The following is a 72,089-nucleotide window of genomic DNA, read 5'->3' as shown; positions in this document are numbered from 1 at the left end:
TCCTCATAGGGATTCTGGCCAGACAGTGAGGACTGATAGTCACAAGCAAAATATACTGAGATCAGTGTGCCTTCATGGACACATACTGCAGTTGTTCCACCCAGTGCTTTTACAAGGTCAGAATTTACTGAGACAAGGCAAATCTAGGCCCAAGTACCATTGCTGGAAAGGAAAACAATTCCAGGTGGGGGTGGAATTTCTAGAAGGTCTCTAGACATGATTATTCTGCACCTGTGCAAAGGGGACAGAGAAAGGGATAGGAAGAAAAAGACAATTCCAAGGTGCCCTGTAAGGAGTTCATTTGAGCCATTGATGTCTTCAAGCAGGGAGCATACACTCCCTAACCCAGAGAAAGCTATTGCTCTTAAGAAGGTTTGGGGTGGTGGCTACCAGAAAACCTGGATTTCTTATTCCCCATAGGACAGTGTTCAGGGGGAACGTTTTAAGATGACAGATAGTCTTGTCCCATTGACATTGGGACACAGACTTAAGCATTATTAAGCCATGAACACAACCTTCTCCAAAGCTATCTAGTGTCCTTTGTCAGATATACTTTGTCTCCTGAAGGCAGTGTGAGAGCTTTAGGGCCTGCTCCCTTCAGAGCTTCTGTTCATGTTAGCCTTGATTAGCAAAGTGCTGGAAAAAGCTTCTAGATCTTTCCATATAGTATACCAAATGCATTGTAAGTAGGAAGAGGTCTTTGTTATCCCCTGAGTGTATAGCAACGAGAACCCTCTCACTTGGATAAGGCTGCAGACTACCATGATAAGGATTAAAGGGATTCCTCAAAAGGATTCTGGGAGTTCCCAGGGATCCTTCAGGATCTCAGAGTAACAAGCAGATATTTGTAATTGGGACAGATTTGTGTCTTTTACATGGAGGTCAGAAGAAGAGGCGGGATTGACAGAATGGGTGTCAAGGCTAACATAGTATGAGGGGAAGTGGGAATTAAATTTACAACTGAAAGTCACTTAGCTCAAAGTTTGGAAAACTACTGAAACTGTGTATTGATCATTTGAACACACAACAGAGCTGCAAGTGGCGTATGCCAGAGTGCCAGGAGAAGGACAGACACATGGTTGTGGGTGCCACTAGGTCTATAGACAGGATATGGCACACAACTGCTATGATTTAGAAATGTGTCTCTTTCTGTATAAAACTATCATACATATGAAACATGACATCAATAGTCCACGCCATATAATGTGATTACCTACCACTGGTAGATCTGCCTTTGTATCCACCACACTCGTGTGGTACTTTTCTTTAATAAGGAAAGGCAGGTTTGCTCTCACCATCTCACAGAATGCCCAGATAAAACACACTTTGCCTGAGGAGGGCCAATCTAATGATATTAATGGCAGCTGTGACCGGTGTTTCCTGCCTGACCCCATTAACCCACTGTGGGACATTCTGCTACCCATTTTATGCTAAGAAACTATTTGGGAATGATACCTTTTGCCAGACAGGCAAAAGAATAAAAGGGTCCTGGAACTTTTTTTTTTTTAGGAAAGAAGATTGTTCACTTTTATATCATTATTTTTAGGGTTGGTCTGCTTCAGCTGAGAGAAATGCAAGGCCTGAGGGCCACTCACACCCATGAACAACTGGGACGTGACCACTGTCTGTCTTGCAAGAAAAGGCTCACTGAGCAAATCAGGAGAAGAATGGAGAGCTTGAGTCTTCAGTCTGTCCTCTGAGGCTTTTAATGAAGTAGATAGGAAACCTACATTCTGCCAGATGGACATGAGTCTTGGGTGTTAAAATTGTCCTCCGAATCCCAAGCCTACAAAGGAAAAAATTACTGGCTACGTTCCATTACTGTTGTCTTTAGCTTTGTGGTCAGTTAAAGTCTGTCCTGTGCTGAATGAAAGTCAAGATGGGTTCTTAAGATAGGAGATGGCAACCTCACTTGGGCCCAGTTGGAATGGCTAACTTTATTTACTGGAATCAGGTGGCCCATTAGCTTTGGGTAAGCTTAAGCCCCTGCAGGCTGGTCACTGGTAGTCATTGGTAGTCATTGCTAGTCATTGGTAGTCATTGCTAGTCATTACTAATCTCACAGCCACAGGCTGCTCTTCTGATTCTCTTTTTTCTTTCCCTTCTTTTCATTCTTCAAGACAGGGTTTCTCTGTGCAGCCTTGGCTGTCTTGGAACTCACACTGTAGACCAGGCTGGCCTCTTAACTCAGAGGTCCAACTGCCTCTGTCTCTCTGGGCTTAAAGGTCCCTGCCACAATCGCCCAGCTTCTGATTCACTTTTAACTAACCAGCAACGAGCAGCTGGTGAATTGTTTGCTAAAAGGTTAGCGTTTGAATGTTCCCAGCAGCCTTTTTGTCAGACTGCCTCCCTTTCATGGCAGTAGTTTGGGCCATGGGGAAAAGATGGCCATAGGAACAGAACAATGAAGAAGACATATATATTCCAGACACATTGCCAGATATGAGAAGGGACACAGGCTTGGTTTCCCCTTCCTCTGTCTTCTATCCCTTCAGTCCCCACCTAGGAGCCATATATTAGACGAGCTGACGATGGAAGTAGTGTAGTCATATGACATTCCTCTTCTGTGTCATGTCCCTTCCTCTGTACCACCCATGATATAAGCAAAGCAGGGGTAAGGCAGGCAGTGGGAAGCAGGTTGCAGTCTGGAAGCAACCTGGCCCAAGATGGCATCAGCTTCGCTCCCATACCCCCTTCATCTGCTGTACCTGTGAAAATAGAATGAAGAGGCCATTTAGGAGATGCATGTCTGTCCCACAGTGACCCCTAGGTCCTGTGTGAGCTGGTGTGTCCTGGTTCTATAAGGCAGACAAAGCCAGTGACCGAGTGGTCATTGGTCATATGAGCCATCTGCACTGAACCCCGATTACCTGAAAACAGGTTCAGGACCGCAGTAGGGAACAGGTTTGCTGGAGTGGGGTCTTTACTCCACTATGGGAACCTCAAAGGCAGTGTGGGGAGGTTCTGAGGCTGCCCCAGGGAACGGTTACTCGGAGTCCATGATAAGTAACACTTTCTAAATGATGTCCTGTATACTCTTCTGAAAGACTCCAAGCAAACAAACGTATCTGGAGCTCTGAAAAGTCTAACAATATTTCTAAAAACTTCCCTTTTAAGTGTACAACCCCATTCTTCATCACTACAAAGAGTTGCTACTTCAAGGAAAAAAAGATGTTGGCACGATGGTTAAGAAGGCTCAGCTAAAGACTTTGCAAGTAGGAAAGTTGAAGTCTCCGGGCGAACATATTTATGGCATTTCTAGTTGGGTGTTGATCTAATAAAAGTATGGCAAGGCACAAATTGCAGTTAGAGATACCGGTGGGCTGGAGCCAGCTCACACTGGCTTATAAGAGCCTGTGTTAATTGTACAAGAATATTACCAACAGGCTATTAAAAACATCATCATTATTAAAGTCAGACCATATGAAGTTATGATTAAACATATCTTGTTAAGGACGAGGCGAACAACTATTCAGAGCTCATCAGTGTGTCCCTCTTCTTCTTGCTGTCCATGCCCTTCGGCTCACTAGTGTGTGCCACTCTTGAGCTGTGCAGATGTTACTAGAGGGACCTTACTTCCCACTCTACATTCACCCATCCTGTGCTGGAAACGGAAATTAGCAAATACTGAACCCCAGGCTTAATTGGCTGTCTAGATGTAAGTAAGGTCATGATACACAAAATGACCACAGTGAATATCAGACTTAAAGCCTGTCACTCTGTAGCCATTACTCTGTGAATAGCATGCATACATCTCCATACACGGATTCACAGGCACACCTGTACACACACACACACACACACACACCCTGAGATAACATTTTTCTATAATTAAGAACTATACTTTAATTTCACAGAGAAATTGCTTACAGCCTTGACAAATAGCCTGATTTCAGGTTATTATTTCACATGGTTAAGAAATAACTTACTAGGATAATATAATAGATTACATATTAAAGCAAAGATAATAAATTTATTGGGAAAGAGGATTGACATACTGCTCGATTTAACTCATGCTCCGATTGCAACCCTAGCCTAGATTGGCTGCAGAGAAAGTGAAAGGCAACGAAAGCATTGTTCAAGAATCAATGGGCGATATGAAATTTACAGTAAAGAGTATTAAATATTTATTTCTACTTGGGGATTGTGAAATGCATTGTTTATATCAGTAAACTTGAGAATAAAGATATGTGCATGTACACTGCATTGTTTCCCTGAGCTGATGTGAAGCCTGGCCTAGCATATGGACATCAGATGCATTTGTTCAACGGTGGCTCTGTCTTATGGTTATGCTGTTTCAGGGCCCTGCAGATGCCATATGCTCCTATCTCCATGTGTATCTATCGAAGGATTACAATGATTGTTTCTTTTAATTTGGTTCACCACGTGGAACATTTACTGTGTGCTAAGAAGGATTCGTTACATCATTGTCTTAAAATTCTAAGAAATGTTTAAAACCTTTACATTTAACCTCATTCTTTTGAATTCATTATATTACATTTACATAATTTAAAATCCACCATCTTAACCATTTCAAAGGGGTCTGAGTCTGTGGTTTTTAGTTTTCTTTAGTATTGTACAGCCATCTCTACCATCTAGTTTCCCTGAAAGAGACCTTGGACCATTAACAATCACTCCCTTTCCCTCTTGCATCCCTGACCTCTGTCAAGTTTATCTTCTGTCTCTATGGGTTGATCTGTTAGGCATTTCATAGCAACAGTGTCCTCTAAGGTATGAATATTTGTGTACGATTTCTTCTGTTTTATTTCTCTAGGTTTTCGAGCTCCACCGTGTCAGAGTAAACTACATTGTTTCTTTTCTACTGCTAAACAGTGTCCCACAGGGTGATCACAACACACTCTTTATCCAGTTGGTGCACATCACTGTACTGTGCACACAGCTAAGAAGCATGAGTGGGTTTCACTCGTGGACAAGCTTCTGTCTTCACGTGGTTTGGGTTCTATTGGGTTTGGAATACCTGGGCGGTCTGTAAATGACTACACAGTTTCTACAGTGGCTGCCTGACTGCATCCCACTGTGCCCCACACTGTAACCCACTGTGTCCCACTGCACCCCACTGTGACCCCACTGTGTCCCATTGCACACCACCGTATCCCACTGTGTCCCCACTGCACCCTGCTGTACCCTACTATACCCCACTGTGTCCCACTGCACACCACTGTGTCCCACTGTGTCCCACTGTACCCCACTGTATCCCACTGCACCCCACTGTGCCCCACAGTGCACGCCCATCAACTGTGCATTAGGAAGATGTCTCTCTTTCAGATTGGTGTCTAAGATCTAAAAATGACTCTCAAGATGTCATTGTAGAACATGTTAGAAAACTCACCCTCTCCACCAACGTGGTGTGCCTTACATCCACCCAAACGTAAGCCTAATGAGCTTTTTCTGTCTTCCAACAGGGAAGTAGTCGTTGTAAAAACAAAACAAAGCAAAAGCAGTTTCATATTGTTAAAAGGACATGTCTTCAGAAACTCTGAATTAATCAGAAAATTCAAGTGATCAGAACCTACCTTCTTACGCATCCCCTAGCCAGCACCCCTTCCACCCAGTGAGCCAGTTTCACAGATTTCTGCTCTGTTGAAGCTAATTCCACCAGCAGCGAGTAGCCTGACACTTGGAACAATATGAACACTGGGCAAGTGCATTTTAAGGAACCTTCTGGGCTGTGAGCCTTGACGCCTCCAACCTGCTGACTACCTACCCTCCCCCCCCCCAGCTCCTCTTCCCCTGATTCTGCTTCATCTACTGCAAATTCTTTTTTTTTCTTTTTTTTTTCTTTTTTCTGGTTTTTCAAGATCTACTGCAATTTCTAACTTTTTCTGAGTGTAGTTTCTCTTGTCTGTTTCCTACATTCCATTGCTTTTCCAGGATTTCCTTGTAACTATCAACTATCCACTTGAAGTCTTACCACACCACTTCCCTATTGTGAACAACGCTGGTGATTTCCCAGAGTTCAACTCCTTAGCAACACACGTGACCTTCCCGGCTTAAGCTCCACTAACCTTTGGGTTTAAGTACATACCACCTCACTTTCAGCCAGACCCAAAAGATGACAGCGCTATCGTCATGCCCTGCACACCCATACTTTCAAGAGTTTTAACCTGAAGTACAATACTGAAGCCAGGCATGGTGGTGCACACCTTTAATCTCAGCACTCAGGAGGCAGAGGCAGACGGATCTCTGTGAGTTCGAGGCCAGCCTGGTCTACAGAGTGAGTTCCAAAACAACCAAGGCTACATAAAGAAACCCTGTCTTAAGGAAAGAAAGAAAGAGAGAGAGAGAGAGAGAGAGAGAGAGAGGGAGGGAGGGAGGGAGGGAGGGAGGGAGAGAGAGAGAGAGAGAGAGAGAGAGAGAGAGAGAGAGAGAAAGAAAGAAAGAAAGCAAGCAAGCAAGCAAGCAAGCAAGCTACAACACCAAAAGCTTTGAATGTGCAGTCTGGAGATCCAGATGAATACACTACCTTCTTGCAAAAACAGAAAGTCCCAATTACCAAGTTCAGCGACAACTCCATTGTAGACGGACTTCTCATTAAGAAACTTACAACAGTGGAATCTGCAATGTAAAATGGAATCGGACTGAATCTGATATATTTAGAAGTGCAGAAAGAGTCCACAAAAGGCTTCAGAGGATGGGCTCCCAGAGCAGGGCTTTGGAAGATGAATAGGAGTTCACCAAGAGAACATAACGGTAAAGCAGAAGGACCAGCTTCTGAGAAAGCAGATGGTATAAACCAAAGGCTTATGAAGGAATTCCCAGACGCCTTCTAGAGTTCTGAGTGAAAAAAAGACAGGCTGGAGGATGGCAGGAGATAACCTAGAAAGATCTGTGTGTGGGAAAAAAAAAAAAAAAAAAAAAAAGGCTGGGCCAGTCACCTAGTCTGCACTTTACCCCATAAGCGGCAGGAAGTTTTCAGCAAAGGAGGGACTGGCGTATGTTTACCTAGATCAGGAGGCAGCGAAGGAAGTGGATTTTTGAAGGTCCCCAAAGAGTAGCGGCCAGGAGCCTCTCACCTCAGAGGAAGAGGGCTGTGGGATGCTGGGATGGAGTGCAGAAACCCACTTATCTTTCTCTCCTGGAAAACCACCATCTCTCAGAGCTCCCGGTGTGGGTTATGGTGGGGGTGGGGATCCGCATGGCCCCTTCTGTTGTCTAGCGTTCAGGACGGACTTCATCGCTGCTCTGTGTAATGAGTGCACTTGTAATTTGTGTGTCTTTGCCTGCCCTCTATGGGAATGCTGATCATATGCTCACAGCATTCAGACTGTGCCTTTCAAACTTTGAGAAGATGTAGGCTTTGGTCAGTGGGTCTGGGTAGATCGAGAGTCTGAACTCCTTAGGGTGGGAGCTGGAGAAGTTTGGGGGACCAGGGATAGAACCCAGGAAAGTATTCATGCTAGGTGAACACTCCACCACTCAGCCACATCCTCACCACTGCAGTGTGCTTCTAACCAGCTCCCAGGAATGACACAAAGGACACTTGTTGCCTGGACAAGAACTAACTGCTCCCAGAGTGGAGGCTCCCAGCGCACGCCCAACTTCTGCTTCCTAGTACTTACAAAGGGACTCCACATCCTGTAGCCCTGGGTTCCCAGTCAAGAAGAGAGCTTTGGTGAAAGTCCTCTTCTCTAAACTGCTCATTTTCCATGGAAAGGCGCACCACTGTGCAGTCCGAATGGAGGGCAAATCCACATCCTTCCGATGGACGCTGAATAATCAGAAAGAGCCAATCAGGCTTCGACATGCTAATGAGTGTCCTTGGTAGCCTTTGAATAATTGATCAACAGAACTCTTCAGTGTTTGCTGCTCTCGCCAGCTCTGCTCATTACGGAAGATGATTCATTCAGTTTTAGGGAACAGATTGTTCCAGGGTCTAACTCCACTTCCCTTGCTAGCTTTTTTTTTTTTTTTTTTTAAATAAAAACCGTGCACCTGTGGGACTCATAGGCATGGAAGTGCGTGTGGACTAGAAATGAGGGAATTCATCTGTGTTCCACAGCCCACAATGGCAGTAAACCTCTCAGGGCCCTGCCAAGCTTTGGGAATAATTCCTTTCCTCCGAGAGGACAGAAGATATAGATGTGTCAAGTCTCTGCTGGCTGGGGAGACAGCAAAGAGCAGGCTGAATTGAAATGAGACCATCTTCCCTAATAAAGCTCGATATTCACCAGGCTAGGCAAACTAGCAGTATCAAATTGGATGCCGCATTTCAGGGTGTGCATTTGGGAGCTAATTTGGTGTGACCAGTTTCTTTTAGTCATGTGTCCCTGAATGCTTAAGGAGACCCTGAGAATTGGAACCGAGAGCGATTTCATTTTGCTCTCAATGTCTGAGGGTTGAACAAGCTACTGCGGCTTGCCTAGAACCCTTTCCATCTCCCAACTCTGGCAACTTCTCTGTTTCTTCTTCCTACCTCTTCTTTTCAGTGAAAGGATGTATGTGTGTGTGTGTGTGTTTTCTGTAAAATCTAATAAAATCTAAGCCTGTTGCTGTATGTCCTGAAGCAATTGGCATAGTTGGCACCTGTGCAGATCTAGCCTGGATGAACTCTTAGTGACAGGAGATGGTCACAATCCAAGGTATGAGAACCTCTACTTTGTCCTTTAAGAATGAAAGAGACAAGTTGCCCAGCAAGCCTAATTATGCCAAGTCCCAAGAACAAACCCTGGAAAATGTCATCCATCCTTAGTCCTGAATCCTGTTCCAGTTCCCAGACACAAATGCAAGAACAGCCCAGTCCCAAAGGACAATCTGAATTGGGCGGGTGTGGAGCTGGACCCAACAGGTTCTCTCTGGCGTGTCTCCAGCAAGGCAGTAGATGAAACTGAGCTCTGGGTGGGTCATCCTAAGAAGACTAAAATTCTCCACCAGAGTGCAATATACTAGCCCCTAGGGAATCCTGGGATTCATGATGGTCATCTCTGGTAGGGCTGAACTGACTGATGAGAACACTGTCATTGTTACTCACACGGATTCTTAGGGGTTGGATGAGTCAATATCCCCAGAGAGGAGGCAGCCTCAAGAATGTGTTTCAATACATTGCGGCGAGCTTGTCAATCACAGGTGAAATGAAGAAGCTAGAAGACGGAGATGAAAAGCCCTCCTCCTTTCCCTGGCTCTTCCAGCACGTGCTGCCTGCCGTGGAAGTTTGGCCTAGCTGGGCGCTTTCTCATGGCACTCTGTGTTTTGCATTTGGAAGACACAGTATCTCTTTGTATTCTGGTTGACTCTGGATATCTGAGTGACTGAGGATATTGGTAGAGACTCTTCCATTCCCAGCTCCATCGATGCTTTGAAACCCCATGTTCCCTTGAATGCAGAGAGGTGTCCTGTGCACAGATGTGGGACGGCCAAGGGTGAGAAGATAGCACAGTCTGGGTAGGGAGAACATGCCATGCAATGCAAGGGGTCACTCCCCCACAGCTCACTCGGTGCTGGGGTAAAGCCAGACCTGCCTTGGCCACACAGAGAGAAGGCATTGCCCAGAACTTAGACTCCAGATGCCAGGGTTGGAAAAGGGCTTCCCTTGGAAGAGCAGGTACCACCCACCTGTGATCCAAGTCCCAGCCGCTGTGCCCCCTACCTCCATCTTTCCTTCAGAGTGTTGCCTGGTGTGCTTGAAAAACTTGCATTCATCTGGGCCTTCTGAGAACTGATGTCAGGGCAGGACAGGATGAGCAAAGGCTTCTGACTGGAGCTACCTGAAGGAACAAAGTATGAAAGGAGCCTAGAAGGTTGGGAAGCACATCTCCAAGATGCAAGGATGGCCCTGGGTGAAGAACAGATAGAGAAGATGGGAGCTTCCTAGACTGACACACATCACAGGGGTCAGAGAAGGTTCAAGAAAGCCCTTGACAAAGATATCCTTCATTACCAGAAATGGGCCTGCCAAGGCTCACCACATGAAGCAGAAAACCACCTAGGGGGAGGGCACACTTATGCCCTCAGTCAGAGTCAGTGATGCTGTGTGTCTTGGTTAAGGTTTCTATTGCTGTGAAGAGACACCATGACAAAGGCAACTCTTAAAAAGAAACTGAAACTGGCTTACTATTCAGAGGTTTACTCCATTATCGTCATGGCGGGAAGCATGGCTGCATGCAGGCATGCAGGTGCTGGAGAAGGAGCTGAGAGATCCACATCCGAATCGGCAGGCAGCAGGAAGAGACAGTGAACCACTGGGCCTGGCTTGAGTTTATGAGACCTCAAAGCCCACCCCTAGTGACACACCTCCTCCAACAAAGCCACAACTACTTCAACAAGGCCACACCCTATGGACCTCCAGAAACCATTTTCATTCAAACCACCACAGGGTGCCTGGCCCTCCCTACCTGAGTCTCTGCATTGCAACAATGAAAGGTGGCCTGTCTCAGGCTCCAGAGCAAGGAGAAAAGACTACAGGCAAGCAGCATGGGACAGAGCAGAGAGGCCAAGGCTCATGCTCTCTGTAGTACGGCGGGGGAGGGGGGGCAGCCTTTAGCAGTTCTCCAACCCAGGAATTGCAAACTGCAGCCTGGCCCTGCAGGAGAAGCATGTGCTGGATCTGCAGTGTGGTTCGTTTTAACCCCAAACTTAGCTATGCTCAAATTAACAACCAACTTCCAGAGCACGGTGTTGCATACCTGTAATCCCAGGCATACCGGAAGTAAAGCACATCGGTTGAGAGCCGAAGGCCGAGCTGGGCTACATAGCAAGACCCTGTCTCAACAACAAAAACAACAACAATAATAGCAACAAATTAAAAAAATATCTAACCAACCAACTTAAATGCTCAGTAGTTCTTTCCCGAAGTCTATTTCCATTTTGTACCTAGTCCCTAAAGACACTTAAATATCAGAAAAGAGGAGGAAGACCTGATAGGAACAGGTAATTAGAGATGCTCGCTGGTTCCACATACCACTGCTGCCCTTCCACCCCACCCCACCCCCAAAAAACAATAGCAGTTCTAAGGCAGTTGGAAATAACTATTTTGGAGAACCTGGAGGAAATACCTAAAAATACCATAAAATGTCAAGTGTTGGAGAGGTCTGCGGAGGCTGTCAGCAATAGTGAATAGCACCTCGGGGATGTGGCCTTGGGTTTATCTGGAGCTCCTGCAGTCAGCCTGCGGCCCTGCTGGATTATCACAAGTCTGCGTCCCTGCTCTCTGCTGTCTAATGCTACCCTTAAGAGGAAGCCATGTGTCGCCATGAAAAGAGCTTAGTGCTGGCGATCCAGAGCCAGGCTGCTTTCAGTTTGAGACTAGCAGATGCAAACTCTATCTTGTGGCCAGGCTTTAATGTAACTATATTCAGGGATTTCCAATATCCATGCAAAATGCGCACGCACGCACGCACCATGAGAACAGCCACCCAAGCGCAGCTTCTGATGGTAGATTTATTTCACACTCAATTCTCATCTTGATAACCTGAGATCTGAACCTGGGAAGTACTGAGGACAATAGAATCTGCCTCCTACATCCCACGCACAGTATGGCAATGTCATACGCTGATCGACAAGCAGAAACGGACAGAAGGCATGCTTTAAAGTGCATCTTCTGTTCTAATAACAGACCAAGGGTCAACCTAAAGACACAGAAAATTTATTTTAGGAAAACAATGCTTTGTACATGTTTATCTGGGTGCATGTATATGAGAGGTACATACACTTATAAGGCCAGAGGTCAATAAACCACGTGTGTGACCCCTAAGGAGCCACATTGTCTTTTGAGGCAGAATCTCTTAGTGTACTAGAGATGTCTGAGAAGTTAGATTCACTGGCCAGAACATCTCAAGGACCTGCTGGTCTCCATCTCCCCCAGGGATGACAATTATGTGACAGTCACATCCAGCTTTTTCACTTGGGTTCCGGGGATCGAACTCTGGTATTTATGCTTGTCACTCAAGCACTTGATCCACCCAGCTCCAAAATGATATTTTTGTTTGTTTGTTTGTTTGTTTTGGGTTTTGGGATTTGTTTGTTGTTTGTTTGTTTGTGGGGGGGAGACAGGTGTTTTCATGATATCTTTTGCAACCAAGCTGAACAAATTTCAGAAATACCAAGTTGAAGAAAAGCTACAACCAAATGAGTATCTCCACTTTGGTTTCATTGAGCTCAAGTTCAAAGACCAATTAATAGTAAATGTCAAGAGTTGTGGGTGTCTAGGACAGGGAAAGGCTGAATTCACTGGAAGGATCCATACTAGGAATTCTGTGGAGTGATGAAATGTATGTCTTGATGTGGATGGCAGAGACCTGGTTCAACAGACTCAGCACTGTGCCGAGTGCACCCCACCCACTCTAGATGCCGCTCTCACATAATCAGGACATTATCCTCAAAACATTGCTAATCTGAAATTGACCGAGATAGAAGGAGCTTAAATTAACATTTTAAACTGATACAATCAGATGTGGGTTCTGTTGTTCAATCTTTGTTTTGTCTTTAGTGCTGGGGTTTGATCCCAGTGCCTCACACATGCTAGGCAAGCACTTTATCCATGAGCCGTCTCCCCAGCCACCAACCCCGTGTGTTTTTCTCAAGCCTTCATGGGTTCTTCTCTGAATTGATTAGTACCATGATCTTAGTAAGTAGCTGGCATGATATACTGCCTTTGATTCCTCTATGGCAGTAGCTCCCAACCTGTGAGTCACTACCCCTTTGACAAAGCTCTATCTCCAGAAATGTTTACAATTCATCAAAGCAGCAAAATTACAGTTATTTATGTAGCAGTGAAATAATTTTATGGTTTGGGGTCACCACAACATGAGGAACCGTATTAAAGGGTCGCAGCACTAGGAAGGTTGAGAACTGCTAACGAGCAGCTGATTCCCACTCAAGGTTTATGTTAATTTTTACCACCACATTAGTACTGGCTAATTTTTTTTTTTGCCAACTTGATACAAGTTATTGTCATCTAAGAGAAGAGACCTCAGGTGAGAAATAAGCACCTAGCTCAGGGTCTTTTCTTAAGTAGTAATTGAGGGTGTGGGCCCGGTCCTTTATGCCTGGGCTGGTGGTCCTAGGTTCTACAGAAAGCCGGCTGAGCAAGCCAGAAGGAACAAGCCAGTAAGCAACACTCTCCACTGCCTCCTGCTTCCAGGTTCCTGCCCTGCTTGAGTTCCTGTCCTGACTTCCTTAATGATGAGCAGGGGTATGGAATCTTAAGCTGAACAAACCCTTTCCTCCCCAAGTTGCTTTTGGTCCTGGTGTTTCATCATAGGAATAGTAACCCTGGCTAGGACACCACACCAAGCCTAAGTGAATTCTACTTTATAAAACCGTGTTCCAAATGTTAAAGCTTGGTATGCAAAAATAAATAAATAAATAAATAAATAAATAAATAAATAAAAATGCAGCTGTTAACAATTGTTGAATATTTAGTTCACAAAGTACTCATTGTATGATTTATGCATTTATTTATTTTCAGGATTTACACGTGCTAGATAATTCTCTACCACTGAGCCTCAACCCCGAACCTTAAGTATTCTTTTTAATAGGATAGGTTTCCCAGTGCTTCTGGGCTATGTTATCATAGTCTTTGGAGTGGGTGCTTCATGTCAAATTCCAACACAGAAAGCTAACCAAAATCCCTCTCCTAGAGCTGACCCAGACAGAGCGCCTGCCCAAAAAGGAAGACGTGATTAAACGTTTGAATATAGTCTTCCTGACTTTTCCTATACTCACCTTCTATACGGAACAAAAATAGCATTTATACCCTGCTGCACAATGTGATCTGTTTATTTGATCACCACCTCATGTTTCTTTATTTTTAAGGTAGCATCTTGCTCTGTAGTCAAAGCTGACCACAAACTCATGGCAATCCTCCTGCTTCAGACTCCCAAGTGCTGATTCATAGACTGACCCAACCCAATGCCTGACATGGTCATCACACAGAAATTGTGCACTGGCTGTACATCAGGCTTTTTAAGCTGTCTGCCCTACACACCTGTGTTTATTTAATCAGCCTCCTCTGGCTGCGCAGTTAGGCACTCCCAAACATCTTCAACCAAAATGGCACAATTAACAGCTTTGCATTTGGTTGAATTATTTGAAATGACCATATTTTTATGCATCAAATGTGGTCAAATAGAAATGAATATGTGGGCTTCGTGGTATATACTTACCACTGTGATGTGCACTTCCTGACGTAGGGTTACTGCTCCAAGGATAGATGCTCTAAAATAATAATAAATAAATAAATAAATAATCTTGAGGGTTATTAGTATCTCACTCTCCTGAAGAATACAGGTTTACCCTGTACTCGCTTGAGAATGCCCTACGCAGGAACAAAAGCTTTCATTCTTCTGAATCTATGAGAAAATCATCCCTCAGAGGTTAGCCTTTTATCCCATTCATTGTTAGTGGAGTTGCTAAACATCTTTCTGCATGCATACTGCATTCACCCAAGACACTCCTCACAACCCTCCAAGTTCTACTTGTACAATAGATGGATAGATGGATGGGTGGATGGATAGATAGATAGATAGATAGATAGATAGATAGATAGATAGATAGATAGATAAAAATAAAATCTGGTTTTGAAAGATCTGTATTGAAAGCTCTCTTTACAGTCTGCACATATCAGCTATTTTCCTGCCTTCAGATTTCTGATACTGAACACACAGACATGTGCTGTGTTTGCTCACAGTGAGCTTCTGTTGACTTCTGTCTTCTGTTTTCTGAATTTTAGTTGGCTGGGAAATCCGCTGGGCTCAGCAAGGAAGGGCAATCTCTCACCTACAGGTCACCAACCATCAACCAGGCTGCCTCTGTGCCACTGTGTCGCCTGGCTACCAGCAGGGGGCCCCGGCAGCTCTGTAGGCTTCCTGACTGCCTCCATTTTCTCTCGTCCTAAACAAGCCTGTCTCTCCCCAACACAAAGAGGCAATTGCTGGCTTCTGCTTATGCAGACTAACTCACTGAATTAAAGTCGGCTGGCTTCCACCACAGCAATTAGTATGCAAATTACCGGTATATTACCTGCCTAGTCATAAATTACATTGACAAACTTAATATTCACAGATGCAACGTACCAGTGTGGATAATTTTTCTGCTTTCCAGTCGTAGCAGACCAGAGCTATTCATCACCTTATTGAACCGTAACACATTAAATCAACAGTTTAGAAATTAAGCATTTTTCAAACCGTTTTGTTATGCACTTACTTCTCTCCACACACAATAAAGCAGAGCATTAAATATATGGGGTGTCTCCGTAGACTAAATGGCCAGCGGATAAATTTAAGCCTAAAATAGTTCTTTTATAACAACAACAACAACAAAAAAGTATCCACAGCAAAGGAAAATCTATAAAGTAATGAAGTTTATTGAGTCCTCTTCAATGTCATTAGAACCAAATACTCTCTTTTCTAGTTCAGTTCCCAGAACTGTGAAAAACCATGAATCCCAATATATAGTTGATGCAAACACTGTTCACTAATGGGAAAGGTCTGCGCCCAAGGATTTGAACTGCATAGGCTGACAGGAAGTTTTTATGGTAAAGTGTTGCAGGTTGGTCATTAGCTCACTAAATTAATTGTACCTAACTTTGTGGGGTTTCCCAGTTTTACGTAAATAAACTATTGAGCCATTTTACTGAACAAGGGGTGGGGTGAGTTCAAATCGAGAGACACAAGTTCCAGTCTGTTCAAGAATACACTATCCACCTTCCATTCATCCAAAGGTAAACAGCATTCTTTGTCAGGTCAGGGACATGACCCCTGACCCCGGAAAGACTCAAAGGTGGTTAAAGATACAGCCCCTTAACTGGCGAGCTGGATCCAGGCAGAGATTGTCTGTCAGCGTGCCAGGCACTCTCCAAGTGTTTTGTCTACAAAGGCCTCCAAGGAGCTTGGGAGAGTCCAAAAGTCTTCCCTCCCAGTCCTGCCTGTTCATTCCCACAAAATACAACGGCCTTTGCTTTCAGATTCTGACACTGCTATGCAAGTGATCAAAGGACATATTTGTTAATCATTTAAGCAAAGAAATCTGAGAACGTTCACTAGGGCCGGCTCACAAGAATACCCTGAGAGAGACTCGACTTCAGAGGTGCAGAAAGAGCTAACTACAAATCAACCAACCACACGGCTCATGCCTTATGCTGGCTATTTGACTTTGAAAAGTATTTGAGTTACATACACAATACTATCTTTTGAACCAAACCGCAATATTCTCTGTAGAGATGAGACAGAACAGCACTCTCCTAAAATAGCCTGGGCCTGTGGGATCTCCTGTGTCCCACCCCACCCCACCCACCCCACCCCCATCACCACATCTAAAAATGTGTATTATCACTCCAAAATCTGAGAAGAGCCTGTGGGGCCTGCCTTTCCCCTCGAGCTATCTCCCAACTCCCTCAAGGAAGGTCACATCTTGAGAGGTAATATTATTTTCAAGAGTCTCCCCACAGAGAGGCAAAGGGGGAAAAGAGGGGTCATTGCAGTCCCTCTGTGGCCCCAATAAAGGAGGTAACATTCAACTTCCTCCCAGGGGAGGAGGCTCCATGTCACCCAACACAGGAACAGGAAGAGCAGAGCAGAACCTGGAGCCGGTTGCAGGTGTTCCTCACCTGGGCAGACAGACAGACAGTCAGACAGACAGTCACATGATTCTGGGGCAGCTGACTCTGGCATGGGGTTCTCACTGAGCCCACAACTTTGCTGTGGCCAAGTCACTCAGAGGAAGGTTTATTTACATGTCAAGATAAGAGTCTCCATCTTTATTTTAAAATGCCAACTTTAAGAACTTATTTGTAAAAAGAAGAAAGAAGAAGGAGAAGAAGCCAGGTGTGGTGGTATAGACCTTTAATCCCTGAATTCTGGAGGCAAAGGCAAGGGGATCTGAGTTCTAGGCTAGACTGATCTACACAGCAAGTTCCAGGACAGTTGGGGCTATTACACAGAGAAACCCTGTCGAAAGAAAGAAAGAAAGAAAGAAAGAAAGAAAGAAAGAAAGAAAGAAAGAAAGAAAGAGAAAGAGAGAAAGAGAGAAAGAGAGAAAGAGAGAAAGAGAGAAAGAGAGAGAAAGGAAGGAAGAAGAAAAGAGGGAGGGAGGAAAAAAAATTTTTAAATTCTTTTTTAATGATTTATTTATTTTATATATATATATGAGTATACCATTACTCTCTTCAGACACACCAGAAGAGGGCATCAGACACCATTGCAGATGGTTGTGATCCACCATGTGGTTGCTGGGAATTGAACTCAGGACCTCTGGAAGAGCAGTCAGTGCTCTTAACCACTGAGCCATCTCTCCAGCCCAGGAAAAAATTTTTAAGAAGGAAAAATGGATATAAAAAGAATTTATTTGTATTACTTTAATTGTGTGTGTGTGTGTGTATGTGTGTCTGTGTGTGTGTGTGTGTGTGTGTGTGTGTGTGTGTGTGTGTGTGTATGTATGTGCGTGCACGCACGTGGGTTCATGTGCCTGCAGGTGCCTGCAGAGGCATCGGCTTTCCTTGAGCTAGAGTTACCCATGGTTGTGAGCTACCTGACATGAGTGTTTGGCACTGAACTCAGATCCTCAGAAGAGCAGTGACTGTTTTTAATCAGTGAGCTATCTCTCCAGCTCCTAAAATAGCTTCTTTATAACAATGCGATTATTAGTATGGACTTTTAAGTCTGAGCACAAAGCCTTTACTTATCACGAATTGCACTTTTTGCCCGGTGGTGGTGGCGCACGCCTTTAATCCCAGCACTTAGGAGGCAGAGGCAGGCGGATTTCTGAGTTCGAGGCCAGCCTGGTCTACAGAGTGAGTTCCAGGACAGCCAGGACTACACAGAAAAACCCTGTCTCAAAAAAAAAAAAAAAAAAAAAAAAAGAATTGCACTTTTTAATAAATTAATTAGTGTAAATGGACAAGTAAAAATATATTTTACAGATGTGTACATTTATCATGTATAATGTGATATTTCAAAGTATGTCTACACTGCAGAACGGCTACATGGAGCTGGTAAGGCACGAATTACCCACAAAGACTTAGCAACCTGGAGGGCATTCAAAGGCCTTCCTCAGTGATTTTCAAGACTACAACGCATTGTTATTAACGCTGTTACCACATGGGGCAATAGATCTGTCTCAATGACATCTGCATCTATCGGTGGCCATCTTCTCCTCAAACAGCCCCTAGTAACAGGTAATCGCCAGTCTACCCGCTGTTCTAAGAATTCAGCCTTTACTGGATCCCGCATGTAAGTGAGATCCGGTGGCTTCTGGCTTTCATTGCCAGGCCTATTTCACTTTCTGTAATGTTCTCGGAGCGTGTTCATGTGCACACAAAGGATAAGGTCCCCTTATTTTTAAAGGGTGAGTAGCATTGTATTGTGTCTGTGTACTATGTCTCCTTATTCATACTTACTTCATTGCCATTTGAAACACACCCGGTCGTGAGATTGCTGGATCATAAGATAGGTCTATTTTGGTTTGTTAAGAAAAATCCCCATACTGACCTCCATAGCAGCTGTGCTAATTCCCACTCCCACCAACAGTGTCCACGTGTTTTCCTCTCTCCCTGTCATCCATCATCTGGTAACTACCATTCCCACAGGGATGAAGAGCCATCTCATTATGGTTAATCTTAACTTCCGTGAAGATCAGAGATGTTGCTCTTTTTCATATACCCGACGTCCATTTGCACGTCTTTTTTGGAAAATGTTTGTGTTTGTGACGAGTGATTCTGATTGTCAGTCTGATAGGATCTAGAAACACCTAGAAGGCAAACCTCTGAGCAAGTGTGGGATTGAGTTTCTAGATTGGATTAATTGAGGCGGGAAGGCAGGGTTCTCTAACAGGAAGAAAACTGACAGAATGAATATATAGTATATATTCCTGGCGGGCTGTTGGTCTCCAGTCTACATTGGAATCCTGAAGCAGTAGATTGTAAGACCAGTGAAGGAACACCCCAGCAACAGGGCAAGGGGGGAGGTAAACAGGCAAAAAGAAAAGCTCTCCTTCCTCCATGCCCTTAAATGTGGCCACCAGCAGAAGGTGGGGCCCAGGTTTGAGGTGTGTCTTCCCAAACGATCCAATCAAGAAAGCCCTTACAGCTTTCTTCTGCTTGGGACTTAGCGGATTCCAGACGTAGTCAAGTTGACAACCAAGATTAGCCGTCTTCTCGCGTGCTGTGGGCTAGAGTTCCGGACTTCATAAAAAAGGGGAAAGCGCTGAACAGCCCTCTCGGCTTCCTGACTGAGGATGCAGTGTGACCAAAGGCCTCCAGTCTCTCCTCCATGATTGGCTGACCTCTCCATGGTGACTGGCTGTCCTCTCCATGGTGATTGGCTGTCCTCTCAAACTTGAGCCAATCTGAACCCCACCTTCTTTGCGCTGCTTTGGGCAGGCATTTATTTTTGTCACAGCTCAGAGAAAGTAACTAATACAAGATCATTTACCCATTTTTAAGCCAGTCTATTTGTTTTCTTGCTGTTGAGTTGCTGAATTTCCTTTTATACTCTATTAACTTCCTATCGTGTGTATGAATTGCAAATATTTTCTCTCATTTACGAGGTTTTCTGTCCACTGTGATCCTTGGTTGCTCACTGTATGCAGCTTTTTCTTTTACTGTAATCTTCTTTACCCCCTTTCCCTTTTGCTGCCTACGTTTTGGAGATCACATCTTTAAAAACACGGTCGAGTCAATGTCCTGGTGTGTGTCCCCCCAACCCCCATGTTTTCTAATATTAGAGCTACAGTCTCAAGTGCACGATTTCTTTATTACTCATTGTAGGAGGCTATCTATCTATCTAAGGCGCTGAGGGTAGCAATGCTTGGAATGAGGTCTTAGATTTCAGAGCAAGACCTAAAGAGATCTTGAGACGGTCCGCAGCACAAAAGCGCGAGACAGTTCACAGCGTGAGCTCTCCAGGGCTGGGATCAAGTCTTGAGTAAGTCCTCTTTGTGAGTGACCCTAGAGAAATGGATCCGTTGTTCTTTGTGATTTAGGCCTGAGATTGTAGTAGTGTGTTCTATCTGCCTTGCCATTAATATATATATATATATATATATATATATATATATATATATATATATATATAATTTATTATATTAATTTATTATATTAATTATATTTATATAATATAATAATATAATTAATATATTATAATATATAAATATATAAATATAAATATATATAAATATATATAAATAAAAAATATATTTTAATAATTAATAATATAGTAAATTAATAAATAAATATTATAATAATATATCTAATATAATAATATTATATATTATTATATAAATATAATAATGTATTATAATAATATAATAAATAATATGATAAATATATTAAATTAATAAATATATTTTAATAATTAATAATATAAATATATATAAATAAAATATGTATAATAAATATATTTATATAATATAATTTATTATATTAATTTATTATATTAATTATATTTATATAATATAATAATATAATTAATATATTATATATATATATATATATATATATATATATATATATATATATATTTCACCAGAGCCAATTAAAAAAAAATTAAGGGAGCAGAGACACTCTCCAAGCTTTGCCAAGGGCCTGTTATGCTATACCCATGCTCTAGGATTACCAGTTGCTAGCTGTTGCCTCATTGGTCCAATGTGTCCATGAGCTCCAATGTGGATCCAAGAAACTATGGATTCAAACTGTTTCAAAAAAAAAAAGATGTGTACTGAATACATTTGATATTTTTCTTGCCATTACTTCCTATCACTTCCCAGCATAATATTTGCATCTTACGTGCTATATTGTGTCGGGGACTATAAACAACCTAGAAGCTTTTAAGGTATCAGGAGGGTGTGCACAAGTTATCTGCCTACACCACACCACTCCATACGGGGGAGTTGAGTCATTTATGTAGAATGCCGAAATCAATCTCCCACAGGTACTGAGGAAAAACTGTATTACCCTTAAGTAATAGTGGAGTCCAAGGAAATGACAGTGGCCCAAGGCTGCCTACGATGCTGTCTGTAGAGGAACCATGTCTACAACATCATTTCTGATTATCCATTTCAATAGACACCACTCACTCTGTCTCACGTGACATTTCCACATCAGAACACACTACTACCACCTCAGGCCTAAATCACAATCATTTCTACATTTTCCTTATACCAGTCATGCAAACTCCATCTTTAGTACCATCTGGATTTGTGTGTGTGTGTGTGTGTGTGTGTGTGTGTGTGTGTGTGTGTGTGTGTGTGAGTGTGTGTGTGAGTGTGTGTGTGTGTGAGTGTGTGTGTGTGAGTGTGTGTGTGAGTGTGTGTGTGTGTGAGTGTGTGTGTAACCTTATCTCTCATGAACTGCTTAATGTCTTAGTACCTGTCCTTTCTAGTTTTTATCTCACTTGACACAAGCTAGAGTCATCTGAAAGGAGGAAGCCTCAATTGAGAGAATGCCTCCATAAGATCAGGCTGTAGACAAGCCTGTAGAGCATTTTTAAAACCGGGGATTGATGTGGGAAGGTTCAGCCCATTGTAGGCAATACCACCCTTGGTCTGGTGGTCCTGGGTTCTATAAGAAAGCAGACTGAGCAAGCCATAATGATCAAGCCCTTAAGCAGCATCCCTCCATGGCTTCTGCATCACCTTCTGCCTCCAGGTTCCTGCCTTCAGTTCCTGCCCTGACTTCCCTTAGTGAAAGACTATTAGCTTGAAGTCTAAGTGGAATAAACCCTTTCCTCCCCAGGTTGCCTTTGGGTATAGTGTTTCATCACAACAATAGAAAGCCTAACCAAGAGCACCCCACTCATCGCTGCAGCTGTTTGACACGAAGTTGCTCCCTCCTGTAATAAACTACGTGTCTTCAGATAAGACACAAATTTGTATGAGTTCCTTTTATAGTTCAGGTGGAGATAGAACACTGGCTCCTGGAGTGGTAGAAAGAAAAACCAAGTTTTTACAAAAGAATAGAAGAGAAAAGAAGTAAAACAAACAAACAAACAAAAACCCCGATCCTTACACAAATCAGACTTTCCTATGGGGCTACAGAGAAGTAGTTGAAACAGAAAGTGTGGCTAAGTGCAAGCCTGAAGAGTTATTAATGGCTGAGAAGAGAGTCGGGTCAGATTCCACCCGCAGAAGTCTCCGGAAGAGTGTGAACAGCTGCAGAAACGGATCTGCCAAGGACGGAGAGATGTTGCTGGGTCAGGAAAATATTTGAAAAAACAATGACAAAAAAGTATTTAAAATCAGATTAAGTAACTGGTCTACAGGTCAGTTTCCAAAAGGGAGCAGGGTCTAGATTAGGGGACAAGTTAAGGAAGAAGGGAAGGAGAGAGAAAAGCCTAAAGATATGTGTGTGTGTGTGTGTGTGTGTCTGTGTGTCTGTGTGTCTGTGTGTGTGTGTCTGTGTCTGTGTGTGTGCATGAATGGGCACGTACACATATATGTGTGTATGTATGTGTTCATCCCACAAAAAATTATACACAAAATAAGAGACTTGGGTCAGCATTTTACAAACAGCATACACAGAGGCTAATAATTTCCAACTTTAAAAAAGTGGAAGGCATATGAACACATTATCTCAATATCATCAGCTAGGAGATTCTCTCCCCCATCTTGGCCTTGCTCATCCACTGTGTCAATGACAGGGGGACAGTATGGTGGAAAGAATATTTTCACTTTCTTTGCTTGATCCCAGAGTTGGATTACAGTCACAAGCTTCTGGAACACTGGCTAAGACTTGATATTTTTAGAGGCACCTGGCAGAGTATGGATGCAAAAGAGGTCAAAAGTAATAGAAACAAGGCGTGGTTACTTCCTTTCCCGGTGTCTGCTTGCTTTGCTAGTGTAAGCGTCGGAAGCAGCCCCTTTCTCCTGTCAGAGGCAGGCAGTGGCTAAACAGCTGGCACGAGCTGATCCTGCAAGTTTCTGCAAAAGGTTGGGAATTCAACCTAACTTCATGACCATTCACCCGCCTTATTCCGCAGCTGTTTCCTCTCTAATCTAACGCTCTTCATTAGCACTGGCAGAAGCAAACCTTCAGAATCCAAGTGGATTTCCCAAGAGTCATTCATCAGAAATGTTATAAGAGCAAAGTACGTGTTTTATTATCCCAAGAAGAGTACATGCCGGGACTGGGGATATAACTGTGCAATAGAGTCCCTGCTTGGTGTGCACAAGTCCCTGGGTTCAGGCTCCAGGAAAGAAAGGGGATGGAGGAACAGAATTTTCTGTTTCTCTGTCTAACAGTAATTCTGCCTGTCTTCCCCAAGTGAATGAAGGTAAGTTTCCAAAAATGGAGAAGAATATAAGTGTCCCACTGCATATTAGGTGTTTCATTAGAGGGCAGATAGAATCACAATGAGAAAGTAAAAATTATACATTATATATGATATATTATGATATATATGATCCTTTCTTCTTGTGGCTATATATACATATATATGATATATACACACACATCCTTTCTTCTTGTGACCGTATCTCTCTATACCACTACATTTGTGTAAACCTATATACACATTACAACAATAAGCAACAGAGGGATAAACATAAAAGCCAGGCCATTCATTGCCTTAACACAAAATTATTCAGATTTTTCTGTCTTCCCCTAAGTTTGTTAGCATGGAAAGTCTGTGGGCTTGGTTCAAAGGGCACAAAGGACTTTATATAGAGTAAATATCGCTGAAGCTACTGAGGAATGAGCCATGATGTCAGGAAAGCCAAGGGAATGTTTGCTTTTTGCTACCCTGAACAGCTCAACAAGGACACCAATGGAAGTGAGACGAGGCAGAGAGGCTCATGGGAAGGCTCACTCCTGCCTTTTGCTCCTGGCTTGCGAGAGTGGGGATGTCAGACATACTGAAGGCAGGTCATTAAACCTTAGCTCCTGCCTTCGTCTGTTTTCTATTACTTTGACTGAGCACCAGAAACCGAGTAACTTAAGGAAAGGTTTAGTCAGTTCACGGTTTTGAAGGCTAGGATATTCAAGACTGAGGCGCCACTTCCGGTGGGGTGTTTATTGCTGATGGGAAGTCTACGGGGTCCCAGGGTGATTCAGAGTATCACATAGGAAGAGAGACTGAGCACAGTCTCTCGGGGTCTTCTCTTTGAATGAAGCCATAAGACCGGAGCCACACTTAAGGTCTTATTTACCTTTAACTGCTTCACAAAAATCCCAAATGGCATGGCTGAATTGAGTTTCCACCCTCTTAATACATCACAGAGTACATTTTTATAGGAAGATTCCCACCTTGGCAGTTCTATACTGGACTCTTGGAGTAGAGGTTGAAATGCAGTCACTCAGAGAGGTTTGATTGGCACCTTTACTGAATGAACATTGGATCGAGAGCCGGCCATGAAACCTGCTGTAGTGGGACAAAGTGACCTTAAAGCAAGGTTGGAAAGAACCACCAGTCCAGGGTATAGAATGGAGAATCCCCCAAAACACAAGAGTCTCTATCTTATCCTATGGGAGCTGAGCCATTGCAGAGGAGGTGGCTTGATAGTCCTGGCATATTATATAAGGTCAAAAGAGCAGACCATAAATCCTGGTCATAAGTAGCAACTATGATGTCCAACAGATCACAGACAACATTCCAAAGCCATTGCTTTAGCGGTAAATCAAGAACAATGTGAGACAAAAGGAAAGCCATCAAGCGGCCAGGCACCCTAGCTCTGTGCAATGTTCAGATGATGTATAAGTCTCCCTCCCACCAGGTAACCTCTTGGGAAAAGAAAGAAATAAAACCACTTTCAAATATGGGTTGCTTTTATTTGAATAATACTATTTTCCTTGCAGTTTCTACTATTGCCTCAAATTCAAGTTGTAAGATACAATGTAAAAAAAAAAAAAAAGTAGAAAAATCAGTGGAACTATTATGTGCTAAGAATTTGTCATAGGAAAAAAAAAATGGAAGCAACTCTTTTATTCTCTCCGTTCAACTGAGTTGTGTGGTATGGTAACACTATTGTACGATATCTACCTCCTAATCTATTGTTTCCAGAGAACGCTAGTCATACATCTCATATTACCATATCATGTCTTAAAAATAAAAATTATATCGCTGCAATGGGTTTGTAGCTAGTGGTAAAGTGAGTGCCTAGCATTTACGAGACTGTGGGCTGAATCCTCAACACTGCAAAACAAACAAAAAAATAAATAAATACGCTCCCTGTCATAGGTGTGCTTGCATACCACAGAGAACTAGTTTTCAGGGCAATCATAACTGAGAAGGCCGATGACCAATGACGTAGTTATACAGCCAGCTTACAGACCAAAGATGATTTCAATTCCCTTGACGACTTCAATTTAAAAAGCAAATAGAATAACATACAAATCATCGAATGGAATATTACAGATCCACTTGACTATCAGTCTCTCAATCTTTTTGTTATGTTATCCAGACAAGTTTCAACAAATATGGTAATATATGTCCAATACATTCAAACCTTCTTGCCAAGGAAGGAAAAAGTCAAACTTCCAAAATACAAAGATAACCTGTCCGTGGAAGCCTCCAGCCACCATGCCTGGTTCTTCATGAGTTCTGAAAAGTAGAAAAGCTACAGGAAAAAAAAAAACTAAGCAGGTCACGGGTTTTCACAAAGGAACAGTCAATGCCACGAGCTAACCCTTGGAGACTTTGATGAGTCCCGAATCAGTATCTGAATAGAAAGCTATGGCTGGCCCTTGTCACCTTAACCTAGGAAATTATCGTCTAAAACCAACACACATTCTATGAACAAGTCCTGCCAATCTGGCCAAAATGGCTCTCTGTCAATAATGGCGGACTCATGAGAATCATGCGTTAGACACTCACATGATCTTTAGTAAGATACTTGCTATGATGCATGGGGGCAGTGGGGAATGAAAGCTGAGTTCCAGTAGTTTGAAACTACCAGAATGGTGAGCAGTGGTGACTGATGACACTGCTATAGACTCTCTGGTGTGGATTAGGGGCTCTGCTCTAGGCCTGCTCCTATTGTGAGGAGATAAGGACGGTGATAGAAGAAATCCTTTGTGGATGAAATGAGGATTCCCAAAAGAGCCTAGCAGGCTACAAGGATGAGCATGACCCAGTTTACAGTCAATAGTTCTGCTTGTTGATAGTGGGTCCTCTGCATGCCTTTTTCAGGATAAGCCAGCAACAAAAGGACAGCATCAACACATAAACACAATTCCCTGATGTTCAAAAGCACCTACTTTGGAGTCATACGTCTTTGCTCAAGTCCCTACACCTTGGGTTCTTCCCCAGCATGCCGGCGACACTGCTAAGGACACCGCCTGCCTCACTGGGTTGACTTGAGAACTAAGTGAGATGCAAAAGATGCGAAGTATTTAGCACATTGCCTTGCCCATAAAAAGCTCTCAACAGATAATAACTATATATAGATGTACACACACGGCGGCTTAGCAGGAGCGTGTGTGAAAAAGACTTGTGGTTTTGATAGATTCCAAGTTCCAGATGAGCCAATGATCTGATGTGGTCTCCCAAAATAACAGATAAGGACTTCAGCTGTCCTTAAACAGCATGGTAGGCTGAATACATGAAGTGACAAATTTTGCCAGACTCCCCCCCCCCCCCATGTCAGATGCCACTATCTCCCACTAACTCCCACTATCTCCCATTAGAATGCATCTTCCACACGGACCTAAGAGCTCCTCCAGCCATACCGATGAAGGATTGCGCTTGTCCAGCCTGGAGAGAAATACTTATGGGCATCATAGCAGCTGTTTCAGATATTTTTAGGACAGCCACATGGGAGAGAAATTAGCGCTCAATGTATAGTCAAACTGATTTTTTTAGAGTCTTTGTCTATAGAAAATATCTGAGGCTTGGAAGAGGACCTGATCGAAACAAAAAGTCAACAATGAAAGAGCACCTTTCACTCTACTCCAAGCAGTCTAGATCAGCCCTGAGCCATTTTTGTTTTTAACTGTTTGGTAATTTTTATGGGTGGGAGTCTATCGCTCTGAAAACAAACAAGACCTTTCCAGAGAGTTCGATCATCTTTTAAGATTCGGTCCACACCATCATCAGCCCATTTTCCGGAGAATAAATAAAGGAGGAGACTTTAGTAAGTGACTCTCTCAGCTCTGAGGGAGACTGGTGCTCTGCTCATTTTCCTCACTGTTCTGCCTCACTCATGGATGGGCTGTGAGGCCTCTTGTCTCAGTTAGCAATCTCCTAGAAGCCAGGAACACACTGCTGGCATTGCACATTCTTCTTCCCCTCCCTGACTCTGTTTAAGCAGATTGAAAACTTAGTTTCTCAGGTGAGTGTAAAGGATGCACTGGATGGAGCACTAAGGGATGCACTGGATGGAGCACCAAAGGATGCACTGGATGGAGCACTAAGGGATGCACTGGATGGAGCACTAAGGGATGCACTGGATGGAGCACCAAAGGATGCACTGGATGGAGCACTAAGGGATGCACTGGATGGAGCACCAAAGGATGCACTGGATGGAGCACTAAGGGATGCACTGGATGGAGCACCAAAGGATGCACTGGATGGAGCACTAAGGGATGCACTGGATGGAGCACCAAAGGATGCACTGGATGGAGCACCAAAGGATGCACTGGATGGAACACTAAGGATGCACTGGATGGAGCACCAAAGGATGCACTGGATGGAGCACTAAGGATGCACTGGATGGAGCACCAAAGGATGCACTGGATGGAGCACTAAGGATGCACTGGATGGAGCACTGTGGAGCCAGCTGCTACATGAGGGGCAGCGACAGTCACTCCACCTTCTATGTACATAGTGTCCTGACTCCATCTCAAGTTCTCATCTGTGGGCTATCTCAGACTGTGTTTTTAAGTAGAGAGAGAGAGAGAGAGAGAGAGAGAGAGAGAGAGAGAGAGAGAGAGAGAGAGAATACATATATACATGTATACATACTCACATATATATGTGTATATACACACACACATATGTATGTATTTATGTACATGTATACACACACATTTTTTCAAATAAAACATTTGTATTCTGCTCACAGTGTAGGTAGCAGGGCTTTGATGGAACAGGATCCAGTTTCTCTTACCTAATGACTGCATTTAAGTGAGAGAGAGAGAAAAAAAACCAGAATCCCATTCATAATGCAAACAATAGAGAAAAGCAGAAATCATTCTGCCTCCTAATCCAAACCAGAAAGCTGTCCTAGCTCTGCACCATTTCCAGAGACTATTAGCCCACAGGCAGACGTCTGCCCTGGAATGAAAATCTGTGCGGTGCAGGGCTGCTTCTGCTAAAACCCTCTGTCCTGAAGTCTCAAAAGTCAGGAGTGAAGTGGACCAGTGGGGACTGACGAATTGGAGTACTTTAATCTGGTCACATATTAATTAAAGAATAAAAAAGTAGCTTCAGTCGGTTCCTCTCCGATACTGAGCAGTTTCGACAATGGCTGCTCAGTGGACGGTGATGAGGGGTGGGAATTAGAGCTGGTAATTATGTTTTATAAACACTAGGAACTTCTTGCGGTAACCCTAAATGCATAACTGATGGGTTCTTAAAGCATTGTTTGAAAAGTACCCCAGGGGCTACCCCGCTCTCCCATTCTTCCACAAGCCGTTATTTACCAGTTACTTCAAAGGGTCCCACAGCAATTCTCAATTATATTTATTATTAACTCCATAATCAGCAAGCTGATTATATAAAGCAAAGGCAGTTAACTTGGGTGGCTCAGGGACCAGCATCAAGTTTCAAAGTGACACGTAGCTCTTGCAGAAGGTCACAGACTTTGGGAAGAAAGCCGTCCCTCTTCTGTTTTCTTTTGGGTTGTTTCAACTCTATCGACAGATTCTCCAGTTCCAGACACTACTGTCTTCATCCAAAGGTTAAAAAATTTTTCAAACAAAAGCATTTTAGGTGTTTTTATTTTAATAACATTTCAAGAGATGACTGAAGAGATGGCTCAGAGCAGATAGTGCTCCTGCAGGGGTTTCAGTTTGTTTCCCAGCAACCAAATGTCAACTCAGAACCTTCTGTCCCTTCAACTCCAGGGGACCTGACACTGTCTTCTTGTTCTCTCACACCAGGCGTGGTACACATACATACGTGCAGGCAAACAATCATACACATAAAATAAAAACCTTTTAAGGCAAAATAAAATGTCTTACGAGCTCATTTATCCTGACAGTACTCTTGGCTATTTCTCTTGGATTTTTCTTCTTTGATTTTTTTTAGGATTTACTTTAATATACTGGTAGATTAGCTCTGGTGTTGTATAAAGTTACACTGTCATGAATTTCAGTGAGGCTAGTTAACACTGGTATAGTAAGACCCACAAAAAAGATCTGGTAATTATAGGTCAAGAGTATCATCCTGCCCAGATGGTGATGTGGTACCTTTAAGCCTAGCACTTGGTTGGCAGAGGCAGGCAGGTCCCTGTAAATTGGAGACTAGCCTGGTTTTATATATATATATATATATATATATATATATATATATATATATTCACCTGAACTCTATCCTGAGAAAGTCAGATTAGTGAATTCGTAGGTAACACTTATTCCAAGATTCCAAATGATGACTTCTAAGTGGCATCTGTAAATTTCTCTGAAGCCCATTTCTTCATCCCCAGGCCTCACACTGAAGCATCACAGCACTAAGAAGGGCAGGAGATTTGTTCCAAGAAAAGGATGCTCCTTACGTCCATCAAGGACTCTGGAACGCAAATCAATCATGACCTTATTCATGACCGAGTATTATGGGAGTTGTTGTCTCGGCTGCTTTTAAAACCAAGATGTGCTGAGAAAATGAGGGAATTGAGGACACACCAGGAAAAGCCCCAGGGAGAAGATCAGGCTTGAGACACAGAACAATGGAGGTCTATGCTGGTGCCCTGCTTAGAACAGGACTCCTCCTCGGCTATTGACAGCTGCTTCTTTGCAGTTACGAAGAATAAAAGAGAAGAGCAGCCAGCCTCTTGCAGAACCTCTTCACAGTCTCCCAGGGATTTATAGTCATGGCCAACATTTTTGTTACAGGACAAAATCCAGCAACCACTAGCAAACTTAGCCACAGAGCAGTAGCCAAATTTTACAGGCTAGTTACAAATATCAAGTTGTGGGGTGATTATTCATGGGCTTGGAGTGAGTTGGGCATATTTAAGTTACAAATGACATCTTTATTTCCCCTTGTCCCCAAACAAATGTTAACAACAACTCCAAGGTCAAGAGCCCTTCTCTCTAAGGTAGCCGCCACCAACCATAGCTTTCTAGACAACTTGAGTCATTAATCCTACAGATGTGCTGGGTCTTTGTACTAAAGATGGTTTGTGGGGGCCCAGTTTTTCCTTTGGCCTCTTTATAACACCGGAATGAGGATTCAGCTCCCCTGATTTAGGTCTCAGAACTGACTGATGAAATAGAATATTGTAAACATTCTCAGTTAGGAGACAGTAGGAGCAAGGTCTCAGCATGCAAAAATAGAGGGCAAACCTGAGACAGGAAAATGAGGTGGCAGACAATTTATGACACTTCACAAAACAGGTAACATAGGCAAAATGTGTGTCACCCCTTTACTGCGTTGTTACAATGACTTCATCTGCCACAGGAATCTGCAGGTTGAGTGAAGAGAACAATGTTTGCTTACAAATAAAGATACCGAGACTCGGGCCAGGCAAAAGCCCATGTTTTCCCATCACCAGTGGAGCCCCAGCAGAACCACACAGAGAAACTGATCTCTCTCGCTCTTTGCGCTCCTCTTTCACTGACGTTGCTAGTGAAGGGCAAGGGCTGCAGTTACCATGAAAGCAAGAACAAGGGACACGGTCAGGTGAAGCTTTCGCTAGCTCAAGTAATGTCTGACTGAATAGAAATGTGCTTTGGAAAAAGCCCATCAAGAGTTTACCCAGAGGCTTCCAGCCTTTGCTTTCACATACAAAAGCCAACGCCACCATGAGCTTCAAAAGCCAAAGCCCTTGAGTGTAAGTTCTATCCAGTAGGCCAATGGCAACAAAGTATCCCCTGCATCTCTGCTATGGAGTGAATGTTTATGTCTCTCAAAGGCTCATCTATTAAAAGGCTTGGTCTCTGGGTGACACTGGGAGGTGACAGTAAGATGAACACCAAGGGGAAGGACTTTAGGTCATTGGGCAAGACTTTGAAGGGAATTGTGAAACCCCTGTGTGGTGGCTTGAATAGTAATGGCCCCCATAGACTAATGTGTTTGAATGCTTGACCTTAGGGGCTGGCACTATTAGGAGTGGCCTTGTTAGAGGAAGTGTGTCATTGTGGGATCCAGCTTTGAGGTCTCATGCTCAAGCTATACCCAGTGTGGCTCACACTCCCCTTCTGCTGCCTGTGAATCAAGATGTAGAACTTTCAGCTCCGTCTCTAGCACCATGTCTGCCTGGATGATACCATGCTTTCCTTCCTGATGATAATGGACTAAACCATTGAAAGTATAAGCCAGTCCCAATGTAATGTGTTCCTTTCAAAGTGTTGCTGTGGTCCAAAAAAGCATATGGTGTAACACACCATGATACAGTGCAGCTTCCATGGTGATCCTGTCTGTCTGTCTGTCTGTTTTCTTTGGTGGTGTGATGGTTTTTATATGCTCAGCTCAGGGAGTGGCACTTTTAGAAGGTATGGCCCTATTGGAGTAGGTATAGGCTTTAAGACCTTCATCCTAACTGCCTGGAAGTCAGTATTCTGCTAGCAGCCTTCAGATGAAGATGTAGAACTCTCAGCTCCTCCTGTACCATGCCTGCCTGGATGCTGTCATGTTCCCGCCTTGATGATAATGAACTGAACCTCTGAACCTGTGAGCCAGCCCCAATTAAGGGTTGCCAAGGTCATGGTGTCTGTTCATAGCAGTAAAACCCTAAGACAAGTGGGGAGGTTGCATGGGTGGAGGGTGGATATGGAGAGACGGGAAGGAAAGTGTGATTGGGGTTCATAATGTGAAATTTACACAGAATCAATAAAAAGAGTTGTCATGGTTGTGGTGTCTCTTCACAGCAATAGAAACCTAATTGAGACACTCAACCTCTTTCTCTTGCATTTTGCTTTCTGGCCATGAGATGAAGAGTACTGATCTATTACACACCTATACTACATCTCTACAATGGATCAAAGCAATGAACCAGCTAAATATGGACCAGAGCCTCCAAAACTGTGAGCCGAAAATAAGCATTTTTCTTTATAAGTCAGTTATCTCCAAATGTTTCATAAAAGTAACCAAAAGCTAAAACAACAACAACAAGCCAGTCTGCTGCTATATAGTCCAAAATCTGATAGAAAACTACATAAGGTCAGAATGAAGAGAGTGAAAACATTAACAAGGGTTAGTATTGGTGGTTCACTGAGCTCTCGGAATAAGAGATGAACCGTCAAAATGTAAAGACACATCTATTACGAGTTGCAACACCGATTCTGTCTCCTGTGCTTTCCTGGGAAAGAGATGCTTCTTGGGAAACAATTCTAAGCCCTCGCTGCTCTCAAACTTGAATAGAGAACTTGAAGGCACTTTTCTTATGGAAACACACACCATACATTGTTTTTATATTGTTTTGATTTCATCTGTTTTAGCTTCCAAAGTTGAGCAACACACTTGCAGGCAGAGCCAGTGTAGGAGCTGCTCCATGTTGTACTTGACTGTGGCCTGGAAGCTTTGCTGGGGAATGTAGCCTAATTTACCACTAACGTGGATACAACAGTTTCCTTGACGTGAAATGCATTCTCGTCCCTGCGTATTTCTCCAAAGCCAAGAAATCCCTCATCCTCTCCAAGTTCAAGTTAGCTCTGCCTCACGTGGGTCGCCAACTTCATTTTCTCCCTCCAAGAGGAAAAGGGAAGAATTCTGAAGGATTATAAAGTGCTTAAAAAAAAAAAAAAAAAGAGAGTCTCCTACCCTCCTAATGGAAACAAATGCCAAGCCAGCTCCAGTGTGCTGATACATGCTATACACCCCAAATTAGACATTGTGGGGTCATTTACTACGTGTAGAACCACATGACTCTTCCATACCAGGGGAATTTTCAGCCTTGAAAGAATATACAGAGCCACCCCTGAAAGAATTCAGCTGATCTGAGAGAGGATATATGGCTAGTCATGCTATGTTGGACCTAAGAGCAGTAAGCCCTTGCACTAACCTCAGAGGGTCTGCTCACTGAGAACTGGTTCCCTAAAGTCTTTCTTCCCTTCAACAGAAAGAAGAATATGGGGAGCCACAGGCCTCTTCTCCATCACTATCTGTTCCTTGATGCAATAGCTAATTCTGCTAGTGGTACTCTATGGTCTCCTCCACGGCATCAAACAGAGGGTGGCCATCCTTCGGACGTCTCTCACGCTAAGTTTTTCAAGCTGATATTCCTAAGGGAAGATGAAAAATTAAAAAGCTTTCTTACGTGCAAATGGAAATGGGAAGGCATGGAGACAAATGCGACACCAGCTGGTAAGTGAGTCTTGCTGGGGGAGTCTTTTGACCTGGTTAGCATCATCACCAGGGTGCCCGATTCCAATTTCAGTAGCTTGAGAGCGTCCATGAGTCTGTCAGGTTTATCCCTCACATGATTTTCTTCTTAGTGAAGAAAGCAAGCTAGAAATGCCATGATGCTGTGTGGATCACCGTCCCCCGGAGAACTGTATGCTCATTGATTGCATAGGAAAGCAAGAATAAAGTGCGTACGTAACTCAGTGTTAATGTATATAATACATGTCGATTTGTAAAATAAAATTCACATTTCAAGGGCTTTTGAATTCGCCGGGCAATGCCTACAGCAAGTTTGGTCAAGTTACAGATTGCCATCCTGGAGCTCTGCCAGCTCAACATCCTCCTGATCATCAGAAGTGAAGCGATTGCTGGAATCCTGGGTCGTAGTTTGCTTTCTGTTGCTGTGATAAATAACAGGACCGGAAAAGCAACTTGGGGAGGAAAGGATTTGTTTAGTGTACACTTCCACATCACAGTCCCTCATTGAGGGAAGTCAAGACAGGGACCTGGAGGCAGGAACTGAAGGACCACTCTCACCAACAGGTTTGCTCCCCCACCATTTGCTGAATTTGCTTTCTTATACCACGCAGGACCTCTTGCCGAGGGGTGGTACCACCCCAGTGGGCTAGGCTCTAGAACATAAATAACTAATCAAGAAAACATCTCCCATAGACTTGCCTGTAAGCCAACCTGATGCAGGCGTTTTTTCTCAATTGAGGTTTTCTCTTCCCAGATGACTCTAACCTGTGCCAAGCTCGGAGAAAACTTACAGCAGACCTAGCATGGCTTTGATTGCAGTCTGCTAGATTTTCCACTGCTTGCCAGCCTGTGGTTTAAAATGCAGAGACCCAACACCATCACTGGGCAGCAGCGGGATCCAGCTGTAACTTCCTTTGCACAGCAACAGTCTTGGCATCTGTGTGGCCCCCCCCCCCCCAGCACAGAGTATGTGGTTGTGTGTGATCATTAGTTCCTAGTACATGCTATTCATTATGAGGCAGATGGGAAGCACTTGGGAAGGAGGCTAGAATACTTTGATATGTGGTGGGGTTTCCTCTTAATTTATAGTACCATATCCTTTTCTCTGCATTCTGTGTCTGCCAGTTCACTTACCCTTTGCATGACTTTGTCCTGGAAGGCAATTCCCCATTTTGAAAATGATATGTATACATGGATCAGTATTGGCAAACAGCCACCCTTGGTCCTCCATATTGAGATCTTTCCCCCAAAGTCCTTGCCAAGAAACCTGCTGTTAGCAATTAAAGATGACCAATGGGGATTTTAAAGAGCCTGCTATCTCAGGATTGGGAAAGGGGGAGACACACTGCAGGCCAGGCTCTTGGATAGCTGCTGCTGGGATGGAGAGTGGAATACAGTGAGTGTACAGAGGAGAGAGCAGAAGAATTAGCCACAAGTTTATGGCAAACTATAATCAGGCCTCAGCCACTTCTGGAACCCACTGGGGCCCCAGAAGTTGACAAGCCTTGCAGAGTTGTCCCCGGGGTGGAGTGAGGAGCCAGGCTCAGGCTGCCCGTAGCATCCAACAGTGGCCTCAGTTCAGAAGCTGTTTTCTGCATAAACCGTGAGCCATTGACAATCAACACCCCAGCAGCTCTGTGGTTGTGCAGTGAAGACTGCTGAGTCCTGGGGTGATGGGGTGGGGTGGCGGTGGGGGTGGGGGAGCAATGCTGAGGTGCAATGACTGCTGGGACCTGGTAACATATGCTCTCCTTGGTCAAAATATCCTTCCTCTTTCTAGTCGAGAGTCTAACTTAATTTATTTATTTATTTACTCACTCACTTACTTATTTACTTATTTGCTTAAGAGACAGGGTTTCTCTGTGTGGCCCTGCCTGTCCTAGAACTCAGTCTGTAAACCAGGCTGGCCTTGAACTCACAGAAATTGGCCTGCCTCTGCCTCCCGAGTGCTGGGGTTAAAGGCGTGCACCTGGATAAGTCCAATCTTTTTTGCTCTGCCCCTTGGCTGAGAAGATGACCAAGTGACTGTTGGATCAGAATATATCCTCCCTCTCTTAACAATGTGAGAATTGTGGGTGAGGTTTTACATTCAAAAGGTAACTAGATTTACCAAACGCTGCTATATCAAGACCATCACAAGCCACATTGTGGTACAAGGCAAGGCACACTTGTGCACGCAACACCCTTCACACTCATGAACACAACACCCTTCACACTCATGAACACAACACCCTTCATAGAAGTCTTCCCAGGAGCTGCGGCTTCCAAAGCCTGCCCTTCTGGAGAAATGGCTTACAGTCTAGACATTGGGAAGTTGCCACTCTTGACTGATCATAATTGTCAGACTAGGGCTTAAAAATTCAATGTTTCTTCTTTTTAAACTATTGAAAAACCACACTTTCTTACCATAAAAGTAAAAGCATAGTAGGTCATTTCTCTGGTGACAGCCTAGAGCTGGGACATGTTTCAGTCTGGCTTTCTCCTCTGTGAGGTCCGAGGCCCCCAAGGAAATACTTTACACTCTCTGGGCCCTGGATTTCTCAACCTGTGGGATGTCTGGGGAAGATGAGTCTTGCACACTGAAATGAGTCTTGCCACAGAAAGCTGGAGCTGGAACTAAGCATAGCAGTCATGTTCTCCAGTGGCCATATGATCACGTGGCATCCTACAGATGTTAAAGGCCTTGCCGACGATAGCCCAGACGGACAAGGACAAAAAACCGGCCAGCAGCAACCAGCCATCTTGCTTCTCCGCCAGTGAGCCTGCACCTGATCCTCATAATGCAACACAGGACAATGACATGCGCTGCTTGGTCCCATAAAGCCTTTGAGAAAGCACGTAATGCTGGCCAGTGATTTGAGCCTATACGCTGGAAGCAAAGCACTGTTCAGATCCAAAGGACTATTGTTAAAAATCTGTTACCTAAGTCATTAAGCCAAAACTCCATCTTGGGATCCAGGAGCGAGGAGGGAAGTAGCTCGTTGTGTGTTGCTAATGCAATTTCTGAGCATGCACATCCAGAGGAGGCAGAGGAAGGGGGAGAAACAGAACCTTTTAAAAAGCAAATTACTGTGCCACATATTTTATATTATTTCCTGCCCTGCTTCTTTAATCAGCCTAAATTGAGATCTCGTAATTCCCTAGAATCAGTGCATAAGCTCTCGGCATACTCGAGGGCTGCAGGGCGTGCAGGTTCCCTGCCCTTCTGTAGGTATTCATTTCCAGAATTTCATTACCAACCCACACGTGAGTCACTCCCTCCTCTGCAATCCGATTCAAACGCCCACCGAGAGAGAGCACAGAAAAAGCTGAGCCTCTTCCTTTGGTATGTTACTACGGACTTTTCAAGGTGACAGGGGAAAGGAGGGCCAGACAGGGTCCCCCTAATGAAGCCGCAGAAGACATGGAAACATCTGATCCTTCTCCATCTCCCTTCCCAGGAGGTGCCCTGAGACTCTGCTGTATGCTTCAGGAGGGTCTGAGGAATCAGATGGGGAAAGACAGTTGCTGAGAGAGAGTGGAGATGGGAGAAGTTGTTTCACAGGAGGATAAAAATCAGAACTGGAGGCTATCAAGAAGCATCCCATGAGCCGTGTGCAACATGTGTCTCTGGTAGGTACAGCAGACCTGGGGCTGGAGAAGTCACACAAGTGTGCAAGTGCATTTGCTGTCCAAGCCTGATGTCCTGGTTAGTTTTGTTGTCAGAGTGACACACCTGAAAACAGGGAACCTCCGCTGAAAATTTGCCTCCATCAGATTGGCCTGTGGGTGTGTCTATGGGTGTTTTCTTAATTGGTAGTTGATGTAGGATGGCCCAGGCCCCTGCTGCAGATGGGCATGAACTGTACATAAAAGGTAATGAAGCAAGCCAGGGGAGCAAGGCAGTAAGCAGCCTTCTTCCATGGTTGTTGCTTCCAGTGCCTGCTTTGGCTTCCCTTGGTGATAGACCATAATATGTAAGATAAAATAAATCACTCCTCCCCAACTTGCTTTTAGGTTTTATCACAGCAACTGGACTAGAATACTTGCGGACCTGAGTTCAGATCCCAGACCCCACATGAAAAGCTGAGGTTGTCTCTGCTATCCCAGCAGAATCAGGAGGATTGCCAAGACTTGCTGAACATCCTAGCTTCAGGTTTAGAGAGACACTCTGCCTCAAGACAGCAAGGCAGAGACTGATCGATCAGGACACTGGATGACCTCTTCTGACCTCCTCAAACATACATATGCACATGCAAATGTGTATGTACCCTTTCCCAGCACACATTCGTACATACATCACACTAACACACCCATTCTGTCTCACACATACCCACATACACACACATATACGCACACACCTACACACAAACATACATACATACATACATACACACACACACACACACACACACACACCAAAATAAAATAAAATAGAAACCTGGTCTAGGTTTGTTCTTATCTAACTCTTATGTTATGGTTCCAAGGTCTGCCTCTCCTCCTAGGGTGTCTGGATGCTGGTCTGGCTGAGAGCAGGTGCAGGGTTGGGTTGGTTCTTCTCCAAGAACCTTAGTGTTACAGCTCTTTTAAGCAAAGGCCTTCTCTAACAATCTTTAATGAACAGCCTTTCTGAGACAATCTTATCTTATTCATACTTCTTTGTTCCTGGTGGGCTTGAATGCATACACTTTATTCTAGGTGAACTAAAGGTCACATAGTTTTGGGGAAGGGGGTGAGGGGAGAATGACCAATGCTGCTCCATCTCCAACATGGCTGTCTGTAATTTTTATTTTATAAAAATTTTATAAAATTTTATAAAAATTTTTATTTTATAAAAAAATTAATTTTTTATTTTATAAAAAATTTAAATTTTTATTTTATAAAAATTGCATATGTGTTTTGCCTGAATGTACATCTGTGAACCACTTACATGCCTGGTGTCCACCAAGGCCAACCCCACAAATAAATAGTTTTAAAAAGAAGAAAAGGGACTAGAGAGATGGCTCAGAGGTTAAGAGTGTTGGCTGCTCTTCCAGAGGACCTGGGTTCAATTCCCAGCACCCACATGTCAGTTTACAACCATTTGTAACTCCAGTTCCAGGAGATCCAATAGCCTCTTCTGCTTCTGTGGGCACTAGGCACACACATAGTACCCAGAGGCACATGCAGACATAATAGATGCACATAGATGATAGATAGATAGATACATTCATACATTCATACATCCATACATTCATACATCCATATATCCATACATTCATTCATACATTCATACATACACGTGTATGTTTTTGTGTGCATCTGTTTATCTGTGTCTGTGTGTACCATGTATGTATAATGCTCTTGGAGGCTAGAGTATCAGGTCCCCTTTCACAGGCAGCTGTGAGCCACCATGTGCATCCTGGGATCCAGTCTTGGGTCCTTAGCAAGAGCACAGCTCTCACCCCTGCACCATCTCTCCAAGGAAGTTTTTATTTGAATCTTAAAGCTAATGTCCTTAATTCGTGAGGCTGACAGACAAGACAGATAGATGGTTTAAGAGTGTTTCCTGTACTCAGAAGCACAGCATCCTGAAAGCACCATCTCAGTCTGGTGGGTTGGGGGAGGCCGAGGGCAGCCAGCCCCTCCCAACTCAACTGCAGCACTGATATTTCCTTAGAACATTAGATCTAGACTAACGTGGACCTCACTCAGCCTCAACTCTATAAGCAGTTGCATGATCTCAGGCCGCATGTAAGTTTCTCAAGCCTTATTTGACAATTAATACAATGCTTTCATCCCCAGTATTACAGTAAACACTAAAAAAAAAATCAACTAAAATCCTTTTGTTTTAAATAATACGATCTATTTTGGGGTATGGTTTGAATGAGTCCCCCAGGATTCACGACCTTGAAAGTCTGTTCCTCAGTACAGTAGAGTTGGGAGGTGGCAGAACATTTAAGGCAGCCTAAGGGGACGTAATTATGTCCTTGAAGGCAGGGCCTTCAGAAGGCTTCAGTGTGAATCTCACAGGAAACCAGTTAGCTCTCAGGAGCAGGTTCTGAGAGATCAAGACCTGCATCCATGATTTCCCTTTGGTGTATGGCTAGTTCCTTCTTCCATCTCTCTGTATGTTGTAATGAAGCAAATGGGGCCTCAACAGATGGGACCCCCAAATCTTAGACTTCTTGGCCTCCCAAATTGTAGTTACACGCATCTCTTTACAAAGTACCAAGTCTCTGGCCCTTTGTTGCAGCACAGAAATCAGACTGAGACAGTAGGGATGACAGAAAGGAGGGAATATTTTTATGAACCCCTGGTTTATCTCCATAGTCAATGGAGATATAAAGAAAGTGGTGAGAATATTCTTCTTAATGATCTAGCAGTTGTATATCTCTTAGAGAGCAGGAGTCAGGGTGATGCAGGGATCCTGGCAACAACAGTTGTGCCCCATCCTTCTGGGAGAAGTGAGTGCATAGGCTGGTCCCCATGGTTTCAGTCTGGGGGTGGGGGTTGGATAGATATAGCCCCATAGATTCATGATTAAGTCCTTGGCCCATGGGGTGTGGCACTATTAGGAGGTGTAGCCTTCTTGGAGTAGGTGTAGCCTTGTTCGAGGAAGTGTGTCACTGTGGGGGGTGGGCTTTGAGGTCTCCTCTGCTGGAGCTCTGCCAAGTGTGGAATTCCAGTCTCCTCCTTGCTGCCTGCAGATCAAAATGTAGAACTCCCAACTCCTCCAGCATCATGTCTGCCTGGATGCTGCCATGCTTCCTGCCATGATGATAAGAAGCTAAACTTCGGAAACTGTGAGCCAGCCCCAATTAAATGCTTTCTTTTATGAGAGTTGCCTTGGTCATGGTGTCTCTTCACAGCAATAAAACCCTAACAAAGACATGGTCAAGTGCAAATTCCAGACAGGGGTGGGGGTGGAGGCAATTTCAATGGCTCTCCTTGGGTGAGGCCAACCAAGCATGGTGAGAATAGGAAAGGCCTCGATGGTCAAGGTCATGCAGTAAACCTTTATCTTTGTTGTAGACAAATCTGGAAATGAAGACTTTGGAAGGAGTAATGCATCCTCCCCACAGAAGCTGCTGCATGCAGATCCAACACAGAGCCTGGCGTCAGCCGCAGCCGTTCTAACCGCTGCACTAGAACAGTCACAATTTCAGTTTCTTTCCTTTGAAGATTTCTGGTTACTCACTAATTATTGACTATTTTTTTTTTATCTTATTGTACACATTAGATTGTAAACAAATAAAGAGAGACCATTTGATTCCACTCCATCTCTCTAAATCCTCTTTATATAATGCTTTACAGACAGTGGTGTCTACGAGTACAGTTTATTTGGTACAATTTACTACTCTGTACCACAATCGAAGCTGCTGTGAATAAAAAGTACCTTGCTTTCCACTGCTCACACCTAGTGAAAATAAAAATTAATAAGTGTTTAAATCTATCTTATTGTGCTTAGTTCTACTCAGTATTTCACAGATCATCAAGAACAGCTTACCACCACTGATAATTCTGTCAAATGACAGGCAACACTTGAGACCATGTTCAAATGGATTCTGGGAAAGAGGCTGCAGCAGATGTGCTACTGTAGACGAAAAATTATATATACAGGCTTTTCCTTTATCCTATACCTGAACAAGAATGTAAGTTCCAGAACGAGGAACTGAAATGTAAGATTTTCACCACCCCAGAACACATTCCAGGTGAATGTGAATCAAGCCTCAAACAATAGGCCCACCTATGGGTGGGAGAGGCCCAAGGCAGGAAGGCATTCCTGACTACAGATAAAGATGCTGCCACCTAGGTGGGGCTATAGCCGGAAGATAGTTAATCTGAAATAGTTGGTAAATGGCAGGATAGGACACAGTAGCATGGTAAAAACCACATTTTTGAGAAGAATGAGTGTGCAGAGTGATTTTCACATGACTCTAGATCATTTGGGCTAGATTCTCTGAAATGTTCCACTGTTCTTGGTTACCCCTCCCTTGGTCTTCCCAGTGCTATGTTCAAAATTTGTAAAACAACCATTCATGTGTAAGCGTGTGAAAATGCCTTCCTTCCCCCACCTCATGCTATAAAAGACCCTTTAACCCACCACTCTAGGCCAAAACCTTGCTCTTGGAGCTAAAGAGCTTGTAGTTTTGACCGCCGGCTAACTTTCCTAATAAAGCCTCTGCTGATTGCATCCAGGTATGGTTTCTTGTGATCTTTGGGTGGTCATGTGATCTCCTGAGACTTGAGGAAGGGTCTTCACTACTACTGATCAGCAATGTCTGGAATGGACACAGATTAGAAATTCCAGCAGGTGCCTTGACTAGTTGGCATTTCTGGACCCTCTTCAAACATTGAAAGAAATGTAAAAACTCAGAATCTACAAGATCAAGTCAAAGGAATGAGACAAAGTATTCTAACCTTGACCTCAACTTAGAAATGATTTAGGGGTCACTTTAGAGCAGATCCCATCACGGGGACACTTGCCGATGGAAATAATGTCCAGAGAATAATTTCTCTGACGTTACCACCATTATTCTGCTTAAGAGATAACAGGATGAGAGAGATGATTGTCGGGACTGCTCGGATATTTGTTTCTCACTTTTTAAAGAGCTTGCCACACAGGAGTGTGTGAGTTCATATGTGTAAGTTAGACTCAGAGTTGATGAAGGACAGAAAATGCAACCAAAAAGGCCTTAAAGGAGAAGCTTTATGTACCTTTCTCACCCAGATTATATTTATTTTCTGGATGCTGTGATAAGTACTGGACAAAAGCAACTTAAGTTTGTTTTTGGTTTGCAGTTTAAGGACACCTCATACCATGGTGGGCGGAGCCGGAGGCCCAGGTCTCACTGCATTGGTCAGGGAGCAGAGAGAGGCAAATAAATACTAGTGTTCATCTCTCTTTCTCCTTTTTATTCAGTCTGGGCTTCCAGTCCTTGGAATGGTGCCACCCACATTCAGGGTGGGTCTTCCTACCTCAGTTAAACATCTCTGACAATACATGTAGAGCTGTCTTCAAGCTGTTTCTAAATCTGGTCAAGTTGATAATCCAGATTAAATATCAGTCATAGCCGTACGGATCCCAAGCTGATAGGAAGTGCCACAGTCAGCAGAAGCCTGCTTTGCCTTCTGTCTGGCCGTCCTGCCTTCCTCAGCAAGAGGCTTTAGCCTCTGAATTGCCTGGTGATCCATGATAGCTACCATAATTCCAACTAGTGACTAACTCCATTCTAGCCAGAATCAAAAGAAAGAACAAAGAGACAAATGGATGTGTTTTCCAGCAGTCAACCCAATTTTAAATTATTTTCCAAGAAGCCCCACTTGGTGGCTTTCAATAACACCCACTGGCGACGCCTAACAGTGAGGATAATTAGGAACACATGGCCATCTAGAGAGGAGAAAATGGTTTGGGGGCTGACAAGCCACTAAATGCCTATGACACACTTTGCTTCTTAGAAGGACACTGCCACCAAGTCCTCAGTGACCCTCTAGATCTTAGGCTCTGTGACATCAAAGATCCAATCCCAGCCCCACCCAGCACCCAGTGTACTTTGAGAAATGTAGAGTCAAGTCAGAGTTGATACGTCAGTCTGGCCCCAAAGCCCCACTATGTTTTGAGACATGTACAAAGGGGCCAGTGGCTTAGCTGGGGCAGGAGCTGGGATGGGGGGTTCAAGGCTGAACAGTGACCATCCCAAATACCCTTTACCCAGAACTCTGAGCAAAGATCCACAAGAGATAGCAGAAAAACAGGAGAAAATGGAAGAATATTGCACAAATCTAGTTAATCTCATCCAACTTGAACCAAGAGCACGCCACGAGGGCTGGTGAAGGAAGCTAGATTTGGGGGATTCCAGAGGACAGGGGGCCATGGCAGCACAGAGAGAGAAACCTCAGAAATCCCAGGTGTCTGGCTTATGGGGGTGTAGGTGGAGATGGTTCCATTGTACCAAAAGAAGGAGATAGAAAGAGGGATCTCCATAGAACCAGAATAGGCAGACAAAGGGAAACAACAAATCCAGACAAAAGATCGCTGAAAGCTGTTTTTTTACCTCTTATGTGCACATGGATAATCGGCATTCTTGGTAGAACTGTTTCTATTCCAGACTGAGCAATTGGAAGAGAAGAATTCAGGAGAACAAGCAATCTGGGAACAAAATGGCTTTTCTAGATGGCCCACTGAAGTGGGGGGTAGAGGATGCTGTCCTAGTTAGCCACATGGTTGGGACTCTGTGACAATTCTGACCTCTAGGAAAACAAAACCCAATATGAGACTTCTAAATAGGATTTAAAAATAATCCAAGGGCTTAAAGCTTCTCCTCGTCATTTCTGACTTTATCAGAGCCGTTTGTCCTTCCTCCCTCTGTTCCTTCCCCCCATCCACCCTCTTTTCGTCCCACAACACTGCAGAGAACAGCTGTATTTAGGATGGACTATGGGATGGGCTATTCCCCCAATCCTGTAGTTTTACAAAAATCAGACAGGCAAAACATTCAGAAACATTAGAGATCGGAACTGTCCTGCTGAAGACAGGCTGTCGAGCCGAGGCACAGCCCCGGTTCTCTGGATTACCTGCACAACTCAGTTCTCCAGACTTTATTTTGCTAATGGCTATTTTTTGCCAGCATTTTTCCATCCAATTACTGTTTTATGGATGTTTTACGAAGTTTCTGGAACAGGGACACATTTGATTTATGCAGTGGATCGTAACATCAGCCCTTGCCTCAATTATGACTCAGAATTTCATATGGGAATGTTTAAGACAAATTTTCCTTGTCAATTAGTTTTTGAAAACAGAGAATTCAAAATCCTGAGTCCTGAGAGATCCACAGTAAACTATGAGAGGGCGTTTTAGGAGCTGCAATATGTAGTTCCTCTCCTATGGTTATTTATTACCAATCCCTACCTCTCCCTCACAAAAAAAAAAAAAAAAAAAAATCTTGCTTTTATTAAAATATTTCAGTAATTTGCTGTTGTCTGGTTTTTCCCCAAATTAAATTACAACCTGATGGGCTTGTCCTATTAAAAATTTTCAAAGCCCTGACAAAATTCAATAATACTGGAAATAATAAAATATACTAACCCAGATTTAATAATGAAGCAGAAAGGAAGCAGAATACCCAGAATGCCACAGGCCGCTGCTTCTCAGCACCCACGTTCTAGTGACTCATAGTCCGCTTCTGCAACAATGCCTGTGTCTTCAAGGACTCGCTGCTAATTTACTTTTGGTTCCTTTCTGTTTTCTTAGAATTTATGGCTCACGTGTTGCTACAATGAAGCGATTACTGGCCTCTGTCTGTCCCGGTTATGCTCGCCATTAGTGAGCCTTGTTTTCAGTGAAGAATCTTAAACACTTGGGGATGTAATTGTCCCCACCTCATTAATTTCCTAACGAGTAGCGTATTACTCCTAACATATTGAGATGTCGAGGCAGCTTTTAATTGTTTAGGAATTGTGGGTTAGGCCTTGAACCCATTCATTTCCCAGTCAGACTTCTGGGAGTGTGAGAACCTGGGAGAGGCACCCCTCCAGGCCATCAGCATGTGTCAGGTTGTGCAGCCCACACCTTTTAGAGCTGGAGGGAAACCTAGAGATTTGTAGAACTGTTTGCTACTCTGAGATCTCAGGTCTGACGCTGATGCTCCTCTGGGTATCACTGGACCTGTGGTCTTCTTTATTTCCTGGATCCCTTCATCTAACCAACTTTCTAAATAAATAATCCCTGATCTACTAATAGAACAAACATCTTACTCAATAGATAGATTTATAAGACAGAAACAAATACCATTTCAAAAATTTTGATCCAAATTTCCCAACACATATTTTTAGCATTTTAGAATTTTAGTCTAAACATGGTCATGCACTTTTTCATAGGCACATACCATGTAGCCCTGGAAGCAAAGTCTATTCTACATGTATGAACCAAGTCCAGCATCCAACCAGGAGCCAAGCCTGTGCCCTTATAACTCCCTAATAGGAAATGACATTCAGATCAATTCCACTGCCAAGAATCTCAGCACTCTCAATGTTCAAGGGACCATTTTCAAAACATAGGTATAAGCGATAGCACACTGTGCACTCCCACTGAAGACACAGACTTGATTCTTGACTGTGATGTTTTGAATAGGTATGGTACCCATAGACTCATCTTTTTGAATGCTTGGCCCATGGAGGGTGGCACTATTAGGAACATGTGGCATTGTTGGGGAGTAGGTGTGGCCTTATTGAAAGAGGTGCCTCACTTAGGGTGAGCTTTGAAGTCTTAGAAGCTCAAGCCAGGCCCAGTTGCTTATTGTCTCTTCCTGCCACCTGCAGATCCAGATGTAAAACTCTCAGCTACCTCTCCAGCACTGTATCTGCCTGCATCCCACCATGTTTCCTGCCCTGACAGTAATGGACTAAACCTCTGAACTATAAGCCACCCCCAATTAAGTGTTTTCCTTTATAAAAGTTGCCATGGTTGCCGGGCAAAGGTGGTACACTCCTTTGAGTGCAAGACTCGGGAGACAAAGACAGCCAGATCTTTGGGAGTTTAAGGCCAGCCTGATCTACAGAGCAAGTTCCAGGACAGACAGGGCTATACAAAGAAACTTTATCTCAGAAAATTAAAATAAAAACTAACCAAACAAACAAAAAGAGCTGCCGTGGTCATGGTGTCTCTTCCCAGCAATAAAACCTTAACTGAGACAAGAATATACAGTATGTTCATGATTTTTAGAAAGACCTGTTCATTTCATCTACAGCCTGAACCTTCTTTTAAAAATATTTTTAATATAAGATTCTTCGCAGGCTGGAGTACATACTAAAGGAAGTCTTTACCCATTTTCTTATTGACTCTAGATTGTTAACAAGTACATCCATCCCTGTGACATTACTATCAATCCAGTTCTCTGGCTACCACTAAAAGACTTACCATATATTATGGGCAGATATTCTTACCTCTCTGCTTTATAATCATTTTAATTTATTATGGAACTAATATTCAGGAACACGAGTAACCTGCTCAAGACCACACAGTCTAAAACAGACCAGGCAGGTACCCAAAGTTAATTCTGTCTGCCATGGAACACAAATACATGTGAATTTGTGAACCCAATCTGATTGGAGGAGTTAGGTTAGTGCTGTCTTTAAACCTTCTAATGTTTTTCTGCCCCTTTTCACCATAGGATGGTGTCTCTCACTTGATGCTTTATAGTCCCACTAGATCCATGTTTCCCAACCTGTGGGTCAGAAAACACAATGTCAGGATATCTAATTTCTTCTTGTTGTTCCTTTGCACACTACTACCTAAGGAACTGCAACCACCAGAAAACCAACAAACAAAAAAGAACAACAGATAACAAACCACCCTGCCTCTCAGGGCCCTAGCATTTATATATCCTCTGAAGAGTCCCCAGAATTCCAACTGTCACAGAATCAGAGAAACGATCTGCTGCTAGCTGGCAAAGTCATGCCCCTGTTAGAGCACGAGGCAAATCATAGTCAGCTGCTGTGTACAATCTGAAGCAGCCCCATGTCTCATACCTTAGATTAAAATGGAAACATAGTCTTATAATATTTTTGGTTTTTAAAGAAACCAGAATTCTCACTACAAGCAAATTCTCTCCAACTGCAGCTTCCTTTCCTACCTTAAAAAAAGTGTGTGTGTGTGTGTGTGTGTGCGTGCGTGTGTGTGTGTGTGTGTGTGTGTGTGTGTGTGTGTGTGTGTAGTCCCAGATCTTCCTATACTCAGAATCAACAGAGTAGTTTTAGAGTCATGCTCATGCTTGGGCCTCTATGTGGATCCATTGAGTCAATCTTCAGAGACAGGGCCTAGGGACAAACATATTAAAAGTGCTGATTGTAGCATCCAGTTATCCAAGGAAGACTGAGTAATATTAAGTACTATAATATTCGATGTAACTGAATAGTACCTATTAAATAAGCAATCAATTCTGAGTATACTTCTAGGCCTGTTATGGGGGCCAGCAACCACCTTCTAATACTAAGCTTATACTTAGCAATGAGTTTACAGTTGATAGACAGCTTTTAGGTCTGTCCATCTTCTCCTAGAGCTGCTCTGTAATTCTATTGCTTGGTTTCTTGGCCCTTCTGATTTTGTGATATGTGGTGTTGCTATTTGGTTTATACTTTGCTCTATTTTCTAAACTTGGTAATTTCTGAAGGGTGATTTGCAAGCTGTCTACATCAGAGCCAGCTGGTATGGTTCTTTGAGAAAATGAAGATTCCTAGACCCACTAAAGACAGTGAAGCTCTGCCTTGAGGGAATGGCATCTGGGAGTCATGTCTTTATCAAATACCTAGAGTGTCGGGTCAACAGCAAATGGTGCAAGGACTTGGTTACATTACACTGATTGTATGATACTCATTAGGACACCACTGCCCTCAACATATATGACAGATTACTAGACACACTGCCTTTGTGAAACATACAAAACATGGGCTTGCATTCTGTCCTCGTTTATTTTCTGTTGTTGTGATGAGATGTCCTGACAAAAAGCAGCCTAAGGGAGAAGAAAGTCACAATGGCAAGAGCTTGAAGCAGCTGCTCAAGAATGAAGAAAGAATATACACATCCCTGTTGCTCATTCACGGCTTAGTACTCAGCTAGTTTTCTCTACTCATACAATTCAAGGCCCAGCCAAGGGAATGATGCTGCCCACAGTAGGTTTGGTCTTCCTACATCAACTAATAAGGTTAAATACACACACACACACACACACACACACACACACACACACACACCAGCACACCTCTAATTTAAACTCTTTACTTGAGAAACAGTTTAGTGTGTGTTTTGTTTGGTTTTGGGTCCCCCTTCCTTTTAATGATCTCAGCTGAATCATAGAGAATTTGAGGTCAGGATCAATGGGCCCTGCTAAGCTTCTTTATAAATAGGTTTAACACTGAGGAGACTCTCTTCTGGGTAAGTCAAGTGTCTAGGTATTGGTTTAACCAGGTACAAATTTTTTAAAAATACAGCTTTTAAATGTAACAATTGAAACTATTACAAATTATGTTGTTAGGTGTATTGGTCTTTTGCTTTTGAAATGTTTAGTGTCTTGAATTGATTTATAATTCTGTATTGTTTGCTGAATTTGCTAAATCAATTATTGATATTTTTCAAAGTCCAACCTACGGACTGTCTATTAGAGTCAGCTGGTTGGATTCTTTGAGAAAAATGAGGAGCCCACCAAATGCCATGGTACATGTTTGTAATCCCAGCACTCAAGTGGACACCACAGGTTGCTAATTTAAGCCCAGACTGAACTATATAGCAAGGCCTTGTCTTGGAAAACCAAAACTCAAACAGAAAAAGAAGGGCAGGGGGTGGGTCTCAGACTCACCAAAGCTCTACTGGATCTCATGAACCAATTATTATGTTTGCGTGGGAGGATAATGGACCTTAGAAGCTTAATTTAAAGATTTATTATTTTAAATTTATTTGCATGAGTTTTTTGCCTTCGTGCATATCTTTTGCTTTGTGTGTGTGCCTGGTGCCCATAAAGACCAGAACAGAGTGCCAAATTCACTGGAACTGGATTGTGGATGGTTAGGAGTCCCCATGTAAGTGCTAGTAACTGAACCTAAGTCCTCTGCAAGAACAGCAAATGCTCTTAACCACTGAACCATCTCTCCAGACCCCTAGGAGCCCAATGTGATGACATCTAACCCAAACTACCAAACTCAGAGCTTAGCTGTGGTCCCTGAATTCTTAGAAAAGCTGTCTAGTGCCTATTTCATAACCATTATGATTGATGAACCAATGTGTATAAAATTGTTTACAGTCTCATACAAAGGTTCCATTCAGTGTGAAAATCAGCCTCTTATTGCATTAGCACTTAAGTGACCTGTATTGGAAAATTCAGAATTCAGTTGTGATGTTTTTTTGGCAGGGAGGGTTCACTGCAGTCAGTCAGGAAAAAGGAGGCAGGTACACACATGCAAGTGTTCACATGTTCTCAATGTCATGAGGCAGGTTTCCCTCTAGAACCCTCAACCTGTGGGTTGTGACACCCTTTGGGTCATGGCATGTAAAATATCTTGGACATCAGATATTTACATTACAGTTCGTGACAGTAGCAAAACTACAGTTATGAAGTAGCAACGAAATCTATGGTTGGGGGTCACCATGACATGAGGAACTGCATTAAAGGGTTGCAGTATTAGGAAGGCAGATTCAGATGGAGTGTCTTCCTTCCTCCTCTGGTGGTGTGATGATCCATAATCTAGTGGGGAAGATTGGCACAGAGCAGCGATGATGTCACCAGTCTGGGTGATTTGAACAGAGGCTGGCTTCCCCAGACGGTGACCAGCTATCCCCAGCTGCTCTACGCAGTCAGATGTTCCTCTGCGTAGAAATTCAGGGGAATTTGTGTTTTCTGAACAGAATCTCACATTTGGTTTACTTACCATGAGACTTATAATCAAGATTCCCCGCTATGCCAAGTGCACTTCCAAACGCATTGCTCTTGTCTGGCAGCTTCCCTGTCATGTGTGCCCCTGGCTAGCTCACACTCACTGCAGACAAACAGCACCTGGCTTGGGATCCAATGACCTCATTCTCCTGGACAGAGAAAAGACCTGGCCTGCCAAGTTCCCAATCTGACTTTTAAAAATGTCATGGTTCTTGTCTTCAACACAACCCTGAAAGCTTGATCCACTTCAGGGCTCGCATGGTACTCTGGAATGTTCCAAAAGCAATGGGGAGTATGAATAATTTCATAAAACCATGCTTCCTAGAGCGTCCATCATCTGCAGCGCAGACAACAGTCGTGGAACTGTGCACCGTGCATTTCGCAAATACTTCTGCGTGTTATTTTGTTCGGTCCCCACAGTGAGCCAGAGAGGTGGTATCTTGTGTCACAGAAGGAACTGGGACACATAATAAGTACATTGAAGCTAGCCATGGTCAGAAGAGCAATGTACCCAACATGTCAGACTCCAGAGCCTTTCTTTCAACCACATCAATGGACCAGGGTACTTTTGTGGTAATAAAATAAGGATGCATTCACATTTACTCAGAACCAGCTGTGTAATAAACTATTTGGACACATTTTACGGGCAGTATTTCACTCAATCGTGTATCCAATATACCATTATTTGGCAGACTGAAATAGGGTAAAGGAATTTGCCCCTAAGGTCACAGGAAGACTGTAGGAACTGGAAGACTCACATTCTGAAGTGAGCTTGCTCTGCCAGTCAGTTTCCACCTCTGGGGTCGCTGTGTCCTAAGAGCTGTAAGAGGATGGTCCAAAGTCAGAGTTAGAGCTTCTTAGAATGCTATGTTGGAGTTCAAGGTAAGTGGGGGAGCTGGGGTGAGGGAAGGGGAGGGATTCTGCAGCCACAGAGCAAAGCTGGTTTCTACTGAGTAACCAGGAGGAGCAGGGCTCTAACCCTGAAGCACCACGCTGTGAGGCTGAGACTGGAAGAGGTACAAGATTAACCGCACCAAGGACCAGAACAATCAGCAAAGGGTCAAATGTAGCCAGACAGATACAACAAAGGTTACATGACAATTAGCAGATCCAGGTGGCTGTCAAAGGAGACAACAGGCTCCAAAGCAAGAGAACTTCACTGGGACTAGAAGGATAACTGTGAGAAGATAGCCGTGGGCTAGATTTTGAAACTTTGGTGTGTAGAATGAGACACCATAAACAATGTGGAGACAATATAATGGGCAAGCCTGTGGAATGATAGGGGAAGCACAACTCCTCCCATATCCCTCCTCAGACTCCGGATCTAAGTTAGCCAATCATGATGGGCCTGATTTCTGAGCTCTTCCCCTTAGGGATAGAAAGGTCAACGATCTCCAGCACAGAGCTAACTAACAGCTCCACCTACTTTGACAAAACATAGCCAGCCACTGAATGCATTGAAGGCTTCTGTCACAGGAGCGCCTTGGCTCTGATTATCACCTTCAATAAAACATGTCTCACTCTGTTCTCTCTCCCTCCATCTCCCTGGACACCCACATAATCATCCTTATGTAAACAAAGAGGCTTTGAAGCCACCAGGAGTCCTGCAAGGCAGAGGGAGATGAGAAGGAGCTGCGGGCTCCCTGGTGTGAACTGGAGACTGGAGATCTTTCATCATCTCCATTTGTTTTTGTGACTGTGAAAGGAACAAGTGTTCACCATGGAAAAATACATGAACACGTCCCAGAAACAACTATTATCCAACAGAGATCAGCAAATATGATGTCTAGTTGAGAGTGTTTTGATGTACAACGGTGCAGCTTCCTTGCCTGGTGTTTTCCCCTCGACACAGACTGCATGCTTATTCACTGTGTGCACCTTTAGTGACTGTATACCAGCCCGTCGGAGTTTCCTACTGCCTTCGTAGTAGGCTGCCTGTTTAACACTCTGCCTCCTCCGCTTCCTCCATACGCCTTTGGACACTCAAGATGTTGGTTCTGAGACCCAAACGACTCTGCTAACTTAAGCCTGAGAAAAAGAAACTCTGGTTTGGGCTTGAGCTTGGTCACTAACTCCCCGAGCAGCTGTGGGCAATCACTTCTTCCTGCTTGTCACATCCCACATCTGCCATGTTACACTGTCCTGTTTAAAGCAGAACAAAAAAGCAATAAAGTTCCACCTGGTAAGCCGTGGTAACCCTGAACTGCCGAGCCCAGCCCAGTGTGGGAAGAACTGGTCATTCCTTTTAAGTGACAGGCAACCCCCCAACCTGTGACAGCTATTGTGCAAAGCACAATACTGACTTTTTTTTTTTAAGCTGGCTCCTCTCAATATCCCGATAGAGTAAGAATTATTATAATTCTCATGTGGTGAGAGAGAAAGCTAAATGTCAGAGGGATTAAATAAAGTATCGGAGACTAAGCATGTAAAAAAACAGGATGAGTTGCAGCAGGAGGAGGCCTTACAGCTGCCTACACCCTCCAAAGGAAAGCTCTCTTCCCCCTAAGACTAGGCTCTGGAGCCATACTCGGTGAGAGAAAGTACTTGGCCTGCTGCCTTTCAACACTAATCAGGTTGTCCATTTCAGAAGCCAGTGGCAGTGTGTCCATGAGGAATATCCGTTCAGTATTCCAATCAAGGGAAGGAAGGAAAGCAGATGTGAGACACATGGAAGAACACTCTCTGTGGAATGAGGAAGTCGGGATCCAATCTGGAAAGGAAACCAAGGCCTCCAGCTCAGCCAGTCCTGGCCCTCATTCTCCTGCTTGAGTAATTTAATCATAAAAACACCTGGCTCTGGGCACCCTCCTCATCCTGCCCCCACCCCAACACACACAGGGAGATGGTATTTTGAGGCCTGGTAACCAACACACAGATTCAGATCTATTTTTGTGACTGTAGACACATCCTTCCACATACCCTCCCCATGAAGAATCTGCTGTGGGTCCCTCCCTCCCACCCCCACACAACTGAGAGCTCACGCAGAGGCCTCAGAATAGAGATGCTCCCTTCCCCAACTCCCTTGTCAGGATGACTCACGGACTACACAAAGCATGGAGAGACAGGAGGGCTGAACTCAAGCTATGACCGCTTTACTTTGTTCAGCACCTTCCCAACCCAGCTTCCCCAGCCACAACTACTGACACTTCCCAGCCACCCAGAGCTGAGGGCTTGCAGCTCAGCTTCTGTCAGGTCTGCAACTATCTCCTTCACATCCAAGGGATGTTCAAGCATTCTGGAGGAGGAAGATGTGAGTGATGCAAGCATGCGTATCAGGGCAATACATTATCTAGTTCAACGGCCCATGTGGCTAACGGGCACTTGAAGAATGGTTAGCCCAATTCGGAAGTGTTATATTGTTAAATACCTTTCAGCTTTCAGACATTTTGTATAGAAATATAGATGTACACATTTATATGTTAGAATACATATACACATATGTGCATATGCATATACCATACACATAGGCAAGTGCATATACAGTAATATTTTTAGTTGTCAAAATTATAGTATGTTGGGCATATTGGATTAAATAAAATATATTAAAATCAAGTTTACCTGTTTCTTCTCACTTTCATAATCTGAATACCAGGAAACAACTCAGCTGCACGTGAGACCTGTGTTAAACCTCTGTTGCTGTGATGCTGTGCTAAAGTTGTCAGCATTTTGTCAACCTGAGTATCGAAGCCGGACATGGGTCTGCTGCTTCTGTTTCTACTCAGCCCCACCAGCTCCTGTTTCAGCAGGTCAATCATTAGAAATTCAGATATGTTCAGAATAACCGTCCCAGCATGCAACTCGGGTACTGTCTTTTTTACGTTTCTTTAAAGTCTAGCCTCCTACCCCTCTGTCCTTTGCTGAGATGCATCAGAAGGAAGACCTACTGCCTCCACTTTCAAAGACTCTCTGTCCTTCCAGAAGACATGTCCCTCCCAGATGTTGCACCCTGTGTCCCCTTGTTCTTCTCACATTAAAAGTCAGAAGAGAAAGTTATGCAAAAAGACTCCATCCCCAAGGGACATGGAGGACATCCCTTGCTGTAGTAGCTCTGGGTACCTGACATGAATCTCCTTTGGCCATGCCTCATAGTCCTTTGTCATGCTGGACTTTGAGAAATGATGGTACTGTCCTCCAACAGGTGACAGTGCATCTTTCTCCCAGTCCCTTCTACCTGTAGACCCTCAGGGAACCCTGTCCTGGTGCACACTGCAGCCTGGGATGTGAGGATCATTGAGACCATGTACCTCAAAGAATGATTGGCTCTGGGCCACATCAGCATTATCAGATATGCAGATTCATAGGTATGATGCCATGTTTTCGAAAGAAGGATCTGATGAGCTGGGAATATAGATCTGATAAGTTCCCCCAAGTGACTGACGAGCTAGCACACTGCAGTTGTGGACATACTGGCTTCTAAACAACACTGTGGTTTGCTTCAAAGTAACCAGCCACTCTCAGTTCCAGGTCTGTAATGTTCCCTTTCACCCCCCAAAAGACCCAGACCTGATCAATCAGACCCACCATCACCCTGACCAGAGTGACTGGTTCAGAATTTGTTTCTTCTAACACAAGACAATCCAGTCACAACAAAGAAAAAGTAATTTAGAAGTGCAGCCCAAGTAACGCTAGTTTCACAGTCGGGCCTGGGAACATGTCTTCCCCACTCCCTCATATCCTAACCCCAAATGTGAATGAGAGAATCTCACCTGCAACCTCAGCACTTGACAGTGTGCACCCGTGCTGCAGCTCAGCACTGCTGGCAATGAGAAACAGTAGTGGAAAACTTTAGGAACAGAGAGGTCTTGGGGTATCAGCAGTTGAGGCACTAAGGGTCTGGGATCCAGCGTGGGAGGCTCTGTATTCATCAGCAAGGCGCTGGCCCAGCTTCTGTGGGGCAGACCCAGTGTGTTTAGATTTGGAGAAGCAAAAGGAAAAAGAGGGGAAGGCTGGTAGAGAGGAGTTTGGGTACATAGATTTGAAGTCTCAGGAAAGAACTATTATTTGGTGACGAAGACAGAATATTTGCTTGGCTAGAGAGGCTCAGTAGAACCTGAGGCTGAGGCTTATGCCTTGGAAGAGAAGAGTTTGTCCTTCAAAAATGTAACCATCACTGGAGAGCTTGAGAGAAAACCTCTTCAAAGAGAAATTTTCCACCCTCCATCTGTACCTGCTATTACCTGGGCTCATAGATATGCTCTTAAATTCACTCTGGAATAAAGTGTATTTTTTATCACACACACACACACACACAAAAAAAAAAAAAAAAAAAAAACAAAAAACAAAAAACCCTAGCCAGAGACTTGTGTGTGTATGAGACCAGCCTTCATGAGGACTCTGTAGGACAGAAGCAAAAGATGTGGGGTCACACTCTTGATCCTCTTTTCTTAATCTATGACCTATGACACAAGTCACCCCAATATCCAGCTCAAATAAAACTACAAAGTGACCAGGTATGGTGGTATATACCTGTGACCCCAGCATATGGGAGGCTGAAGCAGGAGGATTGCTGCAAGTTTGAGAACAGCTTGAGTTACATAGTAATACTATCTCAGAAGGAAAGGGAGAGGTAGAGAGGTTAAGAGGAAAGGAAGAAAGGAGGGAGGCAGGGAAGGAGGAAGGGAAGAGGAGGGAGAGAAAGGGAAGAGGAAGACAGTGAAGAAAAGAGAAGGGAAAAGGAAAAGAAAGCAGAAGGAACCTCAGAAGATGGGCTTTAGTCACATGAGCTCCGAGCCTCTTTAGCTGCGACAGATGCCAAAAATCCCTGTGGTATAGAGTGGATGAAAGGTACCAAGGCCTCTCTGGGCCTCTCTTTACAAAATACTGGCCTGGGTTTGCCTGCCTTTTGTCCTCTTCTGTCTCCTGGAGCTGAGCACAGCACAGCATTTGCCTGTTAAGGCCTTGGAAAGGGCCACATCTGCAGAGATGCAGACATCTCTTCCCTGGGCCGAAGGCCATCCCGCTTCCTTCAGGATCAGGTGCCTCAAAGAAATGTAGGATTTCCTTCCCAGGGACGATGGGGATCTCTGAGCCACAGCCTTTCTTACTCTCCAAAGAGAGAGGAGTGTATGTAGCCTCTCCAGAAAGACATGGACCTACCACTACTCAGTCATCAAGGCTGGGGCAAACCGAGCTTCCACTGGCCTCCCGTGAGAGCCAGGATGGTGAACATGGGACTCTGACAGGCTGAACCTTTCTTGCTACAGTTCAGGGGATGGGGAAGCTGCAAGGTGAAAGGGTTTTGAAGATTCTTGCCGGCTGGCCGAGGCCTCTGAAGAGCTCAGAGAATTCAAACCACTATATAGACAACTCCAAGAAAAGCCACAGATAAAAGCAGAGGAAAAAAAGAAAGAAAGAAAGAAAAGAAAGAGCTGAGAAAAAGGATTTGATGAATCCCATTCATAGATTTTTAGCTGCCAGATTCTTGGGGCTTAAAAACTGCCTTAGAAACCAATCATGGCTATGGGGTGTATCACCTGCCTCGTGGTAGACATAGTCAATATTTAATGAGCCTTGAGTTACAGGCTATACGGTGAGAAGTTGGAGAACGCGACTCTGCAATCGTGAGGCTCTTCTTACTGGTACACAACTATACATTTAAAATGGTTGCACTGGCCAATCTCATGTCATATGTATCTTAACCACAATTTGAAAAATAATTTTAATTGTTTTTTTATTTACTTTTTATACACATGAGTATTTGCCTAACATGTATATCAGTGCATCACATGCATGCAGGGCCCAAGGAGACTAGAAGAGACTGTCAGATGCCTTGAGACGGATATCTGTGCACCACACACATGCTTGGTGTCTCAGAGGCCAGAAAAGGAGATTGTATCCTCTGGAGCTGAAGCTGACTGAAGTTCATAGATCCCATTTCATGTGCCCCATTGTTCCAGTGGTAAGACCACAGCGTCACCAGAGACACATAGGGCAGGCTGGTTCTTAGCCCTCTAACCGGAGGAAGGAAAAAAAATCACTAAGAGCCTCCAAGATGTTACTCAGGCCTCATCTAGAGCCCCCCGTGATGCTGATTCTGGACACTGGTCCTTCCTGACCTGGGTGATTGCCTGATTTATCTGAGACCATCTTTTGAATTGTAGACGTACAATCGTGCTGGAGAAAAAAAAAAAGGAAATTGGTCCCAGAGAAAACCTGACCTGCTTCATAATTGGTGCCTCTGGTCACTCTGCCCACTTGAGCCCTCATCCAGAAAACCTTTCCTGAGTACCACATGTCCAGCACCGCTCGCCCCAGCAGGCAGGCTCAAGCAGCAGCCCTTCCCAAACCTCTATGAATCTCCAATACTTCTGATCCTGAAGAGGCACCTGGTGCACTGGGGATCCTTTGTCCATAGAGAATGGGAGTGGTGGTTATTAGATAGAGCTAGTTCAGAGGCTGTAATATGTTTCTCTTGTGTCCCAAGCACCTCATACATTGCCTAGTGGATGGCCGCTTGTAAGGGATGGATGGGTGGGTTCAGGGATGGGTAGGGAGAACAGAAGGATGGCTGAGCGAATGCTGGAATAGCAAGAGTCTTCATTTAGATTTAGCAGAAGGAGATCCTGAGACAGGGACTCAAGTAACCCAAGGCGACTCTGATGGGAGAGGACAGTGAGCTAGGTAGGAAAGGAAGCCAGGAAAGGATGTGTTACCAAGCTGGATGGCATTCGTCTGTTTGGAGGATACCATAAAATGTGGCTTAGGACCAGTGAGACTCAGTGGGTTAAAACACTTGGTGCCAAGCTTGACAACCAGAGAGTTTGATCCTTGGGGCCCACCCACATAGAAGAGAGAACTGACTCACACATTTTACCTCTGATCTCCATGCATACACCACGGCACTTGTGTGTATATGTGTGTGCATGCACAATCACACACACAGAGAAATATTTTTAAATGCTAGTTTGATTTTAATGTGCATTAGAGGTGTCTCACACAAGCTAAAGAGAAAGCTGGGCCTTTAGACTGCGTGTCTCCTTCAGCACTGGCTGAAGGCAACAAGCAGCATTTTGGGATGAGAGAAAGGCCTAGATCAGAAAGAACCTGCCCACAGAGAGACTCTGGAATAGTACATGCTGAGGAGTCAGGGATGGGGTGTCTCCTGCTCAGCAACCTCAGGGTAACACCCACGGCCTTCTCCCTGCAATGGGCAGGGCCCTTTCCTGTAAAAGCACCCAGTCACCCAGTCTTAACTAAGCACTTCCAGTAATCCCCACCCTTTCTCCCTGTTCTCCTCCCAATTCCCTAAGGGCATCAAGAGATTCCTGGGCCACTGTGAACTGGGAGGATCATTTTGCCCTTCTGCCAGCTTGGTAAGGATGACCAACCCATTCCCCAGCACCCTAGAAACACCACACAATATTGATGTGGTGTTAGAGTAGATCACAGTTCACTCTTTGTGCCAGAGAAAGCTCATTATAGCAGCACTGATCTTGTGAGCTTAACAGAGTGATTATACATTATACATTATATATTAGAACAGCAATGACCTTGGTAAGCATAAAAGACTGAGCCACCATGACTGCTTGTGCCTGTAAGGAGTACTTGGTACCTCTTCATGCCTGTCAGGCATGCCTGTGCCTTCCCAAAACAAGGGACTAAGTAACTAGGTGTGCTCAAGTCTAAGAGAAAAATACTAGGGAGCCCATTGAACTTCTGATGCCATATTTCTTACATGGCCCTGTCAATAATAAATACGGTAGGTATTTCTCCTCTGGATTGCTGTCTGTCTCTCAGTTGATGCGAAACCACGGAAAGAAGAATAAAATTCTCGTCCTAATGAAACTTCAGCAGGGCCCTTCTCCTAGTCTTTACAATCATTAGAATTCAAGAGATTGTCTAAGGTACTGCCCTAAAAATGGCTCCAGTTTCTCCCCAAATAAGATACCGTGCCCACTTCCCTGGGTATTCACTGTGTTCCTGAGTATACTAAAGCCTCCCTGAAGCCCGTCAGTTATAGATAAGCTAACAAAACTCTTGCCAACTTTGTTTAATAAGTGTTTAGCTTATTTGACTTTGAACTCATTCAGTCAAAATGACACCAACAACCTCTCCATAAAACACTTGAGAATCAGCAGATGGTGCCTCTGCCTCCTGGAAAGGCCTCTCTCACTGAGCCTTTTTGGGCTTCCCACACTTGGCTTGCAAAGTTCCCCAAGAAGGCAAGGCTTTGACCACCTCTGGTTGAGCTGTTTCTCACCCGAGGTGAGCAATCACAGGGGATGAGGCTGTTTCCCTCCAGGACCCAGAGCATACTCATTGTATAGAGGTGGCTTCCCCAGGCAAACCCACTATGTACACTTCAGTCAAGAATATTCAGGGGACAGGGAAAACCAGATCACATCCCCATGTTACTTACTACATGGTGACTTCAGAGCCAGGAGCCACATGCTTTTAGCTTGCCTCTACTAACGCTCCAGTTTACTAGTTTATGATTTACAAGTTAAAAAAAAAAAAAATCCTGACTCTAATACCAATTGTCTACCTGAAAAACTCCCTTTGTCCTGAAGATAAAACACAAACTCTTCTGTAGAAACTTCCATGAGTCCCCTTTCCCTTCTCTGAACCCCTAAAGCTTCTTATCCTTATCTCTCTATTCAACTAGGTACCAGACTGAACTCTACACAATGTGCCTCTTGCTAGATCTGTAGTTGATATTTGTGGTCAGTGATATTTTACACTCATCTTTGATTCCCAATATAGCACCTGATACATGCCAAGCACCTAAACGTCTTTGAATGGACCAATGTTATGGAGTAATTACAATACCCATGAAGACAATAATAGAATGAGTGAATCTGGGCTTGACTGAAGAAAACAAAATCTACTTTGGTTGTTTTATGTAGCAATGGTCTTGGGCAGAGAATTAGGCACTGGCAACATTCACTGGACAGCCTGGAAAAGAAGGCTTTAGGCTGTATTTTCTGGAAAGTTGCATAGAAGGTAACACTCCTTCCATGGCAGTCCAGAGACCACTGCGTGAGGAGGCTGTGGAACCAGCAACCACTGTAGGATAACTCTGCCTGGAAGCATGCAGCTTAACACCCCAAAAATTAAAGCCCAACCTCTGAGGTCCAGTGCCTGATGCCAGGGGAAACCAGTCACCTCCAGAATGACGTGGCTTCTGTCTCATCCCACTGCCAATCTTACTAGTGAGCATCTTTTGATGGGCACCAAGCCTTAAGGATTCAGTGACATATATAAGAGTCTAAGAAAAATTTCCAGCTTATTACTTTGTATGCAACACATAAGGAACACAAAAGGGAGCCAGGACGCCTCTGAGAAAAACTATTATTAAAATAGCCACCTAAGGGCTTGTTGCCATACTTGAGTGATAGCCACAAAATGTCTCATTAAATTAATTGTTCCAACACACTGACTAATCCTACTCTGTCACCAAGAGAGAACTACGAGACAAGTCTGAAACCTCCCCACCCTGTCCACTCAGATGTCCCAGCTGAGGAAAGAATGCAGGCGGTGAGGTTCCCATGATGCTGCTGAGTCTTTGACGGCATCTCCTCCCAAGGATGAGATGGACCAGACTAGAAAGGAAGAATTGTCAGGTATCAGGCTGTGGGTCTTTCTTGACAGTTTTCACTCCATATCCTTTCCCTGGGGCAATGTATCACTTGGAGACTATGTCAGTGCAAAAATACTAGGCACAGTTCAGCAAAGAGGCCTGTTCCTCCATAACACAGCATTAAAAGTCAACGCTCCCAGGCACCTTGTGGAGAAAGTTACAGTACCACAAAGCCAGAGCCAGGCAGCCTTTCTTCACATTTTTATTTTGTGATCAATGCAGTGATAGGTTCCTGGGCTTTCCTGCACCTGATCCTCCTCTTCCTCTTAGAACCGTAACACTCAAGTGCTTGGAATCAATAGATGCTCCCTGCTCCCAGCTGAGTCCCTCTCTGAGAATTGTCATGCTCTGAAATCATGCTCCTGTCAGAGACAATGCAGCCAGCCCACACCTGATGAGTATCATCGGGTATCAATCTAGTTCTTTGTCTCAAAGTAGGACAACCTCCCCCCCCCCAAAAAAAACACACCAAAGCCAGGCCTCCCCTAGGAATCAGCAAGCACAAGGCACTTCAGCTCTCCCCCTGCCCCTCACCCCTGCTGCTTTTGCTCCAACCAGCTGTCACATGTAGCTCTCTAGTGGAAAGTCTGTGGCCCTGGGGACTTTTCTCCCGTTCAATTACATTGAGGCCAAGGGGGTCGTCAGGAAGATAGCAGACAAGACCTGGAATAGGCATCCATTGCAGGAAGAACTGTCACTGAGCATGCCTGAGGTCACAGCACCAGACTCCAATGGTAGCTACAGACCACAGAGTGCGAGCGGTCTGTGAGTGTTGACCACTGAAAAGGTGTGTGATCCGGATGTGTCACATACTTCCTCTAAGATGGCAGAGCAGCCTCTATGACTTCATTAAAATAAGGCTGTCATTAAAACCGTGGCTGCCTATGGTGACCCAGTGTCTCCAGGGGTTGAGCCTGCCTACTACTCTTTTATAGTCTCTTCATCTCTTTGGGTCTTGGTTCTCCCGCCTTCTAAAAAGACAGCATATTTAGACTTCCTGCGGAGATGACAGGAAGTACCAGCTCGTTTTCAGGCTTCATGCCATCCCCCTTTGTTTCCTACTATTGGTTGGGTATAAAATCTAGATGTTCTGACTGAGAATGTACATGATGGGTTCTGGGTCAGACAGCTTTTCATCGCCGTGACAAAACACCTGAGATAAACAATTTATAAGGATGAAAGGTTTATTTGGGCTCATGATTTTGAGTTTCAGTCTATAATCCCTTGGCCTTGTTGCTCTGAGCCTGCGGTTCCCCCAATACACCAGGACAGACTGCATGCTGGAGAAGGCTGACAACCCCATGGCAGATGGGAAGCAAAGAGAGACAGAAAGGGGCAATAGTCCCCATGTCCCATCCAAGGTCAGGCCTCCCATGGCCTACCTTCCAACCAAAACCCAACTCTTAAAGGTTCTCCCATCCTTCAACAGCATCATGAGCTGAGAAATACAGCCCTTAACATATAGGTCTTTGAAGAGCATTCCTGATCTAAACTATAGCAGGTAGCTGCCTTCAGCTCAAGGATACCCTTTCCATTCTCTGTTAAGATGAGGGGATTTCTGGACATTACCCAAGTTCTTGGATAAATTCAGCACACCTTTGGGAAGAGTTAAGTAAACCTTCTGATAAACATGTCTTCTCTTTGATATGTAAAGATATGAAAAATTAGTATGGTTTGTTTTAATCAGCAAAATAGCTTTGTTCAAAGCTATTTGCCTCTGTTAGAACAGGATAATTTACTTTGTCTGTATGTGTGTACATGTGTGTACATGTTAACCGTATGCACACATATGTACAGGTACACATTTGTATAAGGGTGTACGTGTGTGTGTGTGTGTGTGTGTGTGTGTAAATCAGACGTTGACATCAGGCATTTTTCTCAGTCTGTCTTCACTTTTATTTTGACCAAGAGTCTTTCACTAAATCTGGAACTCCCTGATTTAACTAAACAAGCTAGCCAGCAAACTCTAGTGGTCTGCCTGTCTCTGCCTCATGAGTGCTAGATTACAGGTATGTGCCAACGGGCCAGCTTTGGTGTGAGTGTTGGAGGTGGGAAATCAGGCCATCATGTTCTCATGACAAACACTTTACCAAGTCTTCTCCTTAGTCCTAGAACAGTTTACTCTTTAGGCTGCTTTGAATCCATGTCCCGTCATTTTCTAAGCACACGATCTTAAGTAGGCTACTAAAAGACTTTTTGCCTCAATTTTGTTACCTGGAAAATAGCAATAAAAATAGTCTCAGCTTTATTCGAATACTGAGGTAACTAAACGTGACTCTGCCAATGTGGTGGTTTGAATGAGAATGGCCCCATAGACTTATATGTCTGAATCTATGGTCCCTACTTGGTGGAACTTTTTGGGAAGGATTAGGTGGTGTGTCACTGGGGAAGGGGCTTTGAGTTTCAAAAGTCCCACATCATTTTCAGTTAGCTCTCTCTGTTTCATGCTAAGTCAGCTACTGCTCCAGTGTTATGCCTGCCTGCCTGCCTGCTGCCTGATACCATGGCTGCTTGCCTGCTGTCTGCCTGCCATGCCTGCCTGCCTGCTGTCTGCCCGCCATGCCTGCCTGCCTGCCTGCCTGCCTGATGCCATGCTCCCCTCCCTGATAATCATGGATTCCAACTAACCCTCTGAAACTGTAAGACCCAAATAAGTTCATTGTGTTATAAGTTGCCTTGGTTACGGTGTCTTGTCATAGCAATAGAAAAGTAACTAAGACAGCTGGTTAAACATCTGTGCCAAAGTGACTGGCAGGGTAAGTATTTGATAAGTTCAAGCTACTCTGCTTATCACTCCTTAGGATGAATGAAGGTATAAGGTATATGATTCTAATTTGGTTGATATTGTTAAACATACAAGCCAGAATGAAGGTGTGCAGATAGGCTTAAACACTCTGGACTTCCCAATAACATTTTGGGAATTTGAGACGCTTCTGCTGAGATTAAAAAAAAAAAAAAAATTAGTCAGACCACCCAATACTAATGAGCTGAAGTAAGATTGTGTGTTTACTCTCCTGTGTGTTTAATCTCCTGTTGCCAAACCTTGGAGTTTAGAGGTCTTTCCAACCCTTGGGAGGAAAAAAATAGGTTTGTAGTTCCTTGTGGTTTGTATTGAGAAAGACATGGTCTTCTGTCTGAACATTGAGTTATTTCGTGTTTCTCTGACCTTCGTTTCTTGGAGTTTAGGGGAGATAGTTAAACCTGTTTCTGCCTTATGTGCTGCATCTTCCTGAAGAAAACTAGACTCGGTTCCTAGGAAATGGGCTTCACAAGGCCCGCCCCGCTCTGACTGCCAATCACACACATTTCACAATTTCGCTGCACACATGCTTGGCCAAGTAGCTTTAAACAATAATATCTTAATGTTCCTCCTGACACCTCCAACAATACAGGGTTCTGTTAGTAACGACTATGGATGGATTACCCTGGTCAGAGGCCCAGCAGTTCTCGTTAAACAGAGCTTGACAAACTGTTAGCAAGGGAGGGAGAAAAGAAGAAAGGAGAGGGAGCAGAGAGAAGGAAGAAAGGGAGGGAGGGAGGAAAGGAGAGAAGGAGGGAAGAAAAGAGGGAGGGAGGGAAGGAAGGAGGGAGGGAGGAAAGGAGAGAAGGAGGGAAGAAAAGAGGGAGGGAAAGAGGGAGGGAGGGAGGGAGGGAGGGAGAGGGAGAGGGAGGGAGGGAAGAAAGGAGGGAGGGAAAGAAGGAGTGAGGGAGGGAGGGAAGGAGGGAGGAAAGGAGGGAAGGAGAAAAGGAGGGAGGGAGGGAGGGAGGGAGGGAGGGAGGGAGGGAGAGGGAGAGGGAAGTAGGGAAGAAAGGAGGGAGGGAAAGAAGGAGTGAGTGAGGGAGGGAGGGAGGGAGGGAGGAAAGGAGGGAGGGAGGAAAGGAGGGAGGGAAGAAAGGAGGGAGGGAGGGAGAGGGAGAGAGAAGGAGGGAAGAAAGGAGGGAGGGAAAGAAGGAGGGAGGGAGGGAGGGAGGGAGGAAAGGAGGGAGGGAGGGAGGGAGGGAGGGAGGGAGGAAAGGAGGGAAGGAGGGAGGGAGGGAGGAAAGGAGGGAGGAAAAGAAGGAGGGAGGGAGGGAGGGAGGGAGGGAGGAAAGGAGGGAGGAAAAGAAGGAGGGAGGGAGGGAGGGAGGAAGGGAGGGAGGGAAAAAGGAGGGAGGGAGGGAGAAAGGAGGGAGGGAGGGAGGGAAGAAGGGAAAGAGGGAGGGAGAAGGAGGAAGGGAGGGAAGGGGAGGGAGAGAGGGGGAGAGAAGGAGGAAGGAAGGTAGAAAGGAAGGAAGGAAGGAAGGAAGGAAAGGAAAGGAAGAAGAGATGGGACAAAAAGGGGATAGACCTGCTGACTCGGTTCTTGGAACTTTGGTGTGCCCCCTGGTCCAGGTACTGGGCTTCTTTCATCACTGCATTGCCAAGGCCATCTAGTACCTGGCCCACAGTAAGCACTCAGCAAATATTTGCCAAATGATTTAAATGAACAATAAAGTATGGCTATAAAACAACGGGGACCCAATCGTACAGGTTCACATGAAGATCTGGAGTCCAGAGACGTAGCCTTAAAGAATGACTTAATTAACTCTACAGACAAGTCCAGCTGTGACTCGGTCGCCGTGGGGACTGGATCCCAAGACCTCCTCCTCCAACACCAAAGAGCAAAGACACGCAAACCCCTGTGTGTACGCAACCTATACGTACCTTCCCATATACTTGTGTCACCTCTAGAGTCCTTATAGTGCCTAATGCAATGCAGTGCTTTATGGACAGTTTTGTCTGCATTGTCTAGGCAATGGTGATAAGGAAAAAGCCAATCTATGTGTACTACATGTGTATGTACACAAGTGTATGTGTACATATGTGTACTACAGAATCTACTTTTTACAAGTGTTTCGGTCAGTATTTGATGGTGTCTTTGGATTCAGAGGCACACATAGAGTCCACGGACTATGGTATAATGACCCTTACACCATACAGGAGTAAACTGAGACCAAAAAGCCTAAATAACTTGGCCATGATGAGACACTCTTGGGAGAAGGCCTCTGCCACCTCCCACCCCTGGGCCTAGGCCAGCAAAGTCAACGCTGCTATCCTGCCGGGCATAGGAAGATGGTCCTGAATCATCTCATTTTCTTCCTGATTCATAGTTAACATTGGACACACCCCCACACAGAAGTCTTGCCCAAGGCCTCAAAGGTCACAGAAGAGAACAGTGTTACTTACAATCACATGCCTTATCTCCAGGCCTGAGTAGAATGGGAACATGGGTTCCCATCAGCACCTGCCTCGCCAGAAATCAGTGTGATTGCCTGTGACTTGACAGAGACGAGCTATGAGCAGGGACTCTTCCCTCTTGGAAAGCACTCTAGTGCGTTGGGAGTAGAATTTCAAGTTGTGGGCTGCAGGTTTCAGGAGCCCTGAGGGAAAGAAGTCATTAACAAAAAGCAGATGAAACAGGACACTCCTCCATGCCAGCAGCCTCCAGGGGCAAACCACCTTAGCTCTGGCCCTGGTCAGGGAGATGTGGGCAATGGAAGTTGTGGGTGATTTGCATACGACTGTCCTGACTTCATCATTGCAAGTCACGCATCATAGGGACTTCCTCAGATGCAGACCATAAGGCCACTTCTGTCTATTTCTGTTAGTTCTCCTACATCCCACATCAACAGGAGGACAATCAAACGGGACGGGAAGAGATGCTCTGCTGAGTGACAAGTTGATGAGGAGCACCAGCAGGTCCTCCCTAGACTGTGAGCCACCACTGCTAATGGTTTGAACCATGCTAGAACCAGAGGAAGGGCTGGTCTGACTGAACGCACTGATCCCACAGCACAGCTACAGGGCAGATCTTGTCACCTCACCCAGGGTGGGATCTGAGGACCATGGAGGGGAAGCGTGTGCACTAAGGTCACAGCCTGAAAGATAACAGAGGCAGGCTCTAGAACATACAGAGTCCAGGGCCTCTGTCTCTTCACTGTGATGCCGCAGAAATTGATAAATACCACTCCTTTGCTCAAGGAGGGGCTAGCCAGGTATAGTATGGCACATCCATGGTCCCAGCACTCAGAAGGCTGAGGTGGGAAGATCACAAATTCTAGGCCAGCCTGGGCTATATAACAAGACCTTGCCTTTTAAACAGGGTTCAGGAAGGAGAAAGCCTTGCAGTGCATGCCTGTAATTTCGGCTACTTGAGCTTCTTCGGCTCAAGAGGATCACAAGTTTAAAGCCTGCCCAGGCTATAGAGCGAGTTCAAATCCAGCGGAGCAACTTAATAAAAGCACGTCTCAAAACAAACAAAAGGAATTCATCTAAAAGTGCTGGGTACTGACAGCACTTACCTGACACGTACAAGACTCTAGGTTCAACCCACAGCACCAGGAAGGCGGAAGAGGGGGCAGACTCTTGTGAGTGGCAGGAGAAGGTGCATACGCACACCCCAGAAGGAACGTGAGTATAGCTCACACCGTGCTGCCATTGTGGGCCACCATCTATTGTGGCTTTCACCATGAGGAGTCTATGTGCCGCTGCTCCTGACATCTCCATTTCACACATGACTCCATGGTGGCTGGAAGAGGGCAGGTGCTCTCACACACAAGGTGCAGCTGTAACCGAATTCCAACATTTGAGTCTTGGGAAGGGTCAACTGCCTCTGGCTCAAGAGCTCCTCTGCTTACCTCTGCATAGGAGTGAGGACCCAACTAAAACCACAGAGCATCCTGGACCGTTCACTGATCCTGGCTTTCTATTAGTCTCGGACCCCAAGTCTTTGCCCTACCCCCAAAGACTCAGGCATTTGAATGCTTGGTCAAAGGAAGTGGAAGGTGTGGCTTTGTTGGAGTGGGTGTGGCTTTGTTGGAGTGGGTGTGGCTTTGTTGGAGTGGGTGTGGCTTTGTTAGAGTGGGTGTGGCTTTGTTAGAGGAAGTGTGTCTAGGGGTGGGCTTTGAAGTCTCAGAAACTCAGGTCTTGCTAGAGTGTCTTTCTTCCAGTCAGTGAGCTAGAGACCATTTGAAGCCTCCCAAGGCAATGCAACTTGTTCAATCCCACTTGGTGCAGTGGTCTTTGGGGGAGGGGAGGAGAGGACAAAACCACCACAGCTCTGAGCTATTCTACGAAGCTGCTTTCCACACCCACCCACAGCCTCCTCACCCGTCATAGCCGTGTGCCTGCTATGGACAAAGATATATCACCTACCTACACACGATAGCCGAGAGGGAAGAAGCCTTGTCTAACAGGCTGGCTCATCCTGGAGCTGCCCTGCCTACTGTTTCACTGCAGGACCAAAAGGCACCATGGGCATCTGTGCCTTGTGAAACTAGCTTGTTTCTATGTGGTTCAAGGAGACAGATGCCTGGAAGCACAGCTCTAAGACCCTCAGAACACCCTCCTCAACAGTTTGTCTGGAGCCTAACCAGTGTCTGATATCCTCCAGTGTCATATGAGGGGGTTTTCTGAGACTCCTGGCTTCAACAGCCTTCCACAATAAGTGATACCATCATTCCTGAGCAGCAGGGTGGGCTCCATTCTTCATCAAGATGGAGAGACCTGGGTGGGATAGTGTATGTAGGTGATCTGGCCACAACATCTGCCACTCTACTGATTGTTGGCATTGATTCAGAATCTGGCTGGCCAGGCAAGTGTCCCTTCCTTCCTCACTACTCTCTGTGTACCCTTCCTGAAGCTGCAGGCTAGGTGAAAGAGAATGACCTCCCCACCCCCCATCGTGGTGGTTTTAATAGGAATCCCCCACCCCCAAAGACTGATGAATTTGAATGCTTGGTCAAAGGAAGTGGGAGGTGTGGCTTTGTTAGAGTGGGTGTGGCCTTGTTAGAGTGGGTGTGGCCTTGTTAGAGGAAGTGTGTCTAGGGGTGGGCTTGAAAGTCTCAGAAACTCAAGTCTGGCTAGAGTGTCTCAGCTCACCTTCTGCTGCTTGCAAATCCGGTTGTAGAACTCTCAGCTCCTTCTCTAGCACCGTGTCCACCTGCACGCCACCATGCTTCCTTGCCATGACTAAAATGAACCAAACTTCTGAAACTGTAAGCCACCTTCAATTCAATGCTTTCCTTTATGAGAGCTGCCATGGTCATGGTGTCTCTTCACAGCAATAAAACCCTAAGACACCTGCAAAGGATGTCCATGATTTGGTCAAGGGTACACCTGAAGCTGCATTACTCTCCAAACACACTCTCGAGATGGGGCAATTGTGAGGTGCAAATAGGTGTTTTGGAAAATGAACTAAACCCTGTTGTATCTCCTACAACCGAGGGAGAGAAAGGAACTGGAGCAGAAGGCAGGGTCATAGTGTTAGTCGTCTGCGCGCAGTTACAACAGACCACTCTAGACCAAACGGTTGGGGGTGGGGGGGGGGAGTTTATTCAGGAGATAGGGCAAAGGTGGGGGAAAGAAGATGAAAGAAGAAAAGAGAGAGGAAGTAGAGAAGTAGAGGAACAGAGAAGTAGAGGCCTCCATGACCATGTGGAGAGAGGGGGAAGGGAAGGAGGGAGGGAACAGAGAGGAGCTAGAGGCCAGAGATCAAGAGAATAAGAGAGAAAGGAGGGGGCAAGCATCCCCTTTTATAATGGGCCAGGCCTACCTGGCTGTTGCCAGGTAACTGTGGGGAGGAGCCTACCTGGCTGTTGCCAGGTAACTGTGGGGGTGGAGTTTAGACAGAATACTAACACATAGTCCTAAGTGACCAGCCTAGACTGCAAGCCCCTCAGGACAGGAAGGATCCTGAGCTACCAGCTGAGCAATAATGCACCAGTCAAGCTAGAGAGCTGGCCTGTGGTGGCAATGATCAAACACTACCAACCATTGTTGTCTACTACATGTCGTATACTGAGCAAATCACTGTATTATGCACTTAATGCTGTGACACCCCTGGGACATGTGGTCACCATCTTCATTGTGCAGATGTGGAGAGGCGGGTACAGAGAGATCAAGTTGCTTACTTTAGAGCACACAGCCAGAAAGTGGCACAGACGGGATTTGAACCCAGGAGGTTTCAGGACCACTAGAACAGATTGAAGCAGAGAGCTGCACAACAGACTCTCCAAAGAAAGCACAATGCCTGGGTCTTTAGTGCAGCCACCCATGGGGAGCATAAGCTGTTGAAGAGTGTGGGTTTTCCTTTCATTTAACAAGCTGCCTCAGGGCCCAAAGGGCTGCTTGGGAGAGAGAATTCCCCAGGCTCCTAGCAAGAAGCTGAAGAAAAAGAAAGAAAGAAAGAAAGAAAGAAAGAAAGAAAGAAAGAAAGAAAGAAAAGAGAGAGAGAGAAAATGTGTCATCTCTGACGCAATGACTGACACCGGGTCAAATGTAAGTGCAGTATGTCACCTCACCTTTCCAAGCTGGGTCACCCACTTAGCTTTTATCTCCCAAATCAAACGGCTTCTCAGCCTGTGAAAAGTGATGGCTCTTGCATCACTGGTGCAGGCTGGACCTGCACAGTCTAACTTTTCTCATGCCCCACATGATAAGCATCCTCTCTTAATGGGCCACCACCCCAGGTACCTCTTTAAGAAGCCAGCTACCTAATCATTCTCTTATCTGGTCAGCCTGACTTAACAGCCACTCCTACCTAAGAGGTCATTTGCCTGAAGAAAGAACACCTGTAATCAGAAGCAATGTCCGCAGAGTTGAGGTTAGGAAAAAACAACAGTAAAACAGCTCCTCTGTTGACCATCTCCTGTGTGTCAGGCACATGCCTTCATCGCCTCCCAGACAGAAGCAGCAAGAAACGGATCCAGTGCGGCAGACAGGATCACATGTGACACGAAGAGATTAAACCACCCAGTCTCTACATGTGGAACCAGGAATGAAACCAAACTGCCTGAAAACAAAGAATCTCTTAGACCAGACTCCAGTCAGGATGCTCTAAGCCCTCACTGGTTAACTCTATCAAACCTTGGACTGTCCTGGCATGAACGAAGCTTACAGGTCTAAGACGGTTCAAGGTCAGGACCCTTTGGAATCTCCCCTACCCCAAAGCACCTACCTGTGGATATTCCCAGCTATCAGAAGAATTTACTGTTTATTCCAACAAGTTCTGTCTCTCAGCTGGGGTGGGACCCTGTCTTCGAGTTGCACATGTAATCAAATCACATGGGATTTCCACGGACTGCTCCCCACCTCCTGCCTGCATCATCCTTCCATTCCCTGAGTGTAGGAAGCCCCTATCTACCTCCCACTCTGTCTCTCTCATTTTCCAATGGCTGCCCAAGAAGCCTGTCAGTATCTCCTCTGTAACACTGACTTCCTCCATAGACAAGGTGTGGAGTGCGGGGTGGAGGAGGGCCTTTGGATTATAAGGTTCTGGTTGCTAGGGTTTGATTATTTTCTTATTTTCCTTATTTTCCAAATGTTAAGAACTAAAAATATAGCACTTCTGCTTCAAGTGGGGGTTATTTCTGAAAGTAAAAAGGAGAGGTATGTTTTTGAGTAAAAAATATAAACACAGGGTCCCCAGCACTGTTCATTTCTGCAGCTCACAGTCAGATCACTGGGAAGTCATCTCACAGCTGGGTGGAGTCCTGCCTCTCTGCCCACCCTCCTCTGCACCCAGCTCCATTAGTGCTACCCCTCATCTGACAAGAAACAACTCATTCTGGTCCCCATTGAGCAGCACCTCAGCTAGGTCCTCCAGGATGTGAATGGCTGAGAAGGTAACTGACAAAACCAGCGTGCACAGGTTCCTCCGGGTGGCCATCTTTTGAAAGGGTTTTGCCTGACACTGAACCAACGTATTAGAAAAGAATATTAGCCTAGAAACACCAACCCAACCCCCAGCCTGAGGAGAGCCAAGAGCTGCCTCTCAACCTTGGTAAATAAGCCATCCTTATATTCCTCTACTGTTAACACTGCCAATCAACTCTGTGCTGGGTTCTATCACACACACACACACACACACACACACACACACACACACAGAGGGAGACAGACAGACAGACAGACCAACAGACAGACAGACAAGAAAAGAGATCACAAACTAACAAACTATCAGGAGAAGCAACAAGACATGCACCCATAAGTAGAAAGAGCCAGGCCTGCAGAGAGTGACTATACCCATATGTCTTAGCTAGGTTTTTTTTCTTCTTTTTTTTTTTTTTTTTTTTTTTTTTTTTTTTTTTGCTGTGAAGAGACACCATGACCACAGCAACTCTTATAAAGGAAAACATTTAATTGGGGCTGGCTTACAGTGCAGAGGTTCAGTCTATTATCGTCATGGTAGAAAACATGATGGCACCAAGGCAGACATGGTGCCAGAGAGGTAGCTGAGAGTTCTACATCAGGGTTCTCAGGCAATAGGGAGAGAGAGTGACACTAGACCTAGCTTGAATATCTGAAACCTCCAAGTCCACCCCTAGTGACTCACTTCTCCGACAAGGCCACATCTCCTCCAAAAAGGCCACGCCTCCAATCAATCATGCCCATCCCTATGAACCTATGGGGGCTATTTTTATTCCAACCACCACACCTTGTCTGAATGATCACTTGTCACATGAGCACAGCCAGGTCAAGGATGCCAGTGACTCCGGCTCATGGTCACTGCAAGGCCTTCCCTGGGTCAGGCTCGGGGGAAGGGGAGAGTTCCTTCCTCTGGCCTGGTCTGAATACAGAAGTTGACAAACAGCTGCCCTTTAGGTAAAAACAGTATGTGCAAATATCCACAGTGTCCTTGTCTGGGTGATCACATGATCACCCCCTCCTGCCACTGCGCCCCCCCCCATAGAACCCCCCACCCACTGAGATCACTAATATAACAAATGCACTGCATATCAGAG

The 72,089-nt window shown here is 44.6% G+C and overlaps 2 long non-coding RNA genes across 4 annotated transcripts; one reads left to right on the top strand and one right to left on the bottom strand.

The window, feature by feature from the left end:
* Positions 1-1,690: 1,690 nt before the first annotated feature.
* Positions 1,691-9,344, bottom strand: LOC143440446 (uncharacterized). 2 transcript variants are annotated; one of them, XR_013108137.1, is made up of 5 exons: positions 8,990-9,344; positions 7,581-7,729; positions 6,485-6,576; positions 5,351-5,413; positions 1,691-2,708 (listed from the first exon to the last, which is right to left on the bottom strand). It is a non-coding gene; the product is annotated as an uncharacterized LOC143440446 (long non-coding RNA). The 2 variants fall into 2 exon arrangements; XR_013108138.1 differs by lacking the exon at positions 5,351-5,413.
* Positions 9,345-36,542: 27,198 nt separating this feature from the next.
* LOC143440445 (uncharacterized) lies at positions 36,543-40,601 on the top strand. Of its 2 annotated transcripts, none has more exons than XR_013108136.1 (3): positions 36,543-36,690; positions 36,806-36,977; positions 40,359-40,601. It is a non-coding gene; the product is annotated as an uncharacterized LOC143440445 (long non-coding RNA). The 2 variants fall into 2 exon arrangements; XR_013108135.1 differs by lacking the exon at positions 40,359-40,601 and adding an exon at positions 37,362-38,217.
* Positions 40,602-72,089: the final 31,488 nt, after the last annotated feature.

This window comes from Arvicanthis niloticus, chromosome 29, assembly GCF_011762505.2.
Source record: "Arvicanthis niloticus isolate mArvNil1 chromosome 29, mArvNil1.pat.X, whole genome shotgun sequence".
NCBI classification, from domain to species: Eukaryota; Metazoa; Chordata; class Mammalia; order Rodentia; family Muridae; genus Arvicanthis; species Arvicanthis niloticus.
This window is presented reverse-complemented; position numbering and strand designations above follow the sequence as displayed.